Source organism: Saccopteryx bilineata, chromosome 2 (genome assembly GCF_036850765.1).
Source record: "Saccopteryx bilineata isolate mSacBil1 chromosome 2, mSacBil1_pri_phased_curated, whole genome shotgun sequence".
Lineage (NCBI taxonomy): Eukaryota > Metazoa > Chordata > Mammalia > Chiroptera > Emballonuridae > Saccopteryx > Saccopteryx bilineata.
The window spans coordinates 237,547,055-237,619,143 of record NC_089491.1 but is presented as its reverse complement, the minus strand read 5'-3'; positions in this window follow the sequence as shown (position 1 = coordinate 237,619,143).

Below are 72,089 nucleotides of genomic sequence, written 5' to 3'. Positions count from 1 at the left end.
TTCACCGCTTGGATATCCATCTGGACTTCTCTCCCTGGGACCTGTGGCTGCCACTCCCCTCTGCCCCTTGTGGGATGGCACCTTTGTCGAAGGTTTGGAGATAGGAAGGGCAGCCACATCATAGCATAATGAATAACTCAAACTACTTGTAAGACATCCTGGTCCTTCAATTTTCCTAGCAATCTGAGTCCACAGGGTTAGCTCTCTCTGGCTCTGTCCTTAGACCTTTCATCTCCCGGAACTGGTCAGTTTTGCCGTCTCACCTTTACTCATGCTGCGGCACCCAGCTTGCTACCTCCCTGCAGCAGAACCCTCATCACAGCGTTTTCTTAACAAAAGGATGATATACTCCAGAGATACACTAGCACAGTCCTCAAAACGGCAGAAATGCCTACAACCAGGTATTTGGTCTACACTACCCTTACGCTGCCACAGCGGCTAACATTCACAGAAGAGAAACAGGAGGAGAAATGACAAACGCATTGATTTTTATTTTATCCCCCCAAACTGTGCAAAGTGATTTACAGATATAATTTTATTTAAAATTCACAACACTCCAAGACATTAACACTATTGTAATTCCCATTTTCCAAGTACCTGTCTCCCAAATCCATCTTTGCCCCCACCTCATCTTTCTACCAAAATGGCTGACTTCTAATTCCAGAGAAAACAAGCAGAATAGCTTGTGAGAAGTCTGCAAAGGAGATGAGTGTTGTGAAGGTTTGGCACGCATATTTTTAACAATTCTTAGTTTGCTGAGAACTTGGATTAGCATCCCTGCGAAATCAGCAGTAACATGGAAGAACTCTTCTGCCATCTAATGGACATTCTGCGCTATGACCCTCATTAAGATGGCTGCAGTTCAGTTCTGCCCGTGCAGAATCAGAACCTGAAAATGTCATCGGAGGTGGAGGATCTGTTCCATTTTATGTCAGATCTGGGGCAGAGGCTTTTTGCGTTCACCCCAAGCTACGGTTGCTCCTGGAAATATATGTGCAGTGTCAAAAAGCTGTCTCCTATCAGGCTTTCGTGTTGGAGCAATTATACTTTTAAATCATTAGCACTGCAGAACAGTTTATAAAATAACTTTTTACATACTTTAAATATTTAATACTTATAATTTACTTGTAGAGGAGATATAAATATCCATACTTTATATATTAAAAAACCCAAAATGCTGAATCTCAAAGCATTTGACTTTCTCAATTCTCTTTAGTTAACAATAGAGCTGGAATAGAAATTCATTTCTTCTTAATTCAAGCCCAGGCTTCCCTACCTTCTGCTCTCCTGCTCTTTCCCCCCTTTTCTTCCATTTTTCCTTCCACTCCTCTCTTCTTTCTCTTTCCCTTTCTCCCTTCCTTCTTCTCTCTCTTCCCTCTTTGCTCAACTCTGCAGCCCTCCCGGGCAGGAACTGCTGGCTAACTGGGGCCATGCCCAGTTCCTTTGTCCCTGGGGAGCACCGCCTGGCCTGGGAGACTGGGGGGCCCTGAGGTGGATCTCTGGGGAAGCTTGTTCTCCTGAACGACAGGTGGCACAGGCTGTAGATGAAGCTGGTGAACCCAGGCTGCTGGCCTGGTTGAGCCGGTGAACACACAGCAGCAAGCGCCCCGATGACAGCGCACTCACGGAAGAAAAGTGGTCCTTCCGACCTCCCCCCCTGCAGGCACGTGTCTGACACCTGCGCTGAAACACCGTCAGGTCACAGCACAGTCAGGCCCGGGTGCTCGCCTCCTGGACCTCTGTGTCTGTCCTGCAGAGGGTCCACATTGTTCTGATTAGAGTAGAATGCTGGTACTGACTAGCAAATGCAGAAAGGAAGGCAAGAGACGCTGGCAACCATCACTGTAGGCTGGGTCAGGAATGAATCATTAATGGGCACTAGGTCGTGGGAGAACTTCTGAGAAAGAGATGGACGGCCAGGTGATGTCAAGTGTCTCCCTCCACACTGCTTTATGTGGCAAGGTGGACACATGAGAATTCCACTGTGGAGCAATCATGCACCTTGATCCAAAACGCCAAAAAGTTCCACCCAGCCTTTTTATGTATCCCCACTTTATTTTACATAATTTTCTTTCAAAATTATTGACTAGGTGTGAAAGAAAAAAATAAGTCAAGGACTAGAAATCATGAGTAGAACAAAAGGCATACTTTGCCTTAAATTAGAATTGATAGTAATCCTCAGAGTCCAAGTGGGTCAGTTTTATAAATCATTTTCTGAAACCCCAAGGCTATAAACATTGGAACCAGGGCAGAAAGGACCAGCCTCTACCCTGCTCCCATTTCTTCCTGGCCGCTCCTTCACATGGACTTCTCCTTCCTGAGCCTGCTGACATTGCGAGTGGACGCCCACCGCTTGTGTAGCAAACCCATCCTCGCCTTCCTGGGAGCACTGGCGGGGAATCGGACACGGAGGGAGGGCACATCAGAGCGCGAGAGAAGGCTGCGAGCCAGGCTCCTCCTTCGTCAGCCCCTCCTCGCTTTATGTTACCCTTAGTGTCTCCACCAGCTCAGTGACCTTTACAGTCTCCGGCCATTCCCAGCCTTTCGGTAAAAAGCCTCTGCACTTTCCTGGAGCACCTCGAGGTCTTCCTCCGGGGCTTCCTCCTGCCACCGTCCCAAACCCTGCTTGGGGTCTCAGCCTCCATCCATCCTGGGCCTTGCCCTTTCACTGCTTTGCCAAGCCCTGCGCACAGACGCTTTGACAGATAGCTCAGTGGCTCCTCCGCGCCCTGAGAGCCCTTAGCAACCCCTCCGCTCCATGCCCCATGCCGAGCGGTGGTGGGTGCCCTCTCTGGGCCCTGCGCGGACTTCTTAACTCCAGACCCAGATCCGGGCTAGAGTTCAGATCCTTAACATGTAGTCCCCTTTTTTTTTCTTTTTTTAAAAGCGATTTTGCTTTCATTCAAATGACGTGTTAATCCTACTAAATTAACTTTCTGTAAATCTTTCAAACACTAAGATGTTGCCACGGGGAAAGCCCAACTGCAGACATCTGCGGCCATCCAGCATGAACTTCCTTTCCCTCTTTCCACCCGGTGGGGTCACAAGTCCACTGGGCAGCAGGGTTGCATTTGAGCCAGTGGTGAAGGCTACAGCATAATGGATCGGTGGTTCCACCTGGCAAAGGTTTTGGTTCAGCAGGTGCCAGATGAGCAAAGCTTAGCAGTTATTCCTACAATAGCCCTTGAGTGCAAGATTACGGCCTTCTTGGAGAGCCAAGGTCTGGGAACTTGTGACTGAAAATAAGAGAAAAGTTTAAACAGATAATGTAAGGGAGCAGATGGCGTAAACTTCTTCTCTATTTACCAGGAGATTTTGTGTTCTTCCATGGGCCTGTCTTATAAGCATGGATAAACTTAATTATTTTCTTCTTTGCTTCCAATATCTGTGCAGCTGGTTCTCTGTTAACCACGCTCCTTCTTCCTCAAGTTTGACAGGAAAGACCCAGTGGAGAGGAGCGGAGGAAACATTGTCATGGGGCCCTGGCTTCCGCAGTATATGAGGTCAGGCTGTCAGCCGCTATCTTTGTTTATTCTAAGACTACGATTAAACCCTAGAGAAATGAATTTTGCCGGAAGATGCCAGGCTGCACCCCTTGATCAGAGAAGTCACCTTGCAAAGGGCCCTCTGGCTAGAAGGGTGGCTGGATTTGCACAAATCTCATTAGTGCTCACAGGCTTTTAGAACTAGAAGAGTCATCACCCTCTGGTTTTCTGATGGTGCTCCACAGCACATTATGGGACCAGAGTTCACTCAGGAGTTGCAAAGGCAGAGGTGTCAGGTGCAGGCAATCAGGCAGAGCCCCCCACTGCCCAGCCTTCCAACCAGGCAGCTCTTCTTTCACTTCTTCCACATTTGTTACAGAGCAGGATGGGTGGGCGCCTGGAGTTCCAGGTCAGAGGATGAGACCGACTGGTTGCAAGTGCTATTCAGCCTCTATATGTGTCAATTTGTAAAATAATAATAATGGTAACTAAATTTTATATAGCATTTACCAAGTGCTTGGCATCATTCTAAGCACTTGACATTTGTTTAACATTAATAATTCAATTATTTACATTTATTGTAACAAGCACTGTTTTACAGTAGAAATTTTCCTTACAGGAGTGTTACATTATAGAGTCAGTTATGAGTAAAGGAAGGATACATTTTCAAAGTGACCCCTGAAAACTCATTAAACTTTTCATAAACTATAACATGTTTTACAGGGTTTTGTGACTCTAGGCCTATATGAGTTTTTGTAACTTTTTAAGTCAACAATTCTTAATGAGCTTCAGTGAATGTTTCATTTTTTTTCTCTCATGTTGTGGTGAATTATTTTAGTCCACTTACCTGGCCATCTGAAAACAGATGAACCTCAGTATCAATGATCACAAATCCTTAAAATTCATTCTTTTAAAATATATTTGTTGATCTATTTATGTGTTTATTTATTTGTATGGTTATTTGTTTTTTTAAATATGCTTTCCTTCTTTATCTAACATGCAATGACATTTTAGAAGCTAACTTTGTTTTTAGCTTTATCATATGCTAGGTTCTCTTCTGAGCACTTCACACATATTAAATCATTCAGTCCTTAAAGCATGCCATAGTAGTTACTATTATTTTACATATGGGAAAACTGAGGCATAATATGGCACCAGACAGGACTTCAAGCAGGATGGCCCCAGAGCCCTTTCCTTCATTCTTATGCCATGTTGATTATTTCCAATGGGGTCGTCTGACTGCCAGTTCTTCTATAAGTGGTACAATTGCAATTTTGCAAGAGATAGAGTTAAATTCATGTAGAACTAAATGCCACTAGAATGCTACTCCTTGAAAATGTGATCTTATTTAGTATTTCTAATAAATATCAATATTAACTCTACTAATGAAGCCTACTTCACTGAGGAGAAAATAGGAATAGAAAGGTAATGTTTAAGACGCTTCCATGTATAAGATGCACCTTAATTTGGGGGCTCAGAATATGAAAAAAATGTATTACATAAGGTTATTGAACTCAAGTTTTATTCATCATGAAATTCATACAACTCCTCATCACTGTCAAAACTCCCATCCATTAGCTTGTCCTCATCTGTATCTGATGATGAATCACTGTCCTCATATATTGCCTTGTCCTCAATTCCATCTATGGCATTTGAAACGCCACACTTCTTAAATGACTTTTCAATGATCCCAATCTTGATATTATCTCAGAATCTTTTCACCCAGGTACAAACTTCTCCTATAGTCGGTTTCTTCACTCTTCCTGCTGGTGTCAAGTTGTCCTCAGGAGATTTCATCCATTGGTTTCATTCATCTCTCAGAGCAGCTTGGAAGGGTTTGTTAATGCTGACATCAAGTGGTTGGAGCTAGGATATCAAGCCTCCAGGTGTGACGGCATGGTTTGTTTTCTGCTCTGCAGCAATCTTCTTTGTGTTTTTTGTTATGTGTGCTCTGAACTGATCAAGCACCAATAGGTCAGGTTTGCATAAGAGCCCGCTGGTCATCTTCTCCAAAATTTCTTAAACCAGATCTTCATCCCATCCTGATCCATCCAACCCTTGTCATATGGACAATCACTCCTTGAGGAATGTCTTCTTTGGGCCTTGTTTTGCATTTGAAAATCAGTATAGGAAGCAGCTTGATTCTGTCAGCACAACAAGCTAGAACAACTGGATAATGGCTCTTCATGTCCACTTGTCTTCATAGTTACAGTTTTCACCACCTTCTTATCAACAGTTCTGTTATTTAGAACATCAAATTGAAGGAGGATCTCATCCATATTTGCAATCTGTCCCAACTCAAACTGATGTGTCTTCTGGCACTGAAGGACAAAACAGTGAAATTTAAGAACCTTCTGCTCATATCTTTCAGGTGTCTTTTGGGCAAGTCTGGTGCATGTACACATGCTTTGTCCGTTCCGTTTCATGAAAATAAAGCACCAATTGTGTCTTCCTTTGAAATCAGTAACTTCTTTTTCATCAGCAATTCTTCTTGCCTCATTCTGAACCATGTTGGTGGATACAGGAATTCCAATTACCCTTTGCTCTTCAATCCATATCTTCAATAACAGGCCATTTTTGCCTGACAAGGTAGTGGCACAGTAGATAGAGCATCAGACTGGGACATGGAGGACCCAAGTTCAAAACCCCACGGTTGCCGGCTTGAGTGTGGGCTCATCTGGTTTGAGCAAGGCTCATCAGCTTGAGCCCAAGGTTACTGGCTTGAGCAAGGGGTCACTCGGTCTGCTGTAGCCCCCAAGTAAAGGCACATATGAGAAATCAATCAATGAACAACTAAGGTGCCACAATGAAGAATTGATGGTTCTCATCTCATTCCCTTCCTGTCTGTCTGTCCCTATCTGTCCCTCTCTCTGTTTCTGTCACACACACAAAAATAATAATAATCAGGACATTTTGCTGACTTGCCTTTCATGGCCTTCCTCTGCCGTGGCATTTTCAGTAGGGTTTCTTCTTCCGGTAGCCAGTCTCAGATTGATTTCTCAGTTGGAGAAGAATCAAATTTACATTCAGCAGCACTATTTTCATTTACCTTTTCAAACTGGATCACTTTTAACTTGAATTCAGCACTGTACAAAATCTTTTCTGAGCCATTTCTAGGCAGAATGTGGCAAAACGTAACCTACCGTAATATACCAGTAACAAACACAAAACAATGAGCTCAAAGTCAGCAAGCGCAAAAAAAGAGGAAAACACAAATAAAAAAAATCTACAACAATGAGCACAAAAGCAAGCACAAAAAAAAGTGGGAAATGCAAGTAAAAAAATCTACAACCACTGTATAAAACACACCCAGTTTTCAGACCCCAAATTTTTTGTAAAAAGGTGTGTCTTATACATGGGGAAATACAGTATTATCCAAGGTTTTATACACAACATTATCGAACCTACCCAGGCTAAGGATGCCAATACATGTGATACTATCCCCTGCACCATACTGCCTTTCTGTGCAAGACTATGCAGGGGTTCCATGAGTCACACATGGAGAAAATACTTCGCCGATCCTGCAGCAAGCGTAGTGAGAGTGTAACACTAGTTAATACCACAACTGTGTTCCCAGGACTGCATCCTCAGTCAGAGAGCGGGACATTTATTATGAGCGGTCTTGGATTAGCATGAGGAATGGTGTCAAGGGAAGCAAGTTTGGAAAGAATGACAAATTGAGCTGCAATAAAGCCCCAAAGGAGTCTTCAGCCAATCCCTTGGAAACTCTGGAGGTGGGGTGGCCTTTTGGAGTTGTTGTGCACTGAAATAAGGAGCCAAACCTTTTACCCTGTATTGATCAGTTACTGGTACAGGCTCACCTTGTGGGCTGGGATGGGCACTTTTCTGTAGCTGAGGCAGTTCCCGGAGAGGTATGCCACTGAGACTGTCTGCTGTTGGCAGTTTGGAGAAACAGGTTTAGTTCCTGCAGGGAGAACGTGTATGTCACATTAGTACATCCATCAGTTTTAGTAATGCTTACAATATTTATTATTGCAATTGACTTAATCAGAAGATTTTGTTTGAAAAAAAAATTTCATCTTTAAGTGTTTTTGAAAATTTATGATTTAATTCAGTGAATTCAGTCCTATAAAAAATGGGGAGACTACCTAACAAGTAGTAGTGCAGGGGTTGAAGTCTCGACTCAGGTCTCTGAAGTCCCTGGTTTGAAACCCTGAGGTTGCTACTTGAGCATGGGTTTGCTAGCTTGAACACAGGATCGTTAGCTTGAACACAAGATCATCAACATGATCCCAACGTTGCTGGTTTGAGCCAGGAGTCACAAGTTTGGCTGGAACCCCCTGGTCAAGCCACATATAAGAGGCAATCAATGAACAACTAAAAAAGTGAAACTGCAAGTTGATGTTTCTCATCTCTCTCCTCTGCACCCACTCCCAACCTGTTTTTTTCCTCTCTCTCTCTAAAAAAGAAATAATAAACAAACAAACAAATAAATATTGTAAATGGAGATATTTAGTCCTAGATAGCTAAGTGACTCCTGTAGCCCTAAAGTAATCATGTCAAGACTAAGGTCATGGCCTAGGTCTCTTGCATTCTAGTTCTGCATTTATTCTTTAATCTCCAGTTCTTCTCACTCTGAATTACTAAGTGAAACAAGTCTGCTTCATTGTCTCAACACTGCATCAAATAGAGAAATAATCTCCAGATCCATATATTTTTAATTGGAGTACTAGTATGTTTCAAAACCCAATCTTCACCTTGCTAGACATTTAGGGACTGGAGAATGCCATTAAAAGAAAAGGATTGACTCTGTGATTTTGAGGTTTATAGAAATAGAGTTCGTGAGCTTTATAACCATGCAGGCCTTTTGGAGAAGACTTCCATGGTTATGAATTAGGTATGGTATAAAGTATGGTATAACATATAATTCTCTGAAAAGCAGCATGAAAGCCAAGAAGTTGTGGATGTTACTAATACCATTACTATTATGTAAAATTAGAGGCAAGTATGTGAATACATACACTTGTCTCAAATAGAACATATTTATAATATAGAGTATAGATCTGAGATACTTAACATTATCAGCACAAAAACAAAAGATAAGAACTGAGAAATCAAAAGTAGTTTGCAGGAACACATCTTATATAGATCCTAACTTTAAAATAGCTGCTCTCATTGAACACAAAATTTAGTTCTGAACTTAGCAAATTAGGTCTCAGAACTTAGCAGCCCTTTAACACTTCTTCTTTAAATATGAGGTCTGGGGGCCCAGGGAGAGCTAAGTCCTGAGTTCAGAAGACTCCCATCTGAGAGAGGTTCATTTGGGGACCCCTAACACAGAGGGCAGATAAGGAAGCTCTGAATTTTATTTGACACCTGGGGATGTATGTATGTGTGTTTGTGTTGGTATATAAGTGCCCAATTCTGTGTGGGTACATTTGAATCATTATTTTTATAGCTGTGCAAACTTTTAGTGGCTTAAAATGTTTCAACTGATCATATGTTTGTCCAGTACCTAGCTATAGGTGTCCCAGGAATATTCAACACATATTAACCTTATAGGAGAGAATACTTTTCTGATACCAACTTCTACACAGACGACAAGTGCAATTGTCCAGTTGTCAGTCTTGCCCAGGGGCCTGAGCAAAACATATTAATGAGGACCAGGCTGCCTCAGGCTCTCCATGAGGCTGCTTCTCAATCATTAAGCTATCTGATCACTCCAACTCCGCCGTAGCCTCCCAGCAGAAATTTCGAGCTTACTGAATAAATGCAGGAAACCTGAGATAGTGAAAATTGTGTGTTCATTTTTAAACACGCATTAGAACAACACACCCTGACCACCCCTGCACAGGTTCCACAATGGCCCATTGGGAGGCCTAAGGGTCTGAGTACACATCAGAGTAAGTAGGTAGCATGTCCTGTGAACTTCCCTGTATCCATGGTTATTGATGGCTCAATCAGAATTAGTGTCTTTCCTCTTTCCCTTTGGTAAGATAGAAACATGTCTATAGCCCTAATGGACCATCTTAAAAGATAAAAGATAGAAGTATACACCCCCGACCAATATGCCAGCATAACCATCTGAAAAACAGGGATGGGCGTGGGCCTATTAGCTCAGCTGGTTACAACATCGTACTGAAACACCAAAGTTGTGGGTTTGGTCCCTGGTCAGGGCACATAAGAGAAGTGGCCAATGAATGCACAACTAAGTAAAACAACAAAAACATATTTCTCTTTCTCTATCTCTTTCTCTCTCTCTCTCTCCCTTTCCTTCTCTCTGTCTCTTTAAAATCGATCAAAAAAATATATCTTTTTTAAAAAAATGGATGGAATGGTATCAGAAACTTTTTAAAAATTGCCAAACTGTACCAAACACTGTTAAGGTCTTGCATCAAAAGCTGTATCCCAATAATTAATAATGTTCAGTGAACTTCTTCAAGGTACCTAGTATTGGGCTAAGCAGTCTGCATGCATGATCTCACTTAATTTTCTCAACAGCCCTATGAGGCAGGGACTATTATATTGGCTAGTTTAAATGAGGACACTGAGGTTTAGAGAGTAATTTGTTCAAGATTACCTTACCAGTGGAGGGAAGAACCTGACCTAGTGAAGAGTCAAACCTCTTAACCATCATATTCTGCTTTCTTACATTAAGATATTCAAGAAAAACAGAGAGAAGACTGATGCCATTTCTACTTCTCCAGTGTTTCTTTGGCTCATTTCTGAATCTGCACATCTACATATTACTGTTATGAGAATCTGAGTTAAAATTTACAGTGGCTTCATAGGGTTAACTGGCCTATCCTTAGAAGCGTTGGAAACAACTAAAACATCTCACTTCTTACCTTCACTTTATATTATGTATTCACACCCATAATGTTAAATATCTCAGTGTCTTAGATAAAGACCAAACCTTTAGCAGTGAAAAGCCTTTACAACCTGGTTCTAGGTAATATGCTCTATCCTCTCTCATCTCTGGGCTCTCACCTTTCTTAGCATCATAAACTAAAGTTATTGAGGATAGATTGCATAGCACATGTCTCTGAGCAGGTCATCACTGGTTATTACTTTTGACTAAAAAATTTATTTTCTTTTCCTTACATGTAGAACTTCAATTTACCTGTCTTTGAACAAAGTTTCCTAAGTGTTACCACTGATATAAATTTACCCTGGTCCCCAAAGCAAAATAAACTTCCCTGGGATGATAGAATGCTTTGAATAGCTGTCTATTATAGCACTGTATTAGTCAGGAGTCTCCTGAGGAGAATCAATAAGTGATATCAATATCTATTCATCCATTAGTCAAACTATCTATCTATCTATCTATCTATCTATCTATCACCCATCTATACAGAGATGTTTCTTTTTAGGAATGGGTTCACGCAATTGTGTACTGGTAATCCTGAAATTTGCAGAACAAGTTCACAGGCTGGAGACCAAAGGAAGATCTGATGTTGCTCCTTGAGTCTGAAGTCTGTCTGGAGACAAAATTCCTTCCTCCTCTGGGGAACTCAGTCTTTTCTTTTAAGATCTTGAACTGGTAAGAAGAGGTCCATCTGCATAATAGAAGATAATATGCTTTTTTTAAAGTCCACTGATTGTAAATACTGATCTCATAAATTACCTACACAAGCAACATCTATACTGGTGTTTGATCGAAAACACGGTACCATGGTCTAGCCAAGTTGACACATAAAATTAAGCTTACAACACATAACCCCTGTAAACATTTATTCACTTAAAATATGAACATCTAATTATATATAGCAAATCTCAATGGACATAAAGGGAGCGATCAACAGTAATATAGTCGTAGTAAAGGATTTTAACACTGCATTGACATCAATGGATAGATCCCCCAAACAGAAATCAACATTGAAACAGCAGCCTTAGCTGACACTCTAAACCAGATGGATTTAATTGATATCTTCAGAGCACTCATCTCAAGGCAGCAGAATAGACCTTTTTTTCAAGTTCATATAGAATATTTTGTAGGATAGGCCACATGTTATGATGCAAAATGAGTCTCAGTAAATTTAAGAAGATTGATATCATATCAAGCAATTTCTATGCTTGACAAAACTAGAAATCAATCACATGAAAAATACTGAAAAACACACATGACACAGAGGTTAAATAACATGTTACTAAACAATGAATGGGTTAACAATGAGATCAAGGAAAAAAATCAAAATATATCTGAAACAAATGAAAATGAGAACAAAACGAGCCAAAATCTATGGGACACAGCAAAATCAGTTCTCAGAGAAAATTCACAGCAGTACAGGCCTATCTCAGAAACAGGAAAAATATCAAATAAGCAATCTAACTTTACACCTAAAGGAACTTGAAAAAGAACAACAAACAGAGTCCAAAGTGGGTGGAACAAAGAAAATAATAAAGCTTAGAATAAAAATAGAGTGTATAAAAACAATATAAAAGATCAATGAAACCAAAAGCTGCTTCTTTAAAAAGATAAAAATAAAAAGCTCAGAAACCTTTAACCAGACTAATAAAAAAATAGAGAGGATCCAAATAAATAAAATCAGAAATGGAAGAGGAGAAGTAACAACTGACACCAAAAAAAAAAAAAACCACACACACACAAAAAAACAAAGGAATGTAAAAAAATATTATGAACAACAATATGCTCACAAATTTGACAATCTGGATGAAATGCATAAATTTCTAGAAACATACAATCTTCCAGAACTGAATGAGGAAGAGTCAGAAAATCTGAATTGACAGATGACAACTAATGAAATTGAAGTAGTAATCCCAAAACTCCCAACAAACAAAAGTCCTGGACAAGATGAATTGACAGGTGAATTTTACCAAATAGCCTTAGAAGAACTCACACTTATCCTCCATAAACTATTACAAACAATTCAAGAAGAGAGACGACTCCTAAGCTCATTTTAAAAGGCCAGAATTATCCTAATTCTAAAACCAGATGAAGACATTACAAAGAAAGAAAATTCTAGGCTAATATTCCTGACAAATATAGATATTAAAATCCTAAACAAAATATTAGCAAACCAGATCCAGTAATACATTAAAAAGATAACATAACATGATTAAATAAAACTTATTCTGGGATTATAAAGTTGGGACAATAGCTGCAAATCAACAAATGTGATAGATCATATAAACAAAATGAAGGATAAAAATCACATGATCATACCAATAGATGCAGAAAAAGCATTTGATAAAAACCAGCACCAGCACCTATTTATGATAAAAACTCTCATTAAAGTGAGAATAAAGGTACTACACCTCAATATAATAAAGGCCATATATGACAAACCCACAGCCAACAAACATCACACTCAATGGGCAAATACTATAAACATTTCACTTAAGATAAAAAACAAGGCAGGGCCTGACCAAGCAGTGGCACAGTGGATAGGGCATTGGACTGGGGCGCGGAGGATCCAGATTCAAAACTCCGAGGTTGCCAGTTTGAGCGTGGGCTCATCTGGTTTGAGCAAGGCTCACCAGGTTGAGCCCAAGGTTGAGCAAGGGGTCACTTGGTCTGCTGTAGCCCCCCAGTCAAGGCACATATGAGAAAGCAATCAATGAACAACTAAGGTACTGCAACAAAGAATTGATGCTTCTCATCTCTCTCCCTTTCTGTCTGTCTGTCCCTATCTGTCCCTCTCTCTGCCTCTCTCTCTGTGTCACAAAACATTCACATACACACACACACATACACACACAAAATACAAGAAAAAACAAGGCAGGTATGTCCACTTTCACCACTATTATTCAACATAGTACTTGAAGACCTAGACACAGTAACCAATAAGAAGAAATAAAAGGCATTCAAATTGAAAAAGAAGAAATAAAACTGTCATTATTTGCAGATGGCATAATACTGTATATAGAGAATCCTAAATATTTTACCACTAGAACTGATAATAAATTCAGTAAAAGAACAAGGTACCATATAAATATCCAGAAATCAGTTGCATTTCTCTACACCAATAAAAAAACTATAAGAAAGAAAAACTAAGAAAACAATTCTATTTACAATTGCATTAAAAAATACCTTGGAATAAATCTAACCAAGGATGTAAAATACCTGAATTAGAAAATTATAAGACACTGAAGAAAGAAATTGAAAAAGATATAAACAAGTAGAAGCATAAACCATGTTCATGGGTTGGAAGAATTAGTTAGCATCATTAAAGTGTCCATACCCAAAACAATCTATAGATTCAGTCAGTCCTATCAAGATACCAATGACATATTTCACAACACTAGTACAAATATTCTAAAAATTTATATGAAACTACAAAAAACCCTGCATAGAAACAGCAATCTTGGGAAAGAAAAACAATATTAGAAGAATAATGCTATCTGACATCAAATTATAATATAAGGCTATAGTAATCAAAACAGCATGATACTAGCACAAATGCAGACATATAGATCAATGGAACAGAAAAAAAGTCCAGAAATAAACCCACACATATATGGTCAATTATTATTTGACAAAGAAGGCAAAAGCATTCAATGGAGTAAAACAGTCTATTTAATAAATGGTGTTGAGAAAATAGGGAAGGTACATGCAAGACAATGAATCTAGACCACCTTCTTACACCAGGCACAAGACTCAAAGCCATAAAAATCTTAGAAGAAAACATAGGCAATAAAATCTCAAACATATCTTTTAGTAATATATTTTCAGACATATCTTCTTAGGCAAAGAAAATGAGAAAAAAGATAAACATCTGAGTACATCAAACTAAAAAAGGGTTTGCACAGCAAAAGAAGCCATCAACAAAATAAAAGACAACCCACTGAAGGGTAGACCATACTCATCAATAATATATGATATCTTAAAAGCGGTTAATAACTAAAATCTGTAAAGAACTTATATAACTCAACACAAAAATAAAGCAAACAAGCCAATTAAAAAATGGGCACAGGACCTGAATAGACACTTTTCTGAAAAGGACATACAGATAGGCACTAGACATGTAAAAAGATGATCAACATCACTAATCACTAGAGAAATGTAAATTTAAACCATAATGCGATGTCACCTCACACCAATCAGAATGGCTATCATCTGTAAATCAAAAAACAAGAAGTGCTGGTGAGGATGTGGAAAAAGGGAATCCTCATGCATTGTTGGTGGGGATGCAGACTGGTGCAGCCAAGGTGGAAAGCAAAATGCAGGTTCCTCAAAAAATTACAAATGGAACTGCCTATGACCCAGTGATTTTACTTCTGAGAATATATCCAAAAACCCAAAACACTAATTTGAAAGAATATATGCACCCCTACGTTCCTTGTAGTATTATTTACAATAGCCAAGATCTGGAAACAGCCCCAGTGCCCATCAGTTGATGAGAGGATAAAAAAAACTATGGTACATTTACACAATGGAGTACTACTCAGATGGAAAAAAAGAAGGAAATCTTACCCTTCGCAACAACATGGATGGACCTAGAGAGTATTATGCTGAGATAAACCAGTCAGAGAAAGACAAATACCACGTGATTTCACTTACATGTGGAATCTAATTAACAAAATAATGAAACAAACCAAACAGAAACAGACTGACAGTTGTCAGAGGGAGGGGGTTGGGGACTGTGTGAAAAAAGGCGAAGGGATTAAGAAAAAAAAAAAGAAAAAGAAATCTTATATCCACAGACAGTGGTGTGATGATGACCAGAAGCAAATGTGGAGTTAGAAGAAGCTAAGGTTAAGGGGGGCATAAATGGTTATGAAAAAAGACTTGACTTGGCACAGTGAACTCACAATACCATATACAGACAAGGTATTATACAATTATACACTTGAAACCTATGTGATTTTATTAACCAATGTCACCCCAATAAATTCAATAGAAATAATAATTTAAAAAAAGACTCTCACAGGCTCTTGTCACGTTTCTCTGCAATTTCCTGTTAAGGTCCTAACCAGCTTCTCCAGTATATAAGCCATATGTGGACAGGGACCCTAAGTTTTAGTCTCACTGTGACCATACATAAATGGACATTACTTTATTTTAACATATAAAACTGCAAGTATTGCATCTAACATCAAAAATCTGCTCCCAGTGTGACCTACTTACTGCGTGCATAAGGAGATGGCAACATGAGAAACAGAAGTTCCCAGACTACAGTCTTTGACTCGTGAACTGAGACTCAGTAGACTACTAAGCTCCTAGCTTCAAATATGAAAATAAGTTTACTCTGGTGAGGCTTGATGCCTTTCTCTGGTCAGCTGACTGCCCTGCAGCAGGCTGGACACAGCCCAAACTTTCAGGGAGAGTAGCAGTCCCCCTACCTTTTTTTCACTCGCCCAATAGGATGGTCAGAGATGCACTAACTCTAAGCAGGACCATAACCTCTTTCTTGGCCGTTTCCTTTTCTCCTCACCTTGACCTTCCTGGAGTGTGCAGGGGCAAGTAGACAGCACCGTCACTTCCCACCAGGTGGCAGTGGAATCCCGCCTCCGCCAGCTCAGAGTGTTCTGCTGTCAGGCTCCAAAGCCTGGTGTGAAACTTCCAATCCACTAGCACAGCCCTGCTGGGAATTTCAGGTTAACTGACTAAGTCACTTTAATTTTCTTGGGAAAATAGTTGCAGTCACACATCAGATGAGAGGCTCTTGGGGCATTGAGACCTGCAGTGTGAAGCACCCAGCTTTTTAGAGTCATTAGACATAGAAAAAAAAAATCTATTTTTGCCATCATTGTACACATTCCCACAACCCCCAGAATAGGATCAAAGTTTGCTCCTGGCATGACCCATCCAAGTCCTGTTACCTCCTCCCCTCACTTCCACTCCCCAAAACCGGTGTTATTGATGTCTGCTGGCCTCTCTGCCTCCTGCCTGCTGCTGTGCTGTGGACAGGCTGCTCATCCAGAATGGACCACAAAGTTTGCAGGGTCAGACTTTTTCTTGCTTCATCTTGGGCGGGCAGCACCAGACATATAAGTGGTAAGAATAAAACAAAATTATCAAGTCAGCCAAACACGGAGACATGGATATTAAAAAAAATCTTTCTTTTCCTTTTTCTTCAAACCCTTTATCTCTTCTATAAGTAAATTTATATCACCTCTAAAGCTATATCTAGTTTTGAAGGGCAAGGATAATTTGTAGTTTCAGTTAATTCAGGGGACATGGTACGAAACGGTGCCCCGTGCAGGAGGAGCACTCATAAATGTTAGTTGATGCTGACACCACTCTCTGGAAATTTTATGTAAGAGCCCCTTTGTCTTCAAAGTCCTTCACCTACAGGATCTCATTTTTCACTTACTGTGATAACAAAAGGTCACAGATTATTATCCTCAATTTACAGGTAGATATAATAAGTCAAGGAAAGATATTTGCCCAAGACTGTAGAGCCCGTCAGTGATGTCGCTGACCCTTACTCTGTTCTTGCCAGCCGCTCTCACTGCCTCTTTTGCTGAAGTGCTAACTGCACCCCCAAACTCTGAACCCCAAAAAAGTAGAACCAAAACTTCTTAAAATGGACTTGAGGCCTGGCTCATTCATAACATCCTCTGTACCTTTCCACCACTCCCTCCTCTTGTCTCTTTTCATTGTTCCCTGGTTTCTAACAGGACAGATCGTCAATATAGTCTTTTGATAGATCAATAGTCGACAATATCTCATTACCGCAGGAATTGGATGGTTCCAGCGTCTAAGTCAGAAAGTTTAAAAAATGGAGTCTGGTTCATATCCAAACTCTCCATCCATTGATCTGAAACTCCGAACCAATGCCAACCGTTAGGGCTGGGAGTTGTAAAGTCAGTATACAGAGAATATAGAGTAATAGTGGCTAAACCCCCAAATTTGTGCAACTGTAGTTACTTACTCCAAATGGTAGAACTGATATTTTATCCTTCAAAACCTCATTCATATCAAATCTGTGAGACTTCCTCCTAACCTTCCACTTCAGTTGGTATTAATTGATTTATCCTTGAAATTTACATAAAATTTAACAAATATTTCTGGTTTGAAACATATTCTGTAATGCCTTATGTTAGAGCTATTTGTCCAAAGCTCTTCCCTACTGCTGCCATTACTGGAATTATAATGTCTTAGGGAGCATATGCCTTATTATATATAATTCATGTTATACCTGGAGCCAGCATGTTGCTTGTCTTTAGGACAAGGTCATAGGACAAAGGATGGAACAGCACCATAGGAAAGCTCAATGAATACTCCATGAATTAGATTTAATCCTCCTCACTTGATCCATAGACTTATTTATTTATTTATTTTCTGTTCTTCCAAAGCTTGACTCTCTAAGATTTTGCTACTTACTAATTTTAAGATTTGGCTAATTTACTTAATATATTTTTTATTATTAATTTTAATGGGGTCACATTGGTCAACCAGGGCACATATGTTCAGAGAAAACATCTCCAGGTTATTTTGACATTTGATTATGTTGCATACCCCTCACCCAAAGTCAAACTGTCTTCCGTCACCTTCTATTTGGTTTTCTTTGTGCCCCCCCTTGCTCCCCCCAACTGGTAACCACCACCCTCTTGTTAATGTCTCTGAGTCTCATTTTTATGTTCCATATACGTATGGAGTCATATAGTTCTTAGTTTTTTCTGATTTACTTATTTCACTCAGTATAATGTTATCAAGGTCCATCCATGTTGTTGTAAATGATCCGATGTCATCATTTCTTATGGCTGAGTAGTATTCCACAGTATATATGTACCTGAGCTTTTTAATTCACTCGTCCACTGACGGACACTTGGGCTGTTTCGCTATTGTGAACAATGCTGCCATAAACATGGGGGGTGCATTTCTCCTTTTGAAACAGTGTTATGGTGTTCTTGGGGTATATTCCTAAAAGTAGGATAGCTGAGTCAAAAGGCAGTTCGATTTTAATTTTTTGAGAAATCTCCATACTGTTTTCCACAGTGGCTGCACCAGTCTGCATTCCCACCAGTAGTGCAGGAGGGTTCCCTTTTCTCCACATCCTCACCAGCACTTATTCTGTGTTGTTTTGTTGGTGAGCGCTATTCTGACTGATGTTAGGTGATATCTCATTGTGGTTTTAATTTGCATTTCTCTAATGATTAGTGATGTTGAGCATTTTCTCATATGCCTATTGGCCATCCATATGTCCTCTTTGGAGAAGTGTCTATTCATTTCTTTTGCCCATTTTTTGATTGGATTGTTTGTCTTCCTGGTGTTGAGTTTTACAAGTTCTTTATAAATTTTGATTATTAACCCCATAACAGACAAATTGTTGAATATGGTCTCCCATTGTGTAGTTTGTCTTTTTATTCTGTTCTTATTGTCTTTAACTGTACAAAAGCTTTTTAGTTTGATATAGTCCCATTTGTTTATCCTGTCTTTTATTTCACTTGCCTGTGGAAATAAATCGGCAAATATATTGCTGTGAGAGATGTTGGAGAGCTTACTCCCTATTTTTTTTCGAAGATTTTATGGTTTCACGGTTTACATTTAAGTCTTTTATCCATTTTGAGTTTATTTTTGTAAATGATGTAAGTTGGTGGTTTAGTTTCATTTTTTTGCAAGTAGATGTCCAATTTTCTCAACACCATTTGTTAAAGAGGCTGTCTTTACTCTTTTGTATGCTCTTACCTCCTTTGTCAAATATTAGTTGTCCATAGAGCTGTGGGTTTATTTATGGGTTCTCTGTTCTATTCTGTTGATCTATATGCCTGTTCTTATACCAGTACCAGGCTGTTTTGAGTACGATGACCTTGTAGTATAACTTGATATCAGCAAGTGTAATACCTCCCACTTTATTCTTCCTTTTCAAGATTGCTGAGGCTATTTATGTTCTTTTTTGGTTCCATATAAATTTTTGAAATATGTGTTCTATATCTTTGAAGTATGTCATTCATATTTTAATTGGTATTACATTGAATTTATAAATTGCTTTCAGTAATGTAGACATTTTAATTATGTTTATTCTTCCTAACAATGAGCACGATATATGCTTCCACTTGTTTTTATCTTCCTTGATTTCTTTTATCAATGTTTTATAATTTTCTGAATACAAGTTTTTAATTCCCTTGGTTAAATTTACTCCTAGATACTTTATTTTATTGGTTGCAGTAGTGAAGGGGATTGTTTCCTTAATTTCTCTTTCTCACAGTTCATTGTTGGTGTATAAAAATGCCTCTGGTTTCTGAGTATTAATTTTATATCCTGCCACCTTGCTGAATTCATTTATCAGGTCCAGTAGTTTTTTGACTGAGACTTTAAGGTTTTCTATATACAATATCATATCATCTGCAAATAATGATAGTTTTACTTCTTTTCCAATTTGGATGCCTTTTATTTCTTCTTCTTGTCTGATTCCTGTGGCTAGGACTTCCAGGACTATGTTGAATAAGAGTGCTGAAAGGGGCCACCCCTGCCTTGTTCCTGATCTTAAGGGGATTGCTTTTAATTTTTGCCCATTGAGTATGATGTTGGCTGTGGGTTTGTCATAGATGGCCTTTATCATGTTGAGGTATGTTCCCTGTATTCCCACTTTGCTGAGAATTTTGATCATGAATGGGTGCTGGATTTTATCAAGTGCTTTTTCTGCATTTATTGAAATTATCTTGTGGTTTTTCTCCTTCCTTTTGTTTATGTGATGAATCACATTGATTGATTTATGAATATTGTACCAGCCTTGCCTCCCCAGAATAAATCCCACTTGATCATGATGTATGATTTTTTTCATATATTGCTGGATTCTGTTGGCTAGTATTTTGTTGAAAATTTTAGCATCTAAATTCATCAGGGATATTGGCCTATAATTTTCTTTCTTTGTGTTGTCTTTGCCTGGTTTTGGAATCAGAATTATGCTTGCCTCATAAAAGGAACCTGGAAGTCTTCCTTTGTCTTGAAATTTTTGAAATAGCTTGAAAAGGATAGGAGTTCTTCTTTGAATATTTGGTAGAATTCACTTGTGAAGCCATCAGGCCCAGGACTTTTCTTCGTTGGGAGTTTTTTGATAACTGTTTCGATCTCATTTGTTGTAATCAATCTGTTTAGGTTTTCTGATTCTTCCAGATTGAATTTTGGAAGATTATATGATTCAAGGAATTTGTCCATTTCATCTAGGTTGTCTAGTTTTTTGGCATACAGTATTTTCTTACCATATTTTGTATTTCTGTTGTGTCAGTTGTTATTTCTCCATTCTCATTTCTAATTTTATTTATTTGAGTCTTCTCTTTTTTTTTTTTTGGTGAGTCTGCTTAAAGGTTCATCAATCTTGTTTACCTTTTCAAAGAACTAGCTCCTGGTTTCATTGATCTTCTGTATTGTTTCTTTAGCCTCTATGTCATTTATTTCTGTTCTGATCTTTATTATTTCCTTCCTTCTACTACTCTGGGCTTTACTTGCTGTTCCTTTTCTAGTTCTTTTAGATGCTGGGTCAAACTGTTTATTTGAGCTTTTTCTAGCTTCCTGAGGTATGCCTGTAATGCTATGAACTTCCCTCTCAGGACTGCTTTGCTGTGTCCCATAAATTTTGAGTTGATGTGTGCTCATTATCATTTGTTTCTAGGAATTTTCTTATTTCTTCTTTGATCTCATTGTTAACTCATTCATTATTTAATAATATGGTATTTAGTTTTTAAGTGTTTGAGTGTTTGTCAGTTTTTTTGTTGTGGTTGATTTCTAGTTTCATGCCATTGTGATCAGAGAAAATGCTTGATATGATTTCAATCTTCTTAAATTTGTTGAGACTGTTTTTGTGCCCTAACATGTGGTCTATCCTAGAGAATGTACCATCAGCACTTGAAAAGAATGTATATTCTGCTGCTTTAAGGTGAAAGATTCTGAAGATATCTATTAAATCCAATTGATCTAGTGTATTCTTTAAGTCTGCTGTTTCTTTCTTAATTTTTTTTCTTGAGGATCTATCTAGTGATGTTAGTGGGGTATTGAAATCCCTTACTATTATAGTATTGCTGTTGATTTTGCCCTTTATATCCATGAGAGCCTGCTTTATATATTTATGTGCTCCTATATTAGGTGTGTAGATATTTATAACGGTTATATCTTCCTGTTGGATTACTCCCTTTATCATTATGTAGTGACCTTCTTTATCCTTACTATAGCCTTTGTTTTAAAGTCCATTTTGTCTGATATAAGTATTGCTACCCCAGCTTTTTTTTCATTTCCATGAAATATTTTTTTTTCCATCCTTTTACCTTCATTCTATGTGTATCTTTTCTTTTAAGGTGTGTCTCTTGTAGACAGTATATGTATGGGTCCTGATTTCTTATCCATGCAGCTACCTTCTGTCTTTTGATTGGATAATTTAATCCATTTACATTTAAGGTTATTATTGATCTGTAGTTGATTATTGACATTTTGTTCTTTAAAGTTGTGTTCCTCTTTAGCTATATTATTTGATCTGTTTCAACAGGCCCCTTAGTATTTCTTGCAGCATTGGTTTGGTTGTAGTGAATTTCTTGAGTTTTTTTTTTTTTGTCTAGGAAGCCTTTTATTTCTCCTTCAATTTTAAATGATAGCCTTGCTGGATAAAGTAGTCTTGGTTTTAGGCTCTTGTTCTGCATTACTTTGAATATTTCTTGCCATTCCCTTCTGGCCTCAAGTGATTCTGTTGAGAAGTCAGGTATCATCCTTTGTAGGTGATAGCCTTTTTTTCTCTAGCAGCTTTTAATATTTTCTCTTTATCACTTAGCTTTGTTATTTTAATTATGATGTGTCTTGATGTAGATTTCTTTGGGTTTCTCTTAATGGAGTTCTCTGTGCTTCTTGAACTTGTGAGAGATTTTTCTACATTAATTTAGGGAATTTTCAGCTATGATATGATTGAACAAAGTCTCTATCCCTTGTTCTTTCTCTTCTTCTTCAGGAACCCCTATAATGTGGATGTTATTTCTCTTCATGTTGTCACAAAGATCTCTTAGAGTTTCCTCAGACTTTTTTGAGTCTCTTTTCCATTTTCTGCTCTACTTCCATGCCTTCATTTATCTTGTCCTCTAACTCACTGATTTGATCCTCAGCTTCATCCATCCTGCTTTTAATTCCTTCCATGTGGTTTTCATTTCTGATATTGTATTTGTCATTTCTGACTGATTCTTTTTTATTATTTCAATGTCCTTTTTTATATTTGCTATGTCTTTATTTAGGTGTTCATAATGACAATCTATTGTTTTTCTAAGATCTTTGAGCACCCTAAGAATCATTATTTTAAACTCTGCATCTGGTAATTTGGTTATATCTGAATCATTCAGGTCCTTTTCTGGGGATTTCTCTTGATTCATTTGTGTTTCATTTCTCTGCCTTCCCATTTTGTTTGTGTAAAAGAAGGTTTTGGCCACTGGAGTCCAATGGGTGTGGCCTCTGTGTTCCCTAGGTGTGGTCTGTCTGTAGGCCTACCACCCCCTCTGCTGCTTCTGCCTAGGGCATTTGAGTATGGGCATGGGCGTTTGAGTATGGGCATTGCAGGTGCCAGCCTGCTGGGGCTGTTGCTGTGGTTTCCGCCTCTCCTCCACGGGAGGGGGCTTTGATCACGTGCTTGGTTCTACAAGCCTGGGGGGTCTCTGCCTTTGCTCTACCCCCACAGGTGGGTTTATGCACCACACCCTGGCCACAAGGCTCAGCCCCGAGAACAGGGGTGAGCACCTTTGCTCAGCTGCGGGTCTCCATCTCTAATCCATAGACTAATATATTTTAAAGTTGAACAGATTAACCTTCCTAAAACAGCTCTGTCTCTCTGCTATTTCTGTGTTAAAAATCCTTAATATTTCCCCATTGTCTATGGAATTAAGTCTAAATAAGAAATCTGGTGTGCAAAAGTCAACTGCATTCATCCCCGTCCTGCTTTTCCAATTGTATCTCTTACTACCTCCAACTCATATCCTTACTGTCCAGAGGTTCTGCACTATGACTGAAATCAGGGGTCTGGAAACTTTTTGGCTGAGAGAGCCATGAATGCCACATATTTTAAAATATAATTTCATGACAGCCATACAACGACCTGTGTATGTTATGCATTATCCAATAAAAATTTGGTGTTGTCCCGGAGGACAGCTATGATTGGTTCAAGCTACGGACAATCATGAACATGAGCAGTAGGAAATAAATGGATTATAATACATGAGAATGTTAATATTTTTAACATTTTTTTTAATTTTTTATTTATTCATTTTAGAGAGGAGAGGGAGAGACAGTCAGAGAGAGAGAGAGAGGAGAGACAGAGAGAAGGGGGGAGGAGCTGGAAGCATCAACTCCCATATGTGCCTTGACCAGGCAAGCCCAAGGTTTCGAACCGGCGACCTCAGTGTTTCCAGGTCGACACTTTATCCACTGCGCCACCACAGGTCAGGCTTTAACATTATTTTTTAATTAAATATTTGTCTGCAAGCCAGATGCAGCCATCAAAAGAGCTACATATGGCTCACGAGCCATAGGTTCCCGACCTCTGACTTAAATGATTATTTTCTAATTATTGTTACATACCTTTATTTAATTTAATTTATTTTACTTTTTTAATTTATTGATTTTAGAGAGAGAGAAAAAGAGGGAGACAGAGAGACAAAAAACATCAATCTGATCCTGTATGTACCATGACTGGGAATCAAACTTACAACCTTTTCATATCAGGATGATGCTCTAACCAACTGAGTTATCCAGCCAGGGCTACATACCTTTATTTAAAGCCATGTATCTACCTGGAATTTCCTCTCTACTTTTTTGCTTCTCAAAGTTCTTACCTTTCTTCAAATAAGATGATTAATTCAAAAAGGTATTGGATTTGGTTAGAACATTAGTAATACTCAAGAGTGGAGAACAGAGTCTCTGCAGGGTTGGGCATGTAAATGAGATTTCTGAGGCAAAGAAAGGAAAAAGAGGTTAGAGCAGTATAAATGATTAATTTAGTCAGTGGTTTGACAGTAAGAGAAAAAAACAGTGACCAGTAATATGACATCTAGAAGAGCTCAGTGGTTACAAACAAAGGCATTTTATTTGGTTTGGTTATTTATATATATATATATATATTTCCATGGAGCAAGAACCTATTAGAGAAGACAAAAGTTATTGGAGGGGAAGAGGCTGAGTCTGGTGTTTCTATTAAAAAGCTTGAGTAGAGACGTCTTTCTTCACAATAGCTTGCTCCTCCTCTAGCTTTCTCTTTAGCTCCCATTGTATCACTGCTGGACATCAGAGACTCCTCTCTTCTTATCCGTTCACTCCTTCAGTTACCCCCTCACCCAGCTAGCACATCATCATCTGTCATTTCAATAGCACCATAAATCTCTTTATCATTCTGTTAAGATTATTTTTGTGTTGTCCCAAAATGCAAAGGTTGTGGGTTCGATTCTTGGTCAGGGCATGTACAGGAACAGATCAGTATTTCTGTCTCTTTCTCTCTCTTCCTCTCTCTAAAATCAATCAACAAACTTTTTAAAAACTTACTCCCATTTGTTAAAACACAAACCCTGATAAATGCAAACATACACTATGTTTGAGCTCATATCATAAAGCCACTATGTAATTTAAAAAGTTGTAAAATAAAACATAAAAAATTGTAAAATAAAAGTACCTCATACTTTTTCTCACCAACTTCAACTAGCCCCTCAGAAAGCCCAAGGTTCATCAAGTTATCTCATCCTCCCATGTACCACAGGACTCTTCAAACTGTAACATTCCTAAGTGCTTGACTACTTACTCCCTATTCCCTCCCCCCCCCACACACACACACACATCTGTAATCATCTTCTCTGGAGAGGAGCTTACTTATATTTCCCATGAGAACATGAAAGCCCAGAAGCCCTGAATTCCCATGAGAAAGCAGACTGCACCCTTCCTCACCTCCTTCCCGCTCTGATGATAGGAAAATGGCCCTGCCTCCTCTGAAGGCCAGTGCCTTGTCCTGAGCTTTCAAACTTGGCCATTCCCTGGTAGAAGACATCATTTCTAATCTCTCTTCTCTTTTTACTGTTTCTCAATTTATAATTTACACTGACATGCTAACAATGCATATGTTAACCATGTTTTCTTTGCAGACTTACCTTTTGTTTAATATTGATAACAGTGATGATAACAACAATAATAATGATGAATAAGAGACAGAAGAAATAACTAACATTTGGTAAGTGCTTCTTATGTGCCAGACAATGTTCTTTAAACTTTACATGTGTTATTTCTTTTAATTCTCACAAAGCCATAGGAGATCAGTATTATTAGTTCCATTTTTACCAATAAGGGAACAGAGGTTCTAAGAGGTTGTATAATTGCTTGAGGCCACATAGCTACTAAATGAAAGAATCAGAATATAGACACAGGCACCCTGCCTTCAGAACTTCAACTCCTTATCACAGAATCTTACTGTCTCCTATTCTTGGTTTTCCTTAGTATCAGAATTCACAGCATATTTCTCTATGCCCAGAACTTCACTGACAGCTCAGAATTTCCATTCCTAACCCTGATTTCTCTGAGTTTCAGAATTGACCACCTCGTTACCTATTTGAGGTATACATTTGGGAGACTTAAAGGCTTTCCAGAGAATGTCTAATAAAAACAAAACGAAGGATCTCCCTCCAGCTGTTATTCTTCTTCCAGGGATTCCAATGGCGACCAGTGGTATCGCCGTCTACTCAGGTGGTAACACCCAAAAACTATTAGTAATTATCTTCAATACCACTTTCATCACCCCCTCTCTTATCACCTTGTCCCATATTAGATGCAAATGTGCTTCTGCTGCTTCTTGCTTACAATCATTCAGTGGTTTCTTATGGATTCATTAATAAAGGACCAGAAGTAGAAAATGAAACCACTAACATTTGTTTGAGACTCATATCACTTTTATTTGCTGTGCTTTAGAAATGGCCTCATGTTGGTAGCCCAATGTGCCATATTCTCTTTGCCCCCAGACATGTCATTCCCTCTTTCTTGAGCACCTCCTATTTCTTGTAAATATCTCCAGTTCAGCCTTCAGTTTTCAGCTCCAACACCTCCTCAGGGAAGCTTTTCTCCTGTCCCTGCATGAATCCACCTTCAATTAAACACTGACACCAAGTACTTCTTTAGGGCAGAGCATGCTTCTTTGTTGCAATATTCCCATTATTTCAGGGAATTATCTGATTGAAATCTATTTCCTAACTAGATTTTAAAGTAGGCAGCGACTTTCCACAAAGGCAGCAACTTTGTCTGATTTTGCTCATTACAAAAATAAGCATACTATTCAGGCCCAGGTTTAAAATAACTTGGGAGTTAGGGCCAAAAAATTTGGCAAGGTACCTAATAAAATATTCTTCTGCTGCTGTATACATACTGTTTTCATAAACACATCTGCTAGTGGAAGGATATGGACTATATTGCCCATGAAAAGAAAGATGGGTTTTTCTAGTCTCACAATAGAAAACTGTAGAAGGCAACATTATGTATATGGGGGAGGGCAAGGCAGGAAAAAAGGGTTTGCAGTAATTTGGAAATTTATTTGCAAAACGAAAAATAGACTAAAGAAATGGAAGGCAAGGGTGAACTCTGCCTTAGCTGTCATACCTTGTGCCATGGAGAATTTGCTACCTTGCACAGGGCAGTCTGAGAATAGGAGGGCTCTGAGTCAAGCCACATCTACTAGGCTAAGACAGATGATAATGAGAAGGACACATGCAGACAGCTGACATGGGGAAGCAGACTAGGCCCTGGCTATGCAATCCATAGATAACATGCCATTCAGCTTCAGCAAAGCCTAATGTTGGGTATGGAATGTCCCCATATATCATCAGAAGTCCAAGGTTGATCTGTCTTTATAAGTTGTAGGACAATATCAAGAAGGTTAAAACTTTTTCAGAGGTTTTCTGAGCTGTAAGGCTTCCCTGGAAACTATTTGGGAATTCTGGGTTACAAAACTGTTCTTGAAATTAATCAGAAGTGATTAGATAGGGGGTACTTCAGCAGAACCAAACCTCTAAGATGTTTTAGCCAAGGAGGATGCTATGGACTGAACTGTGTCCTACTAAATTCCTATGAAGTCCTAAGCCTCAGTGTGAGGTCTATGAGTGAGGTCCTTATCCAATCAGATTGATGACCGCGTAAGAGAATGAGAGATCTCTTTCTCTTCATGTGCATGCACAAAGGCAACTCTCCGCAAACTAGGAAGAAGGTTTTTAGCAGAACTTGACCGTGATGGCACTCTGATCTCAGACTCCCAGCCTCCAGAACTGTAAGAAAACAAATGTATTTTGTTTAAGCCACCCAGTCTGTGATGTCTGGTTATGGCAGCCCAAACAAACTGAGACAGAGGAGAAGTGAGAGAAAGATCCTGTGTTAGATGAGTAAATTGGAGAATTTTTCCAGGTAGAGACTGACCAGTTCCAGTGGTGATTGCTCTTCAGAGTTTAAATAAAAGAGATGTCAAATATCTCCTCCTGCTTCTCCTCTTTGGTCCTCAGCCACAGTGAGCTCTGTGTCATTCTCTCTCTGGTCAGCCTGTGCTCACTTATATTTGTCCTTTGCTTTTTCTTACTCTCTTTATCTTGCTCAGGGACCATAATTGTCAGTATTAGGATGGTTAGTACCGATGCATGTGGGCACCATCAGAAGAAAAGACTATTAGCAAAAACAGAAAGCTTCAGAGTGGAATATCCAAGGACCAGCCCCTGAACTGTTCATGGGGCCCTGACTTCCGGGAAGAGACTTTCCTAGGCAGGGCACTTTATTTTATAGGCCTCCCAACAGAGAGTTCTACACATAGCTTTCACCCGCCCCGCACAGGGAGCAAGTCAGCTGGTCAAATGCCGGGCTACCCATAACTGTGTTGATCTCCTGTCCCACAGGGCATCGCTCAGTTTGGGATAGTTGAACTGAAAATAGAGTCATTTTTTTTTTTTTTTTTGAACCAAGACCAAGAACTTGGATCCTGGAAATTTTAAATGAGTTTCCCTGGTCTCCGGCATTCTTTTGCTGCTGTTTCTCCTTTGTCTCTTTTACACTTTCCCAATCCCCAATTTTGTTTATTTCACTGGCTGTTTTATTACTGCAAACTGACACCATCTCCTTTCCAGTGTCTGGACCACTTCAAAAACACACAGCTAGTTCTGATCCCATAGTCTCCCTATTTTCCTTATTGTATTGGGTTTTACCAGCCTATATTCAGCTGTATGACTAAAATCTTACAGAAGATCAATTTCAGGGTCAGACCAGGTTTTTGGAGAAGCTCTCTTGCCTATAGAAATGCTAGTTTCAGAGCTCAGGCAATGCTGGTGAGGATTTGCCACTCTGATGCTTCCAATAGGCACAATGATAATTATAGTTCATAAGTACATAACAGGCACTCAGTACACATGTGCTGAAAGGTGTATGAATAAATTTTAGGATAAAACTGATGAATTTCCATTGAAAACTCTTTCAAGTTTTTATTTTGTTTGCATACCAAACCAAAAAATATTTTACATATTTTTTAGTATTGGGACCTTGCTTACTGGGACATGGAGTAAAATTTGTCAAAGTCCTTTGGACCTTAACTTTAGATCAGTGAGCTATACCTCTTCTGTTTGTGTAACTTCTATCAAGCTGGTGCAAAAATATTCAATAAGCCAGGATGCTGGTAGAAAACTTGAGGGCTGAGAGAGAATTGCTGCTTGGTATATTTTTTCCCATTGAAGAACAAAAGTACAAGCTATGAAATGTCCTTTTTAGGACGTTTGGGATGGTTGTTTTACTGACTCTTAGGAAAGAAACTAAGATTTACCATTTCTCACTCTCCTTTCTTTCTTTTCCCAGGTATCATTGTTTCTTAAATTGTCTCGGGGCTATTTGCTCCAAGGAAAATTTATCCAAAGACTTTACAGCTGGCTGGAATCACACTATAGGTCTTTTCTACAGATTTTATTAGTAACTGGTGCTGGAGGCTAACTCCGATGCTAGAAGGTACAAGCTCCTTTTTGAATAGCCCCTGCCTACACCAGCATGTTCATCTAGCATTTGTAATTAAACCCTTAACTCTGTGTGCCTTTACTCGGTGTTCTTCTGTCCAGCTAAAAGTGCTTTTAAAGGCAAATATATAACTTCTAAATGAAAGGCACAAAATAATTGACACTTAGGCAAAGCAAATCTGCATTTTGAAATCTTTGTATTACACTGTTGTGTAGGAGAATGTTTCCTAGAAACTTATGACCCTTTCTAAAGACCAAACCTCTGCCTGAGGTTTATTTTAATGCAATATATATATTCTAGAAGCATTTAAATTGCTCAAGTAGAATAGTTCAGGCCTGCCTGAGCCAAGCAGTGCTGTGTGGGATTTAAGGGAGCAGATTTCTGCAAAATACTAAGTAGGTACAAAACCTACTTTAGCCACCTAATACCTACATTACACTGAAATGCCATTTAGTTCTGTATTTCACTTTCCTCATCTGTACAGAGAGAATCATAACACTGCTTTACAGCGACTCTGTGAAAATGGATTGACATAACTCACATAAAGTGTTTTTTTTATTGAATACCCAAAGATGGTTAGTTGTTGTTGCTGCTATTATGACTCCTACTCTTACCATCTTACATGTATTTAGCCGAGGAGTAATTGTGAGTCCTAAATTATGGAGAGCACTTTTGAAGGTCATCTATTAATGAGACATTACTACCTGAAACTGAATGTGAATACATCAAGTAATAAAGTTTCTCTTTGCAGTGTGTGCATGTGTGTCTAATAAGGACAGTAATATTTAATAAAGGGCTCTAGTCTAGTCTAATAGTCAGATAATCTGGATTCTAATCTCCACAGTATCCCTGATTTCTATTTTGGTTTCAATTTCTCTTTATCTAAAATGGAGAGAAAACCTCCATTTCTATTATCTCACAGAGTTAGTGTGAATGGATTTTAGAGTCATTAATATATTCTTTTATTTAGACTCAATCATTTTTAATAATATTATTTCTTTAAAAAATTTTTAATTCATTTTAGAGAGAGGTTTAGAGAGAGAGAGGGAGACAGACAGACAGACAGAGATAGAGAAGGGAGAGAGAGAAAGAGAGAAGGGGAAGGAGCAGGAAGCATCAACTCCCATATGTGCCTTGACCAGGCAAGCCAGAGGTTTCGAACCAGCAACCTCAGCATTCTAGGTCGACTCTTTTTCCACTGTACCACCATAGGCCAGGCTAAGAATATTATTTCAGCTTCATCATCTGTGAAGTATATAATGCCATTAACCATGGCCAGGCAGGTCCACATGGGATTTGGGCAGATGGTAGAGAAACTGCAGAGCCAGAAAGTGTTGGGCCATTCCTGTTTAATAGATTCTTGCACTGGCAGATGAGCCAACAGGCAAAGGAAACTACTCTTAAAGCAAATGAACAGCAAAACGGTCCCTCACAGTGGTGGGCTGGCAATCCGCTATCGCCATCCACCCTGAGGGCAAGCACCTGTACCTTACATAGGCTATACTCAGGTGGTGCTGCCCCGTGCTCATGCACTAATCAGGCCAAGTACAAGCAAGGAAGCTTACTAACAGAGCTGTTCTCCCAACAAGGTGTTAGTATTTTACTTTATTTTTAAAAATATTTTTATTTATTAACTTTAGAGAGAGAGAGTGAAAAGTCAGGGGAGGAGTGGGAAGCACCAACTCATCATTGCTTTTCTTATGTTCCTTGACTGGACAAGCCTGGAGGTATGAACCTGTGACCTCAGCAGTCCAGATCTACACGTTATCCACTGCACCACCACAGGTCAGGAGGGAGGTATTTCTTTTAATCTTTAAAAGATGTTATTGATTGGTGTTTATTTTGCTACAAATGGTCTACTATTTCTGATGTAATCAATGTCATTAGTTCTTTTCTCAAAATAATACTTTTTTTTTTAACAGAGATAGAGAATCAGAGAGAGGGACAGATAGGGACAGACAGACAGGAAACATCAATCATTAGTTTTTTGTTGCGACACCTTAGTTGTTCATTAATTGCTTTCTCATATGTGCCTTCACCGTGGGGTCACAGCAGACCGAGTAACCCCTTGTTCAAGCCAGCGACCTTGGGTCCAAGCTGGTGAGCTTTGCTCAAACCAGATGAGCCCGCGCTCAGCTGGTGACCTCGGGTTCTCGAACCTGGGACCTCCACATCCTAGTCCAATGCTCTATTTACTGCGCCACCGCTTGGTCAGTCTCAAATGAATACTTTTTTTTTTTTTACAGAGACAGAGAAAGAGTCAGAGTGAGGGGTAGATAGGGACAGACAGACAGGAACGGAGAGATGAAAAGCATCAATCATCAGTTTTTCATTGCACATTGCGACACCTTAGTTGTTCATTGATTGCTTTCTCATATGTGCCTTGACTGTGGGCCTTCAGCAGACTGAGTAACCCCTTGCTCGAGCCAGCAACCTTGGGTCCAAGCTGGTGAATTTTTGCTCAAACCAGATGAGCTCAAGCTGGCGACTTCGGGGTCTCAAACCTGGGTCTTCCGCATCCCAGTCCGACGCTCTATCCACTGCGCCACCGCCTGGTCAGGCTCAAATTAATACTTTTTGAATTAAAAAATAAAGAGAATTTAATTCAACCGCAATGAGGCCTCAAGCCCAACAATGACAAAAACAAGGATGGACCAATAATTTGTTAGCCTGTTTTTTCTAGACCTCCAACAGATATGTGGATTCATAAAAATCAGGGTAAGGGCACTTATGACCTTTGCTTTATGCTTTGTAGAAATGAAGTGGTCTCTATCATCAATTTCTTATGTGTTTCTTTGGGGAGGTGTTATTATTTTACACCACAAATTATATACAACTATTATTTTTTGGTCTAATGACTTCATTTTAGAATGCTCTTTTTTTTATTCTTTAGAATAAAAATTAAATGGCAAATTACTTTTTCTGCTTCCAAGAAATGTGTGTTTTATCATACTTTTTTCTTTAGTAGTCTGTCTTTTTACCTCTTGAGACTAGTGCTCTTAAATTTTAATGACATTTAAAGACATGTCATTGTGGGATTCTAGTTCAAAGGGGAAGATGTAATGAAAAGACAGCAGGATGTGTTAATAGCCTCCAGGAGGTCAGACAAATGCTTTTTCTTGAAGTTTAGCTAACCTGTGCAATGCTCCATCCAACTTCCAGTGAGGAAACTTGCTATGCATAATGACTGAGGTTCTGGAGGAAAGAGAAAGTTGGTGTATTATGATAAACCAATGCACCTTGCAGCTATTCATTTGCTGTGCTTAGAACTTAATTTATTTCTCAGTCATTCGGTGAGTATAATGCAGAGAGAGTCTCCAGTTTTATCTACTGTGGACAGCACAGCATATTGCTCCAGTAAGCATAATGGGTGAAAATTAGGCTCAGAATTCTGGCTGGAGAGTTCTTTCCATGTGAAGAAAGTGGATACAGATAAATCGCCAGTCTGTTTAATGGCTTTTCAGTAAACCAAGGAAAGAGGCCAGAAGGAGGAGATGGGGGCTACAGCTCGGTATTTCCCATGGACAGCTCTGAAAAATAGGGATAGTATCGTGGAAGACCTGGTGCTTCTGTTATTGACCGCAGACCTTATGCGCCTGGGCTTTTTATAGGAAGTAGCTGTACAGACTGAGCTCTGCCGGTGACTCACTCAGCCACTTTCTTTGGCTCAACTTTTTTCATTTGTTCTGCGGACTGATGATAAATTTTGCTTATCTAAAATGGTAGACACTAGTAGGAAATACTCTACTTTTGTAAAATCAAGGCAAAAGTTTTAGGAAGATAAATCACAAAACTGAGAAAGGAAGAAATGTAAGGAAGCTTGGATGGTGGCACTATGGAAATAAGAATTTAAGTAAGTAAAACTAACCAAACTTTATAATCCCTGCCACACTTCTAAAATGTAGTTTCAAATATTTTTTTATAATATATAAACACAATACATGCAAACTAATGTGTTTAAACAGTTTGTAATGTGGGTAAACTATATTTAATTTAAATGATCTAAAAATAAATAAAACTGTATATTGTTAGGTGTTTTTCAAATTACACTTACAGTCACATTCTCATATGAACCTCACAATAAGACTGTGGGCAAGCAAACATATTTATTTTTGGTTTGGTGTTATAGAACCTGAAACTCAAGAAGATAAAATAATTTGCATAATTTCACAGGATGAGCACTACCTCACAATGCCTAGCAAGTAAAGATCACGAGGTACCTATTTGTTGAATGAATGAACATATGAATGTTTCTCTTTAATACAATGCCTCATAAACTTCTTCTGTTATATTCTTGGAGAGAATTAATTTGGAACACTCTATCTAAAAAATATTATGAAACTTGAGAATTTTTTCTTTGAATTATTCATTGTCAGGTGGATTTTAAAGTAATTGTTATTATATATATATATTCTTCTTTCTGCACCCCAGAACAGATTTTGTTATTGTTTGTTTTTAAGAGTAGCAGTTTTTATATAGCTATAGAAATGAGAATATAAGCCGTGAGAGTTAAATGTACTTTTAGTTTAATACTTAGAAAAGAAGACAAAGATTTTAATTTTTAAGACCAGGTAATCTGTTTAGGTAAGTTGCTCCTAATTCATGTTTTTTGGTCACTAGATCAATTTCTTATTTTTTTTATTATTATTAAAATTTGTATTTCCTGGGATGACATGGTTTGCCAAACCACAGAGGATACAAGTGTGAAACTCCATCTAACACACTCTGTACACCACATCATGTTTCCCATCACATCAAGCAGTGTCATTTTCTGTCCTCATTTTCTCCCCCTTTGCCCTCCTCCCCCACCTCCACCCATTTCCCTCTGGCGATTGCCACTCTGTTGTCTGTATCTATGTGTTACGTATGTATATTCTTTGGCTAATCCCTTTACCCTCTTTATCTAGTCCACACACCCCCTGCCCTCTGACAGCTGTCTGTCTGTTACCTGTGTCCATCCATGCCTCTGCTTCTATTTTGTTCATCAGTTTATTGTACTCATTAGATTCCACATATAAATGAGATCATAATGGTATTTGTCTTTCTCTGCCTGGCTATTTCACTTAGCATGATAATATCCAGGTCCATCCATGCCATTGCAAAAGGTAAGATTTCCTCCTTTTTTACGGAGTTATAGTATTCCATGTATTATATAATGTACCACAGCTTTTTACCCACTTATCCACTGATGGACACTTGGGCTGTTTCCAGATCTTGGCTAGTGTAAATAACGATTAAATAGAAATGGGGGTACAGGTCTTTTTTTGAATTAGTGTTTCAGAATTCTTAGGCTATATTACCAGAAATGGGATAGCTGAGTCAAAAGGCAGACACATTTTTTTTGTGTGTGGGGAAACTCCATACTTTTTTCCACAGTGGCTGCACAAGTCTGCATTCTCACCAGCAGTGCAGGAGGGTTCTCTTAGCTACACATTCTTACCAGCATTTATTGTCTATTAATTTGTTAATGAGAGCCATTCTGACAGATGTGAGGTGATATTTCATTGTGTTTTTAATTTGCATCACTTGGATGATTGATTTGCATCTCTATGATGATTAGTGACATTGAGCTTTTTTTTTCCCATAGGCCAATTGTCCATCTCTATGTTCTCTTTAGAGAAGTGTCTATTCATGTCCTTTGCCGATTTTTTAATTGTATTGTTTATCTTCCTAGTGTTGAGTTTTATAAATTCTTTATAAATTTTGGTAATTAATCTCTTGTCAGGTGTATTGGTGAATATATTCTTCTAACACCATGGATTGTGTTTTTATTTAGTTGATGGCTTCTTTTGCTGTGCAAAAGCTTTTTAGTTTGATGTATCCCCATTTGTTTATTTCTTCCTTTGGTTCACTTGCCTGAGGAGACATATGGCAAAATTATTGCTATGAGCATGTCTGAGATTCTATTGCTTATGTTTTCTTCTAGTATTTTTATGGTTTTATGACTTATATTTAATTCTTTAATCAATTTTGAATTTATACTTGTGTATAGTGTAAATTGGTGGTCTAGTTTCAGTTTTCTGTCTTTACCTGTCCAATTTTCCCAACCCCATTAATTAAAGAGACAGTCTTTACTTATGTTTCCTTTGTTAAATATTTATTAATCATAAAGGCATGGGTTGAATTCGGGCTCTCTGATTTGTTCCATTCATCTTTATGTCTGTTCTTATGCCAGTGCCATGCTGTTTGGGTTATATGGCCTTGCAGTATAGTCTGATATCAGGTAGTGTGATCCTCCGACTTTATTCTTCTTTCTCAAGATCACTGTGCCTATTTGAGGTCTTTAGTAGTTCCATATAAATATTTGAAATATTTATTCTAGTTCTGTGAAATACACCATTGGTATCTTGAAAGGCATTGCATTCATTCTATAAATTGCTTTGGGTAATACGGACATTTTAATGATGTCAATTCTTCCTCTCCATGAGCCAGTATAAGCTTCCACTTATTTGTATCTTCTTCAGTTTCTTTCTTCAGTGTCTTATTATTTTCTGAGTGCAGATCTTTTGAAACCCTGGTTAAATTTATTCCTAGGTATTTTATTCTTTTTGAAGCAATTGTAAATGGTATTGTTTTTTTTTGTGTGTGTGTTTTGTTTGTTTTTTTCTTTTAGTTTCCCTTCCTCATAGTTCATTTTTGGTGAATGAAAATGCTACTGATTTCTGGATATATATTTTGTATACTGCCACTTTACTGGATTTATTTATTAGTTCTAGCTGGGTTTTTTTTTTTTTTTGGTGTATGGAATCTTTAAGGTTCTCTCTATATAGTATCATGTCATCTGAAAATAATGATAGTTTTACATCTTCCTATCTAATTTGATTGCCTTTTATTTCTTCTTCTTGCTGATTGCTGTGGCAAAAACTTTCAGTACTATGTTGAATAAGAGTGCTAGCAGACATCTCTTTCTTGTTCTTAATCATAAGGAAAATGCTTGTAGTTTTTGCCCATTGAGTATAATGTGGGTTTACCATATATGGCCTTTATTATAATGAGGCATGTGCCTTCTATTCCCACATTGCTGAGAGTTTTTTAACATAAATGTGTGCTGGATTTTATCAAAAGCTTCTTCTGCTTTTAATTATATGATCATGTGATTTTTATCCTTTATTTTGTTTATGTAGTATATCACATTTATTGACTTGTGAATGTTGTATCAACCTTGCATCCTTGAAATAAATCCTACTTGATCATGGTGTGTGACCTTCTCAATGTATTACTGGATCTGGTTTGTTAATATTTTGTTGTGGATTTTAACATCTATATTTATAAGGGATATTGGCCTATATTTTCTTTCTTTGTAGTGTCTTTATCTGGTTTTAGAATTAAGATGATGCTGGCCTTGTTAATAAAGCTTGGAAGCCTTCCCCCCTCTTGAATTTTTTTAAAAGATAGTTTGAAAAGAATAAGTATAAATTCTTCTTTGAATATTTAATAAAATTGACTCATGAAGCCATCCTAGCCACAACTTTTGTTCGTTGAGAGTTCTTTTTTTTTAATAAAGATTTTATTTATTGATTTTAGAGAGAGGAGAGAGAAAGGCAGGGGCATGGGGAAGAGAAAGGCAGGGACATGGGGAAGAGCAACTCATAGTTGCTTCTCATATGTGCCGTGACCAGGCAAGCCTGGAGTTTCAAACTGGTGACCTCAGCATTCTAGGTCAACGTTCTGTTCACTGTGTCACCACAGGCCAGGCTGGGATTTTATTTATTTATTTTATTACTGTTTCAATTTCACTGGCTATAATCTCTCTTTTCAGATTCTCTGATTATTTTTGATTCAGATTTTAAAGATTGGATGTTTTTAGAAAATTATCCATTTTATTCAGATTGTCCAATTTGTTGGCATATGATTGTTCATAATTTTCGTATAATTTTTTGTATTTTTTTGTATTTGTTGTTACTTCTCCTCTTTCAGCTTTGGTTTTATTTATTTGGAGTCTCTCTTTTATTTTCTTGATGAGTCTGGCTAAAGTTTTGTCAGTCTTATATATTGTTTTTAAAAACCAACTCTTTGTTTCATTGCTCTTTTGTGTTATTTTGTAATCTTTATTTCATTTAATTCTGCTCCAATCTTTATTATTTCTTTTTTTCTATTCACATTGGGTTTTGTTGTTCTCTGTCAAGTTCCTTTAGTTGTAAAGTTTAATTGTTCATCTGACATTTTTGTTGTTGTTGTTTCTTGTTTCTGTAATATTATAAATTTCCTTCTTAGATCTGTTTTTGCTGTGTCCCATAAATGTTGGGTTATTTTGTTCTCATTTTCATTGTTTCAAGGTATCTTTCATTTTGTTATTTGATCTCATTGTTAATCCATTTATTGTTCAATAACATGTTATTTAGCTCCCATGTCCTTGCGTGCTTTTGGTGTTTTTCTTGTGATTGTTTTCTAGTTTTACACCATTATTTTTAGAGAAGATGCTTGATATGATTTCAACCTTCTTTAATTTATTGAGACTTGTTTTATTTTTTGACATGTATTCTATCCTAGGAAACGTTTCATGTGCACTTGAAAAGAATGTATATCTTGCTGATTTGGGGTGAAATACTCTGAAGATATCAATTAAATTCAACTGATTTAATGTGTCATTTAAGGCTGCCACTTTCTTCTTGATTTTCCTTCTGGAAGATTTATTCACGATGTCAATATGGTGCTAAATCTCCTACTAGGACTGTATTGCTGTGAATCTTTCCCTTTATGTCCATTAAGATTTGCTTTATATATCTAGGTGCACCTGCACTGGATGCGTGAATGTTTACAAGGGTTATATCCCATTTTAGATTGTTCTCGTTATCATAATGTAGTGTCTTTTTTTATCTCTTACTATAGCCTTTGTTTTAAAATCTATTTTGTCATATATAAGTATTGTTACCTCAGATTTCTTTCATTTCTATTTGCATAAATTATCTTTTTTCATCTCTTTACTTTTAGTCTATGTTTATCTTTCATTCTTAGGTGGTTACTTTGTAGACAGCATAGATATGGGTATAGTTTTTGTTTGTTATTTTGTTTGTGACAGAGACAGAGAGAGACAGAGAGAGGAACAGATAGAGACAGACAGAAAGGGAGAGAGATGAGAAACATCAATTCTTCATTGCACCACCTTAGTTGTTCATTGATTGCTTTTTCATATGTGCCTTGACCAGGGGGCCATAGCAGACCAACTGACCCCTTGCTCAAGCCACCGACCTTGGGCTCAAGGTGATGAGCCTTGCTCAAGCCAGTAACCTCATGGTTTTGAACTTGGGTCTTCTGCATCCCAGTCTGACGCTCTATCCACTGCGCCACTGCCTGGTCAAGCAGGTATAGTTTCTTATACATTAAAATACCTATGCCTATGCCTTTGATTGAAGCATTTAAGCTATTTACATTTAAAGTGATATTGACAGGTACATATTTATTGCCCTTTTATTCTTTTAACTATGTTCCCCTATTGTTATTTTCTTCTTCCTCTCCTTATTCTTCTTTTTTCATTCCTCTTTTTCCAGTCCTCCTCCTTCTCCAGTCCTCCTCCTTCTCCTCCTTCTTCTCCTTCTTCTCTTGCTCCTTATTCTCCTCCTTCTCCTCCTTCTTCTTGTTCTTTTTTTCCTTCTCCTTCCCCTTCTTCTTCTATTTCTTCTTCAGCTAGGCCCTGCAACATCTCTTGTAATACAGATTGAGTAGTAACAAAGCCCTTTAGCCTTTTCTTGTCTAGGAAGGTGTTTATTTCTTCTTCAGCTTTAAATGATAGCCTTGCTGGGTAAAGTAGTCTCTGTGGTTAGTCCTTACTTTTCATCACTTTGAATATTTCGTGCAAATCCCCTCTGACTTGAAATGTTTCTTTTGAGAAATTAGATGACAGCCTAATGGGAGCTCCCTTGTAAGTAACTAACTGCTTTTTCTTGCTGCTTTTAAGATTTTTTTTGTATTTAACTTTTGCCATTTTAATTATGCTGTATCTTGAAGTGGGCTTGTTTGGGTCATCTTATTTGGGAGTCTCTGAGCTTCCTGGACTTGTGTGCCTTATTCTTTCACCAGGTAAGGAAATTTTTCAGTTATTTTTTCAAATCATTTTTCAGTCATATTTCAATTCATTGCTCTCTCTCTTCTCCTTCTGGTACCCCGATGATATGAATGATGTTACAGTTTATCTTGCCTCAAAAGATCCTTACACTATCCTCAGTCTTTTTATTTTTTACTTTTTTGCTTCTCTGATTCAATATTCCTTTCTACATTGTTTTGCAAATGGCTAATTCAGTTCACTGCTTTATTCAATTTACTGTTTATTCCTTCCAGTGTATTTCTGATGTTGGATATTATATTTTTCATTTCTGACTGGTTCTTTTGTGATTCTATGTCTTTTTTATGTTAGCAATCTTTTTGTTAAAGTTTTCACTTTGTTTCTTGAGCATCCATACAACCATTACTTTGAACTCCATATTTGATAAATTGCTTATTTCCATTTTTGTTAGCTTTTTTTGTGGAGATATCTCCTGTCCTGTCATTTGGGCTTATTTTTGTCTACCTCTTTGTTTTTCTAGATCTCCTATGATTCCCAGTTTTGTAGGGGTGGGTTTATGTAGGAGTTTTATTGTTGGGTCCAGTGGTGTAGACTTCTTGATCACCTGAACTGTGTCTTTGAGGAATTTCCCTTGTGTGTGTTCTGTAAGCTCTTTTGTTGTATTTTAATCTTAATTGCTTTGGCTGATTGTGTGTGGGCTTGGCCCTCATGCTGGATGACTGTTAGGCTCTTCCTTAACCCCTGCATATGATCTGTTGTGCTGGTGCTGACCACAGGAAGCAGAATTTTTCTCATCTGGGTTTAGTGCTTGATGAGGTCTCCCTTTGGATATGCTGCTTATGAAGCTAATTGGATCATGTTCTAATGTTGCCTGAAGATGTCCTCTGAGTGTGATTATAGTTGGCCTCTTGGGAGAAAACCTGGTGCAGACACTGCCTGTTTCTGGCCCTCAGCAACTTGTTTGGAGCTACAAGTGATCCACAATCTGTGCTCTGCCTAATAAGTATGGCAACTGCGGTCTTAAAGATTCAGCACAGGGATCCTGGTGGCTGTCTCCTCATTGTGTCTCTCCCTAGAGCCCCAAAATTCAGACTCTTCTCAAGTGTTTTTAGTCCACTCAACCCTCCTTCCACCAGAGCCCAGGGTAAGTGGCTGTGAATGCAATTGTTTGCCTTAGCCCTTAAAAGGGTGCTCATGTCTCTATGAGCTACTGTCTCTTTTTGGCAAACAGAAACCTCGCCACTTTTCACAGTCAAATGCTACATGGGCAGTTGTTTCTGGCTCTGGTGCTCTAGGCTGTGGAGCTTGTCTTAGGATTTAGGCCTCACACTTTTTAGGGTTAATGCCCTGTAGCTGAGATATCTCTCAGGAACCTCAACCATTCATTTCATCTGGTGCTATCACTCAATCATCTAATTAATAAATTAAACTTCTGTTATGTCATGACATGGATCTATAGCTCTTTTCTGGTATAGGTTTTTTTAATGGGGGCTATTCTAGAGTTTTGTTAGAAGTGCCAGTGGATTTATTATTCTATTCCAAGTAAACTATCAGGCTTTAGCAGTCTTTTATTCCATGAATAGGACACAAAAATATACAAAGATAATAATAGCATCATAACTGATAATAAAATTAGTAGTGAAACAATGTGGTAGGCATGACTAAATGCTTTATATGCATCACATATTATCACACTAGATACTCTCAACAACGCATTCAGATAACTACTGTTACTATCTTTATTGCTTTGCTAGAGAAACTAAGGGAAGAGAGATTTAATAACTTACCCAAGGTTAAACAACAAGTAAATGAAGGAGCTAGAATATTACCTACATCATTTGACTTCTGAGCACACACTCTTAACTAGCAGGCAAATTGCTTTGCAAAGGTAAGATCCTATTAAACCATCCTTGCTCATTGCAAGAAGGGCATTATATCACTGGCAGCACCATCTGTGGTGGAGCACCCACATTTAGGAAGAATGGAGACTTTTTAACGATCAACCTAGTCTTTGAAGCATGAGATTTGATTGCCCATCATTTAGAATATAAGTGCTTTAATGGCAGGAAATAATTTGGCTCATGTGGAACTTTCCCCTCACACTTTAGAATCTAAAGAGCACATCTGAGAAGGCAGCATTGCTAAAAGGCCGGAGGAAATATTAGCACTGAAAAATGGAAATGAAACAACTGATGTCCCCCTATATATCCCTTAAGGGGACACAATGTGCATAATAATAAAAGGTTCAGTTTAAGGAGTACCTACCATGTGATAGACACTGTTCTAAGTTCTTAATGTATATTATCTCATTTAATCCTCACAACACTCTAAGGCAGACTTTATTCACAAAGGAGGAAGCTAGTACATAGAGAGAGATCACACAGCTAAAAAATGAGCCAGCGTGTCAGAATGAAACATGTGTGCTATAAATGACAATGCTATACAATCTACTTGCATTCAACTCATCTGAGATAAGAATGAGAGAGTTAAAACTTTTAAGAGTGTAGATTTGTGTTTAACAGGGACATCAGTATTCTATATTTGCTTGCAGAGAAATGCTTTTTTTCCTTCACCCTAAAAAAGTATTTTCAATAGGGCATATGCTAATTTAGTTTTTTTTTTTTAAAAAAGCTAATTAGATATGGAGTGAGATCCTTGCTTATCCCATGGAAATAGAACCCATGTTCCAGAAAATCTAATTCAGTTAGTTTTAAAAGTGATTCTAGGGTTCAGGATTTGATCCCTTTATGAACTAGTAAGTTGTCTTTTTATTTTTTCCTCTGACACAGAAAGCATAATTGCCCAGCCACCAGCCAGTAAATGGCTTATTATTATAAGACTTGGTGGATAAACATTATGACAAAACTGGGCAGAGCTCCTATAGTACAGATGATGGGTTGGTGGTGAACTTTTTATTTATAAAACACTGCTTTTAATTCTAGAAAGGAACCGCATCTGCTTATGTACTAACATAACAGATTTGTCAGGGCAAAATAATGACCTAAAAAGCATGCCTCTCTCAGCCCTGGCCGGTTGGCTCAGTGGTAGAGCGTCGGCCTGGCGTGCAGAAGTCCCGGGTTCGATTCCCGGCCAGGGCACACAGGAGAGGCGTCCATCTGCTTCTCCACCCCTCCCCCTCTCCTTCCTCTCTGTCTCTCTCTTCCCCTCCCGCAGCCGAGGCTCCATTTGAGCAAAGATGGCCCGGGTGCTGGGGATGGCTCCTTGGCCTCTGCCCCAGGCGCTAGAGTGGCTCTGGTCGGGGCAGAGCGACGACCCGGAGGGGCAGAGCACCGCCCCCTGGTGGGCAGAGCGTCACCCCCTGGTGGGCGTGCCGGGTGGATCCCAGTCGGGCGAATGCGGGAGTCTGTCTGACTCTCTCTCCCCGTTTCTAGCTTCAGAAAAATACAAAAAAAAAAAAAAAAAAAAAAAGCATGCCTCTCTCTTGGCCCCAGAGTAATGTGAGAAAAGCCTGATCATTAATTTTTGTATAGCACTTCACTGTGACAATGGACTCTCAGGTCTCTTGGTCCTCATGCTCTCAAGGAAGGCTATAAACACATCTTACTAGGATAAAAATGAGATTCTTAGGCACTACATGAATGTATTGTCAAGTTCATCTACCTAGGATGTGGCCAGATTAGCTCTTATACTAATCTTGAATTACTCTTAAGTTTTGTTCACTCAAAATATAGCACTTACACAAAGATAACTTTTAACTGTAGTCTGTTAAAGTTATAAAACAGATTTGTGGTTTTCATGTGGGATCAGGATGAAGGTAACTTATGCAAATTTTATCATCCCCAATAGCTATGATTTCCCCAGTTTAGGAGAGAGAAAATTTGGGGAACCTTCTTTATGATCAGAAATATTAAACATTTACAAACCTAACCAATTTATATCGACTCTACCTCTAACTGAGATTTTTTTTTTGACAGAGAGACAGAGAGACGGACAGATAGGGAAAGACAGGAAGGGAGAGATATGAGCACCATCAAGTCTTCATTGCAGCACCTTAGTTATTCATTGATTGCTTTTCCATATGTGCCTTGACTGGGGGGCTATAGTAGAGCAAGTGACCCCTTGCTCAAGCCAGTGACTTTGGGCTCAAGCCAGCGACCTTGGGCTTCAAGCCAGTGACCTTTGGGATCAAGCCAGTGACCATGGGATCATGATTATGATCCCACACTGAAGCCAGCTACCCACGCTCAAGCTGGTAAGTCTGCCCTCAAGCCCAATAAACCCAGACTCAAGCCGGCGACCTCAGGGTTTCAAACCTGGGTCCTCTGCATTCCAGTTTGACACTCTATCCACTGCTCCACCACTTGGTATGGCATCTAGTTGGGAAATGTTTTAAAAATATTGTTTACATATCTGGATTATTGTAAATGAAAACTACAAAATAAAAATAATTTGTATTAGTTATAGATATAGCTAATATAACTAACCATATATCTTACATACAACATAGCATAAATTCATCTTTGCAAGCTGCCTAAGACATTGACAGAGAGGAATATTATCTAAAAATATTAAACAGTTTTCAATCTGTTGCTGAAATAACACCTGAAGGGAAAATTATCTCTAATATCAGGGAAATACCAAGCATTAGGACAGAGGAGGCCAGAGAATAGATGTGTAGAAATGTCCTAAAGAAAAATGGGAAGAACAGAGACCCCCCCAATTAAGTATTCAACAGCTGAGACTGACCTTGTTAACTGTCATTTCAAATACTTGTCTAATAGCAATTGGGAGAAGGAAAAAGAGTAAGGAACCCTCAAAGTGAAGAACTCTATAGTATAGACTGATTTCATCCTGGAATTCTATGAGGAGCACCTCGAATTTTTAGCCAAATGGTACCGGAGCCCCAGAGAACTGATCTAAATTGTACCATCCACGGGGTTGCTGGCCCCACAGCCAAGCTGTGGGAGAGACTGTATAAGCCCTTTTTTCTGTGCCTCCTCCTACACTGTTTTTTGTGGTTTGTCTCCAGGTAAATAAAGGTGTGTAAGCACAATAATTTTTTAAATAGTCTGACTGATTCTCAGCATAGTGTGGAAGGTAAAGAGGAAAACTATAAAAGAGAATGAAGGTGCTTCTGGGTGTGAGTAATGCTTTATTTCTTGATGTGAGTGTTCAATACACATATGTTCGGCTTGTAAAAACTCACTGAGTTTTGTGGTTGTGGTAGAGACACTTCTCTGAATGTGCATAATAATAAAATTTTAAAAAAATAAAGAAAAGGTCTGATTGTATTTTGTCTGGTATAGTACATGAGCAGTAGACCTCCAGTAAAAATATCTAATAGAAAACCCTTGAATTAGGACTTATGAATTTCAAACCCAACAATCTCAGGTATTTCAAATGCCTGCAGCAGAGTGCTCAGGTTCGAGTTCTCATCAGTCTGAGTCTCGTAAGCAATGTTGTCTGGCTTTTCTCTACTCCCCCTACGGTGGTTTTATTTCAGAGAAAGTTGAAAAAGTTACCTAAATAATATTTAAGCCATGTTTGTCAATTTATAACCAATTCTAACTCTCTTATTCCTTCTCTACAGGGCCAAGTGACTTATGATTAGAAAACAATTAGCTTAATTAACATTATTACTAACTTCTCATATTATATAAATCACAGAAAATCTTAATACTACATTTGGCTATAAAATGGTGGTAGGGAGGCAAGTGTGCAGGCTTGTTTATTTTTTCAACAGAAATATGAGTACTGGCGTTAAAGGTAAATTGTCACAATGGGTTTGCTGTGTGGTTTGATCAGAAAAGAATAAAATAACTTTTATCTCTATCAGTTAAACTATCTGTTTTGAATGTACACACACACACACACACACACACACACATGTTTCTATTTATGCAAATTTCCCTAAAGCTTTTTGAAAACTGTTGAAAGTTTAATTACCAAACCACTAAGGAAAGACAGAATTTAACTAACAAATCCTATTGCCTAAACTGCATTTGTATAATCTATGCTCTTTTTACAGTAGAGGACAATCAAATAAAATCTGGCTGCCTTGTACTTTGTAGGAAAGAAAAAAAAGGAACATATGAGATTTAGAATTTAAAGGAGGAAAGGAAATCATGTCAGTCAAATGCTACCTTCTTTAAGGTAACCCTGGGGATACACTGAAACAGGGTAGGGGCTAAGTATTAGAGCATGTTAGGATTGATATGATATCTTAGCCTCTTTAAGCTACTATAACAGAATACTATAAACTAGTTGGCTTAAATAACAAACATACACTTCTCACAATTTTGGAGGATGGGAAGTCCAAGATCAAAGTGCCAATAGATTTGGTACCTGGTGAGGGTCTGCTTCCTGGTTATTTTTTCATTGTGTCTTCATGTGGTGGAGGAAAAAAGGAAGCTCTGTGGGTCTTTTTCACAAGGGCAGTAAACTCAGTTATGAGGGCTCTAACCTCATGATCAAATCATCTTCCCAAAGGTTCTCTACCTCCTAACATCTTCACATTTGGACTAGGTTTCAACATATGGATTTGGTAGGGCCACACAAACATTTAGTTAATAGCAGGTGTTGAGATGGGAAAAGGAGATGTGTCTTTCCTGTAAGGTTGGAGTTAATATGTGCTCCACTGGGTGTGTGTGTGTGTGTCTGTGTGCGCGCGCATGTGCACATGGAACAATGGAATAGAGCTCAGTTCTCAGGCATCTGAGATGCTTGCTAGTGGGGCAGTGCATATTGACTCTGGCCTAGTGATGCCTTCCTACCACACAGCTTGACCAGTGTGAACTGGGAAGAAGAAAGATGTTAACTTTAGGGCAACAACATCATCAAAGGCTGAAACTTTGAGCTCAAATAACCAGGGTTCAAAATCTGGTTTATCCCTAATTAATGCTGGAAAAGATGACTAGTCACTCTGAGCCTCATTTTCTTATCAGCATAAGCTTCTTCACAGGTCTGTTTAGGAGCACAGGATGCAATAATGTAAGGTGCTGATTGGCATACTACCTGGAATACGGTAAGAATCCAGGACATCGCAGTTATTATTGTCAGGAAACAAAGGCTAAAACACTTGCTGGGGTCATAGCCAGAAGCCTGTCCAGATGGTGACCCAGTTACCCAGGTTTGACAACTAGGTGCCATTTAGCTTTTCAGAAACTTGTACTAAAAACTGCCCATTCTTTCACTCTCTTCATCTCCTCTTCACCTGGCACAGCCGTGCCCACCAGATGTCCCCTCTTCAGTAACATGGAACTGTTTTTCATCAGGCAAACTTTTCCTTCCTTCCTGAGCCTCTCTCTTCAAGCAGAAACACTGTGTTTACCTGGGCCAATCATATAAGAAGAAAGTTGCTTTTATGGTGGAAAGAAATAAAACTGTGCATGTTTATTATTAATATTAATGTCATCAAGGGGCATTTTTTTCAGGAGAGAAACAATAATCAATCATATGTATGTTAAAAATATCACCCCAGACAAATGATAGCATGCACGACACACAATAGCCTGTGACTGCTACAAAATGAATTAGGCCGCTCCCCTCAAAAAGAGGTATGTTGGAGTCTTAACCTCAAAACTTAAAGTGATCTTATTACAATATAGATAGGGCATACTTTAGGTCTATTTATAATTACTTATTCTTGAGTCAATTTCATTTCTTTGTGTTTCTCTAGTGTCTATTTCATCTAAGTTATCTAATTAGTTTATATTCAGTTCTTCATACTATTTCATTATTATCCTATATAGGTATGCAAGGTAAGTATTGATATTTTCTTTTTTATTCTTCATTTTAGTAATTTGAGTATTTTCCTGCTGATCAACCTGGCTAAAATCTTTTCACATTTTTCTATCTTTTCACAGAATAAAACTTTGGGTTTATATTTTTTTATATAATTTTTCTATGTTATTTAATTTTACTCTTTTTTTTTCTTTTCTCTCTTTTTTTTAAGTGAGAGGAGGAGATATAGACAGACTCCTGCATACGCCCCAACTAGGATCCACCTGGCCACCCCTATCTGGGCCTGATGTTCAGACCTACCATGCTATCCTCAGTGCCTGGGCCAACACTCAAACCAATCAAGCCACTGGGTACGAGAGAGGAAGAGAGAGAGAAGTGGGAGAGGGAGGGGAAGGGAGGCAGATGGTCACTTCTCATGTGTGCCCTGACCAGGGATTGAATCCAGGAAGTCTGCATGCCAGACCAATGCCCTATCCAATGAGCCAGTTGGCCAGAACTATAATTTTTATTATTTATTTTAGCTCTTTGGATTTAGTATGCACTTTTTTTTTTTTAGTTTTATACGAAGGAAGATGAGGTTTTTAATTTAAAATATTTTTTGGCTTTTTTAATATTGGCAATTATAGCTACAAATTGTTTTTACAGGAGTACTTTGGTAGCATCTCATAAGTTTTGTGTTTTCTTTTCATTTTCATCATATCCAAATATTTTCTAATAATTTTTGCAATGTCTTCTTTGTCTTTTGGTTTTCAATGGTATCTTTTTTATTTTTTTATATTTGTGAAGTTTGCAAATTTTATTCTATTGTTAATTTTTTATTTAACTTTATTATAGTCAGATAAAATGTTTTATATAATCTTAATAATTTAAAATTTATTTAGGCTTGTTTTAGTGTATAACATTGTTAATACTAGAGAATATTTCTTACGAACTTGAAAAGAATGATTTTGCTTCTGTTATGTGGCATATTCTACTTATTCTACTTGGTTTACAGTACTGTTTAAGTCACCTATTTCCTTGTAGATATTCTGCCTAGACATTCTATTCATTATTCAAAATGATATGAAACTTCCAATTATTATTGTTAAATTGTGCATTTCTCCCATTATATCTGTCAGTTTTTAACTTATGTACTTTGTATCAATCTTGTAAGAGGCATATACATTTATACTTGTTATATCTTCAGAATGAATTATAACCCTCTTATCAGAATAAAATTCCTTTCTTTGTCACAACAAATTTATCTTAATATTTATTTTCTCTGATATTATAATACCCACTCTCCCTCTATTCTGGTTACTATTTGCATAGTATATCCTTCTTACATCCTTTGATTTTTAAACAATTTTTAACTTTGATTCTAAAATATGCGTTTTGTTAAGAACATATAGATGAATTATGCACTCTTTTTAATCCACTTTGCCTGCCAATTTCTGCCTTTGATTGTGGTGTATAATTCATGTGCATTTAACATAATTTATGAAAGTTAGGGTGTTATTCATTGATCATTTAAAAACATCATTTTATATGTTTTATTTCTGGTTTGTTTCTCTATTCTCTAATTTCTGTTTTACTTTTTGTTAAATAGATATTTTCTGAAATACATTTTAAATTCTCTTGGTTTCTATATTTTTCTTTCTTTCCTTCTTTTTTTGTTTTTAACCTGAGGACTACAATTAGAGTCTTAAATGAAAACAATTTAAGGTTAACACTAATTTAATTTTAATATTATAGAAAAACATCTTTAATACATCTTCATCCTCACTTCCTTTTAAATATTATTTTTATACAAATCACACCTGTATACATTGTAAAGCCATCAGCACTGTTTTATAATGACTGTTTCATTTAATTACCTTTTAAGAGAGACAAGAGTTAAACAAATTACAAAAAATATACCCAAACTAAATAAATTTATGCTCTCTTTTATATGATCTATGTAAGAGGCTTTTGCTGGTGTTCTCTATTTCTCATTATGGGTTTGAATTACTGTCTAATGATCTTTCATTTCTGTATAACAGACTGCCTTTGGCATATTTTGCAAAAATGAGTCTAGTAGTGGAAACTGTTGATTTTCATTTGTAAATATCTTTTTTACCAAACATGTTCCACTTTTGATGGGGAATTTTATAGGAAGCCAATTTGTGGTTTACAATCCTTTCCAATGTCAGTTCCTTTTCTCATGACTTCCGTGGTTTCTGGTTAAAAGATCACGTTAATCTTATTGCAAGTCTTATACATAAAAAAATATTTCTTTTTGCTGCTTCAAGATGTTCTTTTCTTTTTTTGTATTTTTCCGAAGCTGGAAACGGGGAGGCAGTCAGACAGACTCCCGCATGCGCCCGACCGGGATCCACCCAGCACGCCCACCAGGGCGTCGCTCTGCTGCAACCAGAGCCATTCTAGCGCCTGAAGCAGAGGCCACAGAGCCATCCTCAGTGCCCGGCCAAACCTTGCTCCAATGGAGCCTTGGCTGCAGGAGGGGAAGAGAGAGATAGAGAGGAAGGAGAGGAGGAGGGGTGGAGAAGCAGATGGGTACTTCTCCTATGTGCCCTGGCCGGGAATCGAACCTGGGACTCCTGCACGCCAGGCCGATGCTCTACCACTGAGCCAACTGGCCAGGGCCTCAAGATTTTCTTTGTGTTTTTCACTTTCCTTAGCTTTACTGTGATATGTCAAGATGGGGATTTCTTTGTGTTTATTATACTTGAAGTGTTTTAGTTTTTTAAGGTAAATATTAACTAATGTGTTTTTATCATATCTGGGAGTTTTCAGGCCATTATTTCTTAAGGTTTTTATTCTGCCTCTCCTCTCTTCTTTCTGGAACCTATATTATGTCTATGTTGTGACACTTGATATCAAGTCTCAAAGTCTGTTTCTTTTTCTTTATTTTTTCTCTTTTTGATGCCCAGATTAGATCATTTCCTTTAATCTATCTTCATATTTGCTGATACATTTTTCATCAAAATAAACTCCTCTGTTTTGTCCCTCTATTGTTTTTATTTCTTTTTTCATAAATTTTTAATTCTAGGATTTCCATTAGAATTTTTATTATCTTTAGCTCTGTATTGATTTTTTTTTTGTGAAGCATCATTGACATTCTTTAATACTTCAGATATAATTTCTTCTAATTATTTAAACATATAATAGCTGATTCAAAAGTTTTATCTACTAAGTAAAACTGCTTCCCCTGTTGGGGACATTTTTTGTTGGTTGAATTTTTTTCATATTTATGTAGCATACATTCCTGCTAGTTTGCATGTTTTATAGTCTTTTTTATAGTAAACAAGATGTTAGAAAACATATTCAAACAAATCTGCGTCCAGGACTCTCTACCTTCAATATTTGCTAGCTTCATTCTGTTGTCATATTTATTATTGCTGCTTATTTTTAAAAACAATTACTAATTCTGTAGATTTCTAGTTTCTTTCAGTGTTTGCTCACTTGCTTTCGTGCTAGTGTATTTCTCCTTTGATTTCAAGTTTTTATTTATCAGTTTAGCTTCCTAGAAGTCATACCTTGCTCAGTATAACTTAGTGGCTAAATTATGAGTATTCAGATTTTCCAAAAACCCTTGTTTGTATGACTTCTGCTTTATTTCCAGGTGCATCTGTGTGAAAAGGCAAAACTTCAAACTTCAAATAGGTGTTTTCTTTTGTAAGAATTAAGAAATAGTTAATGAGTATATCTGCTTAGTATTCTCTCTTGATTTCTCTGTAGCTCTTTTCTATGAAATATGCCAAGGAGTTTATCTTTCATGCAGTCCCAGGGAAGCATCTGGGAGGAACCTAGAGATTAAGAAAGAGGACAGACAGTAGACATCTTCATACTACACTAATCTAACCCTCTGTATTGTAGAATTGTCTGAGTGTTTCTTTTTTCAGGCATAGGGATGCCAGCTGAACTACTTCCCTATCCCAGATATCAGGCCTTGAGCACTTGATCGAATGTGGGAGTCCACAGCCCTGACCATGGAGTGCTGAACCTGATCCAAGTCCTTGAGAAAAGTAACAAGGCCAGAAAACCTATCTCTAGGGATGGTGAACATGCCAAGGCTATAAGAAAGAATAGGAATCAGACCTGAGAAATGACTTGTAACCACATCCTTTTCCCACCCCTAACTAGCCCTGTTCACCCTACAACAGAGGTCTGCAAACTCAAGATGTGAAGGCAGACTTTGCATCTGAAGTCCTCTGCCACCTCAGATTTGTTGGAAATTTAATTAAAGACACTTAAATTCACTTCAATCCTCACCTGTGTTTTGGCTTCATAGTGCTGGGCAGCGTGAGCTACAACTTGTTCCAGTATTTACTTTTATTTTGATTTCAGTTAATCTTAGTTTTCACTGTTTTTCTTGCCTAGGACCTGAAAGAATGTTATAGGTGAGTGATTATTGTTTCCTCTTTTCCTTCAACTCTCCTGAGTGTGGATAGCCCAAGAATTTATTAGCATTTTTATTTTTGTTTATTTAGGGCTTTTTTTTGTTTGTTTGTTTTTTGTATTTTTCTGAAGTTGGAAACGAGAGGCAGTCAGACAGACTCCCGCATGTGCCTGACTGGGATCCACCCAGCATGCCCACCAGGGGGCGATGCTCTGCCCATCTGGGGCATTGCTCTGTTGCATCCAGAGCCACTCTAGCGCCCGAGGCAGAGGCCACAGACCCATCCTCAGCACCTGGGCCAAATTTGCTCCAATGGAGCCTTGGCTGCAGGAGGGGGAGAGAGAGACAGAGAGGAAGGATGGGGGGAGGGGGGGGAAGCAGATGGGCACTTCTCCTGTGTGCCCTGGCCAGGAATCAAACCCGGGACTCCTGCACGCCAGGCCGACGCTCTACCACTGAGCCAATTGACCAGGACCTATTTAGTTTTTAAAAAATATTTTATTTATTTGTTTTAGAGAGGAGAAAGAGAGAGAGAGAGAGAGAGAGAGAAATAGGGGAAGAACAGGAAGTATCAATTCCCATATGTGCCTTGACCAGGCAGACTCAGGGTTTCAAACTAGTGACCTCAGCATTCCAGGTCGATGCTTTATCCATTGCACCACCACAGGTCAGGCTGTTTATTTACTTTTTGTTTATTTATTTTAAATTTAATTTATTGGGGTGACACTGGTTAATATACTTATACAAGTTTCAGGTGCCCAATTCTACAACACATCTCTGTGTACTATATTGTGTGTGCACCCTCTCCCAAGTCAAGTCATCATCCATCACCACTTACTACCCTCACCTATTTCCTCCTCAACTTCCCCCCACCACCAGCAATCACAACACTCTTGTCCATGTATGTTTGTCTAGTTTTTCAGGACTTCTTTTAAATTCCCAAGCAGGCCTGGCCAGGAGGTGGTGCAGTGGATAGAGCGTCGGACTAGGATGCGGAAGACCCAGTTTTGAGACCCCGAGGTCGCCAGCTTGAGCAAGGGGTTACTCGGGTCTGCTGAAGGCCCGCAGTCAAGGCACATATGAGAAAGCAATCAATGAACAACTAAGATGTCGCAACGAAAAACTGATGATTGATGCTTCTCATCTCTCCCTGTTCCTGTCTGTCATCCCTACCTATCCCTCTCTCTGACTCTCTCTGTCTCTGTAAAAAATAATAAATAAAAAAATAATAAATTAATTAATAAATTCCCAAGCAGGCTCTTGTTTGCCTCAACAACCTTAGCTACTGCCAGTTTATGCCATTGTTTCAGTGACACTTGGGGTTAAGTGACCCCACCTCACCTGAGCTGTGCTCTGACTCAAATAGTAGACAACCTAATTTCTATGTGAGCTTCAAGTTCGGACAACAAATTCTGCTCTGGTAATTGTGCTTTTCACAGACCTCCACAAATGACCAGAATTCTCCTTTGTCTACCACACCACTGATCTGGGAAGGGAGCCCGGTTGGGAACAGCTCCACGTTTGAAACTTCACAGATCCCACTGTCTTCCCATATTTTAGTAGTTTGTTTCAAATAGATGGTTTTCAGTTTTTGCGGTGGTTTTTTATTTGTCAGATTTTTGAAATGATGGATTCAAGTTGTTCTGCCTGTATCGTCATTGCAGTAGTTCCTTGCTAACCCAGAGGTGGATCTCTGTGTATTTCTTCTACCTCCACGTAGAAAAGGATTCAATACCTCAACAGTGGAAATTCAGTCCACTCAAAAAAGAAATAAAGAAAATATAAGAAAAGAAAAAATAATAAATATAAAAGTCTTCGTGAATTTTTATTTGTAAGCAAAATTGTCTGAGTAGCTTATCCATTCTTAGTATTGTGGTTCCTTTTTTATAGGTTTGAAGATATATCCCTGTGGGGCTTTTAGAATTTAATCATCCCAGTAAGGTTTTTCAAAATGTAAAACATTCTATGAGGCCTGGAAGGACTGTTATTTCAATTGAATATATGCCTTCATTTTGCATGTCCAAGTACAAAACATTCACAGATAGAGAATCTGTCATAAAACAACACTTTAAGCTGTTATGTGAAATTTCATTTAGTATTTTTACTAAAGAGATATGTTTTATAAAAAGGGATACAATCCTTTTAAGAAAATAGTATCTCTGAGCTTTTACAGACAAGAAAATTTACAAATAGAAAACTACAAAATTTTTCAATCTGTTGCTCAGACTATTGTATTTGATGTATAATTTCCTTCTCAGAGAATTTTCTCTAATATGAGTTTAACAAAACTGATAAACTTTATAAGACTCATTACTTGTCCACATACTGCAGTGTATATTAAATACCTCCCAGGTATTTATTTAGATTCTTATTGTTATGCATCTTCCCATTATCCATTAGGTAACTGTGTAAGTAGTTCTGATTGTCTCTCTGAGTCACTATGCTAGAGGACCAGAATTAGCAGCCAAACAAAATAAAGCTTGATTAAAGAAAAAAATCCCTCATTTTTCAGGCTGGCTAAGGAAAAATAACCATTCTGAAAAAATGCTCAGAGCATTCACCCTACGAAAGGACTGTCCTCTGTGACAAACAACTTTACCAATGACACATTTGATCTGAGGGAAGTGCATTTACACAGCTAGAGTATCCTTTATCCATCCAGCGTCACAAAAAGGGAGAAGAAACGTCCATGAAAAGTTTCTGAAGGTCACAGTTCAGGAAACCAATTAAGAACTGAGATTTACTCATAACAGTATAGAATTGTATAGAACACTACTCCTCCCCATCATTTACCAACGTGTAAACAGGGTTCTGGTATAAGGAGAGATTATAACTCAGAGCATGGCAAGAAAAAAACTCTATTTAGCAAGAAGTTATTAGGGAATTCCAAAGGCAACAGGGAATAATAGAAAGAAAACTGGAGAAGAAAGAATCCTCTATCACCTGAAGCGACAAGAAATATTAAACAGTTCATTCTCTAGCTGGATTAACAGAAAACCTCACACAAAAATTCTGAGCTTCTTAATTTGTATTACTTGATAAATTGTGTCCAGCTTGCCAAAAAAAATTTCAAGGCATGATAAAATACAAGAAAAGATAGTTTCTTAAATGTGGATAAAAAAATCCAGTCTCACTGATATAAAGAATAAATAAGTGGCTGTCCAGGGCTGAGGTGGGGAAAAGGTGGAGGTGGAGGTCAGAAAGGATGGGCTTTAGTTATAAGATCTAAAGGCCTGGGGACCTCGGGTACAGCAAAGGGACTCCCGTTAATACTGTTATATATACTTGAAAATTCCTAAGAAAGTATATTTTAAATGTTCTCGTCACAAAAAGGTAATTATATAAGGTGCTGTTTATGTTAACTAACCTTGTCATGGTAATCATTTTGGCAATATATACATATATCAAGTCATCATATATACATACATCAATTTTCATACACCTGAAAATTACACAATGTTATATATCACTTATATTTCAATAAAAGTGAAACAATTTTTTAAAAAGTTTAAAGAGAAAGCATATATCAGAATTAGACTCAGGTGTGACAAGAGTTTGGAATTTTCAGATAGAGAACTCAAAATTACGTGATTAATATGTTCAAGGCTCAATGGAAAAGTGAAGAATGTGAAGAAACAAATGAGAGGTTAATACTCTATCAAAGTATCAAAATGAAATGCCAGGAATAAAAAAAAAACATACTACCTGACTAAGCAGTGGTGCAGTGGGTAGAGCATTGGACTAGGATGCAGAGGACCCAGGTTCGAAACCCTGAGGTTGTCGGCTTGAGCGTGGACTTATCTGGCTTGAGCGCAGGGTCACTGGCTTGAGCATAAGATCATAGACATGACCCCATGGTCGCTGGCTTGAGCCCAAAGGTCACTGGCTTGAAGCCCAAGGTTGCTGGCTTGAGTCCAAGGTTGCTGCCTTAAGCAAGGGGTCACTCAACTCTGCTGAAGCCACCTCCCCCATCAAGGCACATATGAGAAAGCAATCAATGAACAACTAAGGTGCTGCAACAAAGAATTGATGCTTCTCATCTCTCTCCCTTCCTATCTGTCTGTCCCTAGCTGTCCCACTCTCTGACTTTCTCAAAAAAAAATAAAAATAAAAAAACACTATAATATAAATGAAAAATGTCCTTATTAGGTTCATAAATAGAGTGGCCATGTTCAAGAAGATAATTAAGGAGCTTAAAATATATTGATAAAAATTTTCCAAACTAAAAAACAGAAAAAACAAAAAGCAAGCGAACCAACAAAGACACAATAACTAAGAATTGCAGGACAATTTTTAAATAATGTTACACACACATATATAATAGAAATACTAGAAAGAGAAGAATTTATCAGAATAAATATTTGATGTTATAATAACTAAAAATGTCTAAAATTAATGATAGACACCAAATTATGGATGTAGGGTATTTAGAAAACATCAAACAAGAAAAGTATCAAAAGTATATGCAGAGGCATGGCATGTTTAAATTGTAAAATCCAAAGGCAGAGAAAAATCTTCAAAGAATCCAGGAAGGACACACCTTACCTTTAGAGGAGGAAGGATAAAAAATTGCATTGGACTTCTTATTAGAAACCATACAAACAAGAAATACATAAAATGAGATATTTAAAGTGTTGAAAATAAAATCATATCAATCTATATAAAAATTGAAGGAGAAAAACTTTTCCAGACTAGCAAAACCTGGGGGAAGTTGTTCTGATAGATCTGCTTTGCAAGAGTGATTAAAGTAAGTTTTCTGAGAAAGAAAAAAATATACAGATTAGAAATTCGAATCTTAGAAAAATAATGAAAGAAGAAACAAAAGAAGAAATAGAGAAAGAAAGAAAAAGATAGAGAGAAAAAGAAAGAAAGAAAGAAAGAAAGAAAGAAAGAAAGAAAGAAAGAAAAGGAGAGAAAGAAAGAAGCAGAAAAAGTAAGAGAGAGAGATAAAGAAAGAAAGAGAGAAAGAAAGAAAGAAAGAAAAGAAGAAAGGAAGGAAGGAAAACAAAAAAAGTAAGAAAAGAGGAAAGAAGGAATTAAAGGAACAAAAAAAGGAATGAAGAATGGATTAAAGAAAAATAAATAAAGGTAAAATACAATATTTCATTTAACACTGCTCTAATAACTGTTTAAATTAATAGTAGCAAGAGGGTTTCAGGTGATTATAACACATGGCTAAGTTAAATGAATGTTATAAGCAAAGGATAAGAGATGACAGCTATGTTATGAGAAGAGAAGGAAGAATAAAAATAGTCTTATAAGGTATTGTGCTATAGATAAAGTGGTACATTGTAATCAAAAATGAACTTGGGTCAGTAGTAAATGTATATCACAAATCCTAGAGAAGCCTAGATTTATTTTTTTAAGTACAGTTGATATGCTAAGAGAGGACAGAAAATAAAGTCAGGTAAATTTCCCAAATAATATTGGAGAATGTAGAAGAAAACAAGTTAAAAAGAAACAAAGAATAAATGCAATAAATAGAAAATATTAAGAACTATGATATTTATCCAACTATAACAATTATTATTTTAAATGTGAATGGTCTAAATACACCAATTGAAATACAGAGACTGCTAGAGTGAATAAGAGACACAAGGCTAACTACATGTTGTTTATAGGAAACTCACTTTAAATATAAGCAAATATATATATATAGCTAATGCTTGACTTACGACCACAATTGGTTCTGACAGACCGGTTGTAATATGATTTGGTTGTAAGTTGAGTAGGCTATATGTACTGTATTGTGAAATGATGTTATAAAATCTTTAAGTCATATTTTATAATATTCTTTCATTATTGTTATATATCATAATTTTATTTGTTCATTTTATGCCATTTGTATCATCTCTACACCATTTTGTTTCTTATTTTTACATTCGTCAGGTTTAAGTAAAACACTGCATTATCAGTACAACTGGTCTAATATTTGCAAAACATACAAAATTACAAAATACAGGTGCATACAAAAATACAAATCCAGGTGTAAAAAATACCATAGGAAACATTTTCCCAATTGCAAAACATATCAAAATATATAAACATGTACGAAACATTTTATTGGCTACTGGTGCTTGGCTGCGGATCGTTGATGTCCTCATCTGAGGTAGCAGTTGGGGTTACCAGAATTGTAAACATGGTGAGCTTTGTCTCAATTGTATCTTTTCAAGACACAAAACACAAATTGCTGTACCAAGTCTGGGATAATAGTTGAAATGGTGCACATGGAGATGATAGTGCTGCCGGAAGCTGGTCGGTACTGTCGTATGCCCAGCTGGGCAATGCTTGCGCTGCCAGACGCAGAGCAGTCGTGGCTAGCAATTGCGGTTGTAAAGTCAAATGGTCGTAAGTTGCATAGGTCGTAAGTTGATCAATACCTGTATATATGTTATATAATCAGTTGCTGCCAAGCATTAGATTGGTGAGGGGTAAGTAGAAAAAGCAGAGAATTAATAGGATGGTGAACTATTCTGTATGATCTTGTAATGGTGAATTCATGGCTTTATGCATTTGTCAAAACCTATAGAACCTTATCACAAAAAGAATGAATGGTAAGATAAGATATGAATTTTAGTTAATAATAATTTGTATATAAATATTGATTTGTTAGTTTTAACAAATGTATAAATGTAGAGCAAGATATTAATAATAGAAAAAGTGTGTGTGTGCGTGTGTGTGTGCGTGTGTGTGTGTGTGTGATGGGAGGATATATTGGAACTATTTCTAGTATGTACAGATTTGTTACATAAACCTAAAACTTTTCAAAAATATAAAGTTATTGACTAAAAAAACAACCTCTTCTCAATTAAAACTAGTCAACAACCAGAAGACAAACAAAAGCTTTTAGTATATTTCCATTGTCTGATAAATTGTATCTAGAAAAGAACTGGGCAAACATTATATTTGAGAAATATACATGATTTATGTTATCACTGTTTGTCAGGTTGTAGTAGATTCCTAGCCAGTTCATTAATGCAGCACAAACATATAAACAAACATATGAATAAGAGGATATAAGCATTGAAAAGGAAAGGGAAACCTGCTATAGGCAATCTGACTGTGTGCAGAACATCTCACAATGTTTACAAATAAATTATTAGCAATAATGAGTGATTATAGAGTGGCTACTGATATTACAATGTCAAAATAAAATAACACATAAAAACCTTACAAGTGATTTGCAAAAAGTCAGAAAACCACATTAAAAAATTAAGCAAAAATATGAATAAACATCTCTCCAATGATATACATAAATGTTCTACTTTAAAAAGTGCTTAATAGCAAAAGGCTTGAGATACCTCAGCTACCAGAATTTCTAAAATAAAAATAGAAATAGTTGGAGATAGCAAATTTAAGCAAGTTTATTAATGGGAACTCTCCCATATTGCTGGCTGTAGAAGTATAAGAAAAGTTTAGCAAATATTTTATACTGTCTTTTAAAGAAGAATATAGATTTACCCTAATATTCAGCAATTTTACTTCTAAATATATACCCAGAGAGAAGTGCATACACATGTTTATTGAAAAATATAGACAAAGTGGTTTATGATAGCACTCTTCAAAAGAGCCCCGAACTGGAAACACCACCATGCATGCACATGGACTATAGAATGGATAAATAACTCACTGGACGTTCTTAAATAGAATGGCATGCAGCAATAAAAATAGTGAAGGTCTACTAAATAGAATCATATAGATGATTACCACCAAGAGAAGAGAGAACAGAAATGAATCCACTAATCCAAAAGTTCAAATTCAAGCACAATTTACTGATGGTTATGGAAATGAAACTAGTGCTTACCTTCGGCTGGTAGTAGTGACAAAAAGAGATGAGAAAATGTTTCTACGGCATTGCTATGTTTTATATTTTCATCTGGAAAGTGGTTATATAGATACATTCACTTTCAGAGAATTCTAACTTGTAATTTGTGCACTTTTCTTTATAACCTGTAGTTCAATAAAACTCAGACTTTTCGAATTGAGGTTTCAGAGTAACAACTGAAAAGCGTCTACCGTATAACAAAAATTCTCTTGGAAGTAAATATGATTATCATGTACAACCTCAGGCAAGCTGTTATATTTATGTCTCAACTTCTTTATTTGTGGAATAAAACACTATTCAGACTTAACTCACTGGGCAGTTCTAATAACTATATGCAGTGTAGTATAAAAGCTGTAATATATTGTTACTAGTATTAAGAACATAATTCATGTTTAAAATTAAACATAACACACAAAGGCAAGCACATAACCATATCAAAACAAACAAAAGCCTAGGAAATTGAAAGGAGGCATGTGTTGGTTATCTTTCATAGAAAACTAGAAAATTATCATCTTTTGAATGAGAAAAAACAGTCTCAACCAAACTTAAAATGTTGAGCTCAAGCTACATAGTATGTTATTTTTGTGTTATTTTTTTAATTTCCTTCATTTGTGAACAAAAATCAAATTTTTGAGAGCGGATTACTGGAAAAAGTGAAAATTAGACCTTTTCTCTGATTGAAAGTGGTCAGAATGATCTTTAATAACTTAATGCTTCTCTTGTTTAACAGCTACCAAATGAGGAAATCATCAACATATGTGATCAGATGAACTTTTAGGCCAATAACAAATAAAATATTATACTTCAAATGGTCCTATTCCTATTGGGTTGAAATTTATCTTCCCATAATATCTATGTATCAATCCTAGCTCAGACTTTTGAAACAACAAAAATAAAAACAGCAACAAAATGTTCTTTTACTTTATTTTTTTAAAGGATTTTTTTTTCAGAGACAGAGAGTCAGAGACGGAGATAGATAGGGACAGACAGAGAGGAACGGAGAGAGATGAGAAGCATCAATCATTAGTTTTTTGTTGTGACACCTTAGTTGTTCATTGATTGCTTTCTCATATGTGTCTTGACTGCGGGCCTTCAGCAGACCGAGTAACCCCTTGCTCAAGCCAGCGACCTTGGGTCCAAGCTGGTGAGCTTTTTGCTCAAACCAGATGAGCCTGAGCTCAATCTGGCGACCTCAGGGTCTCGAACCTGGGTCCTTCTGCATCCCAGTCCGACGCTCTATTCACTGTGCCACCACCCGGTCAGGCTCTTTTACTTTTTATAAGACATTTTTAAAATTTATTTGAAGACATCTATTCCAGCTATCCCACAGCATTAGTTTTTCTGACATAACATTTAGTATTACTCAAATCCATAATTAGATAATTAATTTCTAACTTGTTGAGCCATAAACCAAACTGTATTGAATCTGAACCAGTGTTGTTTGGGGTATGAAATAAAAGTCACAATCTATATTCAAAGACATCCTAACCCAAGGGAGGCTCAGATGCTGAAGCAGAAGAATGTAATATTCTGTGATGTCCTGTATATGTTCTGAGGGTAAGTGGAAGGAACAGCCTAGCCTAGGGAATCAGGAAGTCTTTCTACACATAGCAAATTTGAACTGACACTTGCATGTTGACTAAGCACTTAACTTCCTATTGGGCTTTCTTTGATAGGACCCCAGGTGGGGTGTTGGGTACTTCATTACAGCCCCAGGTGGAAGTTAGGCTTCCCAATTAGCCTCTACTAACATGAATGGTGGTGAGACAACAGTTTCTACCATGATGCTCAGCTGAAGTAGAATGGTATTCTACACAAGTTTTCTGTCTTATTGAGCTGCCTCTCTTCGCACCCTTTGTCTAAAGAGATTAGGCTTTTATTGGGGATTTTTCTTTTTTGTCTGTCTTTGCTGACATTTCTGGATTGCCAGATTCTTTAGCTCAATGTCTAAAGATACACGAGGCTAAAAGAAAACCCTTTCAACAGACCAATATGTGTTCTTCAGGTAACCGGGTCCATAGTTAGGCTGCCTTATTCTCTATCTTTTATAGTCTGCTTATGTTTAATATGTGAAACCCAGTATTTTTAGTTGTATTTATTGAGAGAAGTTAGAAAAGTACATCGACTCTATTTTCCTGAAAACAAAGTGTCCATAAGATTTTTTTAATATAAGAAATTCTGTGAATGTAATTAATTATTAATAATACTATAGTTCTTTCTACCTTCTTCAAGATAGCTTTAAATTCTCCCAAATTTTAAGAAATCAAGGGGAGATTAAAGAAGACCAACTTGGTCATTTATTCTTTCTCTGTGTTTTTCGTAGAACCTACAACACCATTATGACTTATTTGTGTTCTAAGACATCAAGATGACACTTTTTAAAAAATAATTCAAATGAAATCTAATGTGAAATTTTTAAATCATCAAACACTTCATGATTTATTCACTACATTAGTGAATTTTTAAACATTTAGCACTATTGTTTCAGCTTTGAAAAATATTTTTATTTTTTTAATTTAATTGCATTAGGGTGACACTGACTAACAGAATTATACAGATTTCAAGTGCCCAATTCTTCAATACATCTCTGTGTACCATATTGTGTGTTTGCCCCACTACCCTAGTCAAGTCGCTGTCCATCACCATTTATCACCCCTTTACCCTCCTCAACTTCCCCTTTCCCTGGCCCTCATCACAGTGTGCTAATGTCCATAAGTTTGTTTGGGGTTTTTTGCCCTTTTTTGCTCTATCCCTCCACCTCCCTCATTCTAACCCCACAGCTGTCAACCTGCTCTCTATATATGAGTTTGTCTCTATTTTGCTTGTTAATTCATTTCGTTAATTAGATTCCATATACATGAGTGAAATCGTGTGGTACTTGTCTTTCTCAGACTGATTTATTTCACTCAGCTTAATGCTCTCCAGGTCCATCTATGCTGTCACAAAAGGTAAGTGTTCCCTTTTTTATCACCATGTAGTATTCCACTGTGTAAATATACCACTGCTTTCTTTTCTTCTGATGGTTTGTTTTTAATTTTAATTTTTAATTGATAATGTTGATATGGTTTCAAGGGTCCCACTCAATATAACACCCTCAACCTTTTGCATTGTGCCCCCAATGTTCCATTCAAAGTCTTTTTCCATTCCCACTTCTCCCCTTTTCCCCCAACCCTACCTCCATCCCCCTTTTCTCTGGGAATTGGTACCCTGTTATCTGTATCTATGTGTCATATATATATATATATATATATATATATATATATATATATATATATATATATATAATTTGGCTAATCCCCTCACCTTCTTTAATCTCATCCCCTCATACCCCTTCCCTCTGACAGCTGTATGACCCTGCCTCTGTTTCTATTTTGTACTTCAGTTTATTGTGTTCCTTAGATTCCACATATAAAGGAGATCATGTGATATTTCTTTTTCTCCACTTGGCTTACTTCACTTAACAGAATAATCTTCAGGTCCATCCATACAATCACAAAAGGTGAGATTTCCTTCTTTTTGATGACCAAATAATATTCCACTGTGTAAATGTACCACAGCTTTTTTTTAAATTTTATTTTATTTTATTTATTCATTTTAGAGAGGAGGGGGGGGGAGAGAGAGAGAGAGAGAGAAGGGGGAGGAGCAGGAAGCATCAACTCCCATATGTGCCTTGACCAGGCAAGCCCGGGTTTTGAACCGGCAACCTCAGTGTTTCCAGGTTCACACTTTATCCACTGCGCCACCACAGGTCAGGCTCCACAGCTTTTTTATCTACTCATCCACTGACAGATACATGGGTTGTTTCCAGATTTTGGCTATTGTAAATAATGCAGCAATAAACATGGGGTGCATATCTTTTTATGAATCAATGTTTTGGGATTCTTAGTATATATTCCTAAAAGATGGATAACTGGGTCATAAGGCAATTCTATTTCTAACTTTTTGAGAAGACACCATACTGTTTTTCATAGTGGCTGTGCAAGTCTGCATTCCCACCAGCAGTGCAGAAGGGTTCCCTTTTCTCCACATCCTCACCAGAACTTGTTGTTGGTTGATTTGTTAATGAGAGCCATTCTGGCAGGTGTGAGATGATATTCCTTTATGATTTTAATTTGCACTTCTCTGATAATTAGTGATGTTGAGCATTTTTTCATATGCCTATTGGCCATCTGTATGTCCTCTTTGGAGAAGTGTCTTTTCTGGTTCTTTGCCCATTTTTAAACTGGATTGTCTACGTTCCTGATGTTGAGTTTTAGAAGTTCTTTATAAATTTTGGTTATTAACCTCTTATCAGACATATAAGTGAATATGTTCTTCCACTGAGTGGATTGTCTTTTTTATTTTGTTATAGTGTCTTTTGCTGGGTAAAAGCTTTTTAGTTTGATATAGTCCCATTTTTTTATTTTCTCTTTTATTTCACTTGTCTGCAGAGATATTTTGGCAAAAATATTGCTATGAGAGATATCGAAGAGTTTTCTGCCTGTTTTCTTTCAAGATTTTTATGGTTTTGTAACTTACATTTAAGTATTTTATCCATCTTTTAATTTGTTTTTGTGAATGGTATAAGTTGGTAGTTTAGAGTCATTTTTTTGCATGTACCTGCCCAATTTATCCAACACCATTTAGTAAAGAGACTGTTTTTACTTCATTGTAACACTTGCCTCTGTTGTCAAATATTAATTGACCATAAAGGCGTGGGTTTATTTCTAGGTTCTCTGTTCTGTTCCTTTGATCTGTATGTCTTCTTATGCCAGTACCAAGATGTTTTGAGTACAATGGCCTTGTAGTATAACTTGATATCAGGAAGTGTGAGACCTCTCACTTTGTTCTTCTTTTTCAAGATTGCTGAGGTAATTCAGGTTCTTTTTTGGTTCCATATAAATTTTTGGAATATTTTTCCTAGATCTATGAAGTCTACCATTGCTAATTTCATAGGAATTGCATTGAATCAATACATTGCTTTGGTTAGTATGGACATTTATATGATGTTAAGTCTTCCTGTCCATGAACACAGTAAATGCTTCCACTTGTTTATATCTTCCTTAATTTCCTTTTTTCACTGTCTTATAACTTTTTGAGTCAAGTCTTTTACCTCCTTGGTTAAATTTATTCCAAGGTATTTTTGTTGTTGTTACAATATTTAAGAGGATTATTTCCTTAATTTCTCTTTCTGTTTATTGTTGGTGTACAAAAATGCCAATGATTTATGAATATTACTTTTATATTTTGCCACTTAGCTGAATTTACTTATCAGGTCTAGTAGTTTTTGGCTGAGACTTTAGAGTTTTCTATTTATAGTAACATGTCATCATAAATAATGACAGTTTTACTTCTATTTTTCCAAATTGGATGCCTTTTTTTAAAAAAAATTATTCACTTTTTAGAGAGGTAGGAGGGTGAGAGAAATAGAGAAGGGAAAGGGGAGGAACAGGAATCATCAACTCCTAGGCAAGCCCAGAGTTTTGAACCAGCATTGCAGGTCAATGCTTTATCCACTGTGCCACCAGAGGTCAAGCAATTGGGTGTCTTTAATTTCTTCTTCTTGTCTGATTTCTGTGGCTAGGACTTCCAGAACTATATATGTTGAATAAGAGTGGTGAAAGGGGGCATCCCTGTTTTGTTCCTTGTCTTTTTTTTTTTTTTTTTAGTAAGAGAAGGGGAGATAGTGAGACAGACTCTTGCATGCTCTTAGATCAGGATCCACCTGGAAACCCTGGGGCCAATTCCCAAATCAACTGAGCTATTTTTCGCACCTGAGGCTGCTGAGCTCAAAGCAACTGAGCTATCCTTTAGCACCCAGGTTGATGCTCGAACCAATCAAACCATTGGCTGCAGGAGGAGAAGAGGGAGAGGAAGAGGAAAGAAGCAGATGGTCACTTCTCTGTGTGCCCTGGCTGAGACTCAAACCTAAAATGCCCATACACTGGACCAATGATTTATCCACTGAAAAAAACTGACCAGAGCCTTGTTTCTGATCTTAAGAGGATTTTTTTTAAATTTTTTCCCTTTGAGTATTATGTTGCCTGTCAATTTGTCATACTGCCTTTATTATGTTGAGGTATGTTCCCTGTATTTCCACTTTGCTGAGAGTTTTGATCATAAATGGGTGCTGAATTTTATCAAATGCTTTTTCTACATCTATTGATATGATCATGTGATTTTTATCTTTCATTTAGTTGTGACGAATCATGTTTCTTGCTTTGCAAATATTGTAGCAGCCTTGCCTTCTCAGATTAATCTCATTTGATCATGACATATGATCATTTTAATGTAATGTTAGATGGTTTGCTAATATTTTGTTGATAATTTTAGCATCTGTGTTCATCAGTGATATTGGCCTATAGTTTTCTTTCTTTGTAGTGTCTTTACCTGGTTTTAAAATTAGGATAATGTCTGTCTCATAATATGAGCTTGGAAGTATTCCCTCCTCTTGAATTTTTTGGAATAGCTTGAGAAGGATATGCGTTAGTTTTTCTTTGAATGTTTGTTAAGATTTGTCTGTGAAGCCAGCCAGTCCAGGACTTTGTTTTGCTGGGAATGTTTGATAATTGTCTCAATTTCTTTTGTTGTAATTGGTCTGCGCAGGTTTTCTGATGATTCCAGATTCAGTTTTGGAAGATTAAATGTTTCTAGGAATCTATCCATTTAGCCCCAGTTGTACATGTTTTTGGCATATTGATCTTCATAATATCTTTTTTTACAATCTTTTGTATTTTTGTGCAGAAGTATTTACTTCTCCTCTTTCAGTTCAAATTTTATTTATTTTGGGTCCTCTCTTTTTTTCTTGATGAGTCTGGTTAAAGGGCCATCAATCTTGCTTACCTTTTCAAAGAAGCAACTCTTGGTTTCATTGATAATTTTTTTTTCAGACTCTATGTCTTTTATTTCCCTCTGGTTTTTATAATTACCTTCCCTCTACTTCTTCTGGGTTTTATTTGTTGTCCTTGCTCTAGTTCTTTTAGGTGCAGGGCTGGGTTGTTTATTTGAGCTTTTTCTTACTTCTTAAGGTTTGCCTGTAATGCTGCAAACTTCCATCTCAGGATAGCTTTCCCTGTGTCTCATAGATTTTAGGTGGTTGTATGTGCATTTTCATTTGTTTCAAGGAAATTTTTTTTTTTTATTTATTTTATTTTTTTGTATTTTTCTGAAGCTGGAAACGGGGAGAGACAGTCAGACAGACTCCTGCATGCGCCTGACCGGGATCCACCCGGCATGCCCACCAGGGGCAATGCTCTGCCCACCAGGGGGCAATGCTCTGCCCCTCCGGGGCGTTGCTCTGCCGCCTGGGGCAGAGGCCAAGGAGCCATCCCCAGCGCCTGGGCCATCTTTGCTCCAATGGAGCCTTGGCTGCGGGAGGGGAAGAGAGACAGAGAGGAAGGAGGGGGCGGGGCGGAGAAGCAAATGGGCGCTTCTCCTATGTGCCCTGGCCGGGAATCGAACCAGGGTCCCCCGCACGCCAGGCCGACGCTCTACCGCTGAGCCAACCGGCCAGGGCTCAAGGAAATTTTTTTTATTTCTTTCTTGATCTCATTGTTAACCCATTTGCTATTTAATAACATGTTATTTAGTCTCCAAGTGTTTGAATGTTTTTCAGTTTTTCTATTGTAGTTGATTCCTAGTTTCATGCCATTGTGGTTGGAGAAGATGCTTGATACAATTTCAATCTTTTTAAATTTATAGGGACTTGTTTTATTTTATATTATGTGGTCTATCCTACAAAAAGAAACCATGAGCACTTGAAAAGAATGAATATTCTACTGCTTTGAGGTGAAATCTTCTGAAGGTATCATTTAACCCAGTTGATATAGTATGTCATTTAAGGCTGCTGCTTCTTTGTTGATTTTCTGTCTGGAGTATCTATCCATTGATGTCAGTGGAGTATTAAAATCCCTTACTATTTTAGCATTGTTGTCTATCTTGCCTTTTATGTCCATCAAGATGTTGATGAGAATTATGTTGATTCTATAGACTGCTTTGGGTAATATGGACATTTTCATTATATTAATTCTTTCTATCCATGAATATGATTTATGCTTCATATTTGAATATGCTTCATAATGCATATTCAAAAGTGCATTATTTGCACTTTTTATTTATTTCTTCAGTGTCTTACTATTTTTGGAGTACAAATATTTTACATCCTTAATTAAAATTATTTCTAGGTATTTTATTCTTTTTGAAGATATTGTGGATGGTATTGTTTTCTTGGTTTCTCTTTCTGATAGATCATTATTGGTGTAAAAAATGCAACTTATTTATGATACTTATTTTGCATCCTGCTATTGTACTGAATTCATTTATCAGTTCTATTAGTTTTCTTTTGGTGGAATTTTTAGGGTTCCTTATATACTATATCATGTCATCTGCAAATAATGGCAGTTTTACTTCTTATTTTCCAATTTGGATGCCTTTTAATTCTTCTTGTCCACTGTGGCTAGGATATTGTATTGAGTAAGAGTGGTGATAGGGGGCATCACTGTCTTGTTCCTGATTTTAAGGGAAGCACTTGTAGTCTTGCTCATTGAGTAAGATGTGAGCTGTGGGTTTGTCATATATGTCTTTTATTACATAGATATGTTCCCTCTATTCCCACTTTGCTAAGAGTTTTTAACATAAATTGGTGTTGGATATTTTTCAAAAGCTTTTTCTTTATCTATTGATATAATCATATGATTTTGCTCCTTCACTTTGTTTATGTGGTGTATCATGTTTATTGTTTTGTAAATATTATAGCAATCTTGCATCCTGGAAAAAATCCCACTTGATCATGATGTGTGACTTTCTTAATATATGACTGAAACCAGTTTGCTAATATTTGTTTAGAATTTTAGTACCTATATTCAACAGGGGTATTGGTCTGCAATTTCATTTCTTTGTTTTGTCCTTATCTGGTTTTGAAATTAGGATAATAGTGGTCTCATAAAATAAGTTTGAAAATCTTTCCTCCTGTTGAATGTTTTGGAGTACTTTGAGAAGGATGGGTATTAATTCTTCTTTTAATGTTTGGTAAAATTCACCTGTGAAGCCATTGGTCAATGATTTTTGTTTGTTGGGAGTTTTTTTATTACTGCTCAATTTCAGTGACTGTAATCAGTCTATTCAGAATCTCTGATTCTTTCTGATTTAGTTTTGAAAGGTTGTGTGTTTCTAGGAATTTACCATTTTATTTATATTGTCTAATTTGTTAGGATATAGTTGTAGTTGTTCATACCATTTCCTTAAAATTTCTTGTATTCTTTGGTGTCTGTTATTACTTTCCCTATTTGGTTTCTGGTTTTATTTATTTGGGTTGGTTTTCTCTCCTCTCTCTCTCTCTCTCTCTCTTTCTCTCTCTCTCTCTCTTTCAGCAAGTGTGGTTAAAGATTTGTCAATATTGTTTATCTTTTCAGAGAACCTGCTCATGGTTTTCATTAATCTTTGGTATTTTTTTAGTCTCTATTTCATTTATTTCAGCTCATATATATATATTTAATTTATTCATTTTAGAGAGAAGAGAGATGAGAGAAAGAGAGAGAGAGAGAGAGAGAGAGAGAGAGAAGGGGGAGGAGCAGGAAGCATCAACTCCCACAGGTGCCCTTGACCAGGCAAGCCCAGGGTTTCGAACCGGCAACCTAAGTGTTCCACATCAATGCTTTATCCACTGCACCACCACAGGTCAGGCTCTCAGCTTTTATCTTTATTATTTATTTAAATTTTTTATTCTACTCACTTTGGGCCTTGTTTGCTTTTCTATTTTAAGTTTCTTTAATTGTAAGGTTAGATTGCTCATTTGAGATTTTTCTTGGTTCTTTCGTAAAACTGTTTTTGCTGTGTCCCATAGATTTTTGGTTCCTGGGTTCTCGTTTTCATTTGTTTCAAAGCATCTTTTGACTTGTTCCTTGATCTCATTCTTAACCCATTCATTGTTTAGTTACATATTATTTAGCTTCCTTGTGTTTGTGTGCTTTTAGGTTTTTTCCTTTGTGATTAATTTCTAGTTTTACCCCATTATGGTCAGAGAAGATGCTTGATATAATTTCAATCTTTTTAAATTTATTAAGACTTGTTTTTATTTTGTACTAATATGTTGTTTAGCCCAGAAAATATTCCATTACACTTGAAAAGAATGTATATTCTGTTGATTTGGGGTGAAATACTCTGAAGATATCTATTAAATTTAGCTGATCTAATGTATCATTTAAGATCACAATTTCCTTGTTGATTTTCTGTCTGGAAGATCTAGCCATTGATATTAATGGGGTGTTAAAATCCCCTACTATGACTGTATTGCTATCAATGTCTCCCTTTATGTTTGTTAAGATTTACTTTATATATTTAGGTGCACTGTATTGGGTGCACAATGTTTACAAGGATGATACCCTTTTATTATTATGTAATTTCCTTCTTTATCTCTAACTGTAGCCTTTTTAAAAAGTCTATTTTGTCATATACAAACATTGCTACCTCATTTTTTATTTCTATTTGCATAAAATATCTTTTTCATCTCTACTTTTATTCTGTGTGTATACTTCATTCTGAGGTAAGTCTTTAGTAGACAAGCATATATATGGGTCTTGCTTTCTTAACCATTCAGTTACCATATGTTTTTGATTGAACATTTAAGGCATTTACATTTAAAGTGATTATTGATTGGTATGTATGTATAGTCAATTTATTCTTTTAACAATGTTTCCTTCCTCTTTTTTCTTCTCCTTCTTCCTCCTCCTCCTCCTCCCCTTCTTCTTCTTCTTCTTCTTCTTCTTCTTCTTCTTCTTCTTCTTCTTTCTTTCTTTCTTTCTTTCTTTCTTTCTTTCTTTCTTTCTTTCTTTCTTTCTTTCCTCCTCCTTCTTTCCTTAAAGCAGACCCTTAAAGCAGACCCTTTAACATTTTTTGTAATACTGGTATGATGGTAACAAACTTTTTAGATTTTTTTTTTTTGGTCTGGGAATCTCTTTATTTCTCCTTCAATTTTTAATGATAGCCTTGCTAGGAAAAGTAGTCTTAGTTTTAGGTCCCTGCTTTTAATCAGTTTGAATATTTCATGCCAATTTCTTCTACCTGAAATATTTCTACTGAAAAATCAACTGACAGTCTAATGAGAGCTCCCTTGTAAGTAACTATCTTTGTCTTTAACATTGGCCATTATAATTATGTTTCTTGGTGTTGGCCTCTGGATCAGTCTTGACTGGGACTCTCTGTGCTTCCCAGACTTGAATGTCTTTTTTCTTCTACAGCTTAGGGAAATCTTTGGTTATTACTTTTTCAAATAGTTTTTTAATTTCATATTTTTTCTCTTCTACTTCTAGTACTCTTTTGATGTAAATATTGTTATATTTTATGTTGTTCCAAAGGTCTCTTAAACAATACTCATTCTTTTTTTTTTCTTTCAGAGACAGAGAGAGAGAGAGAGAGAGTCAGAGAGAGGGATAGATAGGGACAGACAGACAGGAACGGAGAGAGATGAGAAGCATCAATTATTAGTTTTTCATTGCGCGTTGCGACATCTTAGTTGTTCATTGACTGCTTTCTCATATGTGCCTTGACCGTGGGCCTTCAGCAGACCAAGTAACCCCTTGCTTGAGCCAGCGACCTTGGGTCTAAGCTGGTGAGCTTTTGCTCAAACCAGATGAGCTCGCGCTCAAGCTGGCGACCTTGGGGGTATTGAACCTGGGTTCTTCCACATCCCAGTCTGATATTCTATCCACTGCGCCACCGCCTGGTCAGGCCATTCTTTTTAATTATATTTTCTTTTTGCCGTTCTGTTTGAGTGTTTTTGTTTTTGTTTTTTCTTGTGTTCCAAATAGCTGATTCTATCTTTGGTTTTACCCAATCTATCATTTATTTTTTTCTGTGTATTCTTGATTTCGGATATTATGTTCTTTTTTTCTGACTAGTTATTTTTTAAGGTTTCTATGTCCTTTTTTTTTTTTTTTTTTGTATTTTTCTGAAGTGAGAAGCAGGGAGGCAGAGAGACAGACTCCCACATGTGCCCAACTAGGATCCACCTGACATGCCCACTAGGGGGCAATGCTCTGCCCAGCAGGGCCATTGCTCCATCGCAACTGGAGCCATCCTCAGTGCCCAGGCCAACTTTGCTCCAATGGAACCTTGACTGTGGGAGGGGAAGAGAGAGATAGAGAGAAGAAAAGAGGGAAGGGTGGAGAAGCAGATCGGCATTTCTCTTGTGTTCCCTGGCTGGGAATCCAACCCGAGACTTCCACAGACTGGGTCGATGCTCTACTGCTGAGCCAACCGGCCAGAGCCCTATGTCCTTTTTTATTCTTGCTATCTTTTTGTTGAAGTTTTTACTTTATTCATTGAGCATCTGTATAACTATTACTTTGACCTCTATATTTGATAAATTGCTTATCTCCATTTCAGTTAGCTCTTTTATTTAGAGATTTTTACTGTTCTGTCATTTGGGGTTTGTTTCTTTTTCTCCCCCATTTGGTCTGCCTCCCTGTGTTTGTTTCTATGTATTAGATAGATGTGCTATAATTTCCAGTCTTTATGGGGTGACCTTATATAGTGAGTGTTATGCAGACTCCTTGATCACTTGAGCTGTGTGCTCCAGGAATGTCCCTTGTGTGGATTATGGGGTTTCTTCTATTGTAACCAAGTCTTGATTGCTATTGGCCTGTTGTGTTTGGGATTAACTCTCTGGCTGGCTAAACTTGAGGTGCTACCTTGACCACTCTGTGTGAGCTGCTGTGCAGATGCTGACCATATAATGAACAATTTCACCTATCTGGGTTTGATGCCTGATAGGCTCTCCTTTTGGATATGCTGTTTGAAAAGCTAATTGGATCCTACTTTAATGTTGTATGAAGCTGGCTGCTTCATGTATTTATTCTGGTCCTCTTGGGGGAAATCTGATGGAG